The sequence below is a fragment of the Chelonoidis abingdonii genome, chromosome 19 (genome assembly GCF_003597395.2).
Source record: "Chelonoidis abingdonii isolate Lonesome George chromosome 19, CheloAbing_2.0, whole genome shotgun sequence".
In the NCBI taxonomy this organism is placed as follows: Eukaryota; Metazoa; Chordata; order Testudines; family Testudinidae; genus Chelonoidis; species Chelonoidis abingdonii.
Window position 1 is genome coordinate 18956187 of NC_133787.1, and position 72089 is coordinate 19028275.

The following is a 72089-nucleotide window of genomic DNA, read 5'->3' on the forward strand; positions in this document are numbered from 1 at the left end:
AGAAACAGTCTGATTTAAAAGATAGCCCAATTAAACCAGCACAACAAATTAACATACAGGTAAATACACCCCAAAGACCATCATAGCTGAATTACTTTGCGGTTCCTGGGTACTTACAGATGTTTAGAAGAAGTATTAGGAGAGAATTAGAAGAAGACTTGTTTCCTCATAGCTAAGAAAACAACAAAGACCCCGAGTATACAAATTCCCGCCCCTGACTTTAAACAATCCAGTTCTCTGATTGGTCCTCTGGTCAGGTGTTCGGTTACCCTTTTCAGGTAAAAGAAACTTAACCCTTACCTACCTATCCATTTATGACAGGGGTACATCAACTCATCTAGATATTTGCCTAGTTTTACAACAGGCTACATAAAAAAAAGCACTAACAAAGTCAGAACAAACTAAAATTTCATACAATAGCTTGTTTATACTGCTCTATATACTAAACACTGAAATGTATAATATTTATTTTACAATTATATGGTAAAAATGAGAAAGGAAGCAATGTTTCAGTAATAGTGTGCTGCAACACTTTATTTTTATGTCTGATTTTGTAACCAAATAGTTTTTTAGTGTGGTGAAACTTGGGGGTGTGCAAGGCAAATCAGACTCCTGAAAGGAGTACAGTAGTCTGAAAAGATTGAGAGCCACTGCTGTAGATCCTGTATTTTTCTGCAGTCTAGTTTTTCCTTTAATACAGCCTTAAAAAAAAGAGGGGGGGAATTTTCTGAACTTTTTTCTTCATCCAAGCTGGGCTTCTTTCCTCTTTCTAAACGTTTTTCCTTTTTCAGATTCATGTTGGTTATCTCTTCTTATGCTTGTGAATAAACCTTTCCCATCTCAGTTGAATTCCCCTCCCCTACTTTCTCCCTTCTTCAGTACCACCCTCCTTCCCATCTCTATTTTGTAGGATCTTCTCCATCTATGTTCCTCCATTTGTATATTCCTCTTTCAGTCGACTTCCACTCTCACCTTCATTTGATTCTCCAAGACCCATACCTTGTTTTCTCTCTGTCCCTTACTGCACTTCCGCTCCCACTGTGTACAACACATGAATACAGTTTTGCTCAATATGTACTGTGGAGATTGAGTTAAACCCCCCCATTCAGTCAGTAAAGCTTCCTTCCTATGAGAGACATTATTATTTGTGAAACAGGAGACTAGTGTCCGACACAGCATTTCAATGCCGTTGATTTATAGTAAAGAATTTATGAGAATAAATGTAACTTTACTATTTAAATAAGGGAAATATTGTATCAAATCTCACATCATGCTCAGAAATGATGTGTTGTCATAAATGGATGGACAAGCTCCCAAATAGTAATTAAGATTCATTGTCACTTCAAACACTCATAATTTGCAAATACAGTTCTTTTAAAGGCTGATCTTATGATGAAATGTTTGCCAGAAGTGTGAAATTCTGCCCTTAGAGTCACACAGTTGATTTCAGTATAAGTCACTTGTGTATTTGAGGGCAGAATTTAGCCCTATTTGTTTTAAATCCCACCTCACTCCCCGTCTGTCTACATAATGCAAGGAAACTAGTGCAGGGACATAAAGTGGTTATGAGGGGAAGAAGCTGGCAGTGGGCAAACGGGGAAAGGGCAGTGTGTAGAGAGAAGGCATTGCATGCGTGTTGCAAGGTCAAGGCCAATATTCTTTTAGCAATGGCTTTTGTCTAGAAAAGACAAGGCCCATGTAGTTATAGTCTGTTGACTGTGAGCATGACATAGCATAGCTGGGGGCTAGTTTCACACCATAGAGCACAGAACAGTACCTCACAGCTTTTTGGAGGTGGAGCAGGATTTACTGACCTCTGACAGCTCCAACATGGAAAGCCCTAATGGAAACACATAAGTGGAATTTCAGATGTACAGAGCTAAGGCAGCTGAACAATTTTAAATACATTTAAGAAGCTATTTGATATACACTTTGTTAAATGTGTCTCTCAACTTCCCAGACGGAGCCTAAAGGGAATTGGGGAGTTTTGCCAGCACACCTTGTGTTTCCTTTGCCTCATCTACTCCTTCCTGTGGCATTTTCCAAGTTACATGTGAATTATCTGCCAATAATTATTGAAAAATCCCTGCCTGACCCCTTCATATAGGTAAACTTTCTAAAATGCAAATTCTTCCTCACTCTCCTCTCAAAAAGATTCTGTAATTTAAATTACCATGCATCATTTCTTTCCTAATTCTAAGATAGAAAGGGACAATTGTGGTTATTGTGCCACATTCAGTGATGGTCCTGATATAAATATGAGTGAATATGACCGTGCAGCCTGGTGCCAGTTTCAAAGGGAGAGTTATGGCTATGCAACCACTATGGAGCTGCTGCTTCCAGGTAGGTTAAACAAATTTAAAAAATTTATAAAGTTAATGTTTAAAATTAAATAGACACAAGTTAAGAGGGAAGGTACTTATACATCTGGGGTCAGGCTTGAGTTATGAGGGATTACAGGTATCGGTTGCAAGGGTGAAGAGATACAGACATACCACATAACCGGCATAGACCCAGATGCGGATGCAAGAGTTTTTAAAGTGTCAGTGGATAAGTGGGCTTGGGTACGCCACCCATGGAATGTATAGGGAGTCCAAGTCAGTATTGGTGTAGCGAATGAGTACATGGGTGGGGTGCATTCCTTGGTTCATCAGGGAGGGAAGTGGGTTATTTCCCTGGTCGGTGGTCTCGATTACTCAGTGTGGTATTGACGGTGTCCTGTGATGTGTTCTGTATAAATGTCTCTGAACCACCTCATGGTGTTGGACACCATGAGCTGTCTCACGAGCCAGGTGTAGTGTCGACTGACTCCGCACGCTCTCAGAACTGGCTCGTTGTGGGGGTCCCAAAAGCCCAGGTCTCCCACAATCAGGGCGTGTATCTGGACCTTGTAGCCCTCAGGGTCTCGGCCAGCGGGGCATACTTCAATGCCTTCTGGGCTCAGGCCTCGTGGAAGGCCGGTGATCTGTTTTCAAAGGGCACCGTGACGTCTACCATGAGGACCTTCTTTTCTGCGTCCATCACGACGATGTTGGGTCGCAGTCTGCTGTCTGTCCCGGGGATGGCTGAGTTGAGGGTGATCTTCCCCAGGGATGGCAGGATGGCTTTCACCAGCCGGTTCCGGATGGCATTGTGGAAGAGCCGCCAGGCTCTGGAGTGCTGTTTGCATCCACACAGGACATGGGGCAGGATCTTGTTTGCATAGCCACATTTCCTGCAGCGCTTGTCCCAGTTGCTGTGGTGGATGGCTCCGTCGAGGGGAACGCAGTTGAGTTGGGCCCTGTGGATGAACCGCCAGTCGGCGAACCTGGTGAAGCTGCCCCTGGGGAGGAAGTGGTTGCTGGTGTCCCACTTGCTGGACACCTTGAACACCTTGCCCGGATCCGGCTTCCACTTGAGGTTCTCGGCATAATGGCAGTGGATGGCATCCTTCAGCATCCTTTCCAGCATAGCTCTGGCGGTCAGATGATGGTGTGGTCCGGGGTCTTTATCCATGGCACCAGTATTCCCAGCTCCCGGCGCTCCTCACACCACTTCCAGTGGCAGCCGATCCTCTTTCCCAGGCGTCTCAAGGTGTTGCAGGTGGGACCAGAGAGAGGACAGGTCTCCCCCCTCTCTCCCAAACTCAGCCTCCAGGGAGCCGCTGAGGTAAGTGGCGACGTCCTGCTCGGAGGGGGCCCTGGCGATGCATTTCCTGACCATGTTTTGTATGGCTTGCTGTGCGATGCTCCTCACTGTCGGGTCTAGGCACATCAGGAGGCAGAAGGAGTTGGTCATCACCGCCACATAGCACAGGTCACCCGTCCAAGGTCTGTTGGCCCCGCCCTACCTGTGGGAAATGTAGATGATGTTGTGTTGGCCCTCTGGGGAAGGTAGAGCCATTTCCTCACCAGCCGCCTGATGGTGCTGTCAGCCTTGTTCGGGGCACCTTGGCTACGGCCAATCCCCTGAGGACAAAGGAGATACAGGGGATAAGGAAGGCGTTGAGGGTGTTGGTCTTTTGCCAGGAAGTGAGCATGGAGGAGTCAATTTGGGCCGCGTCTCACAGGATCTCCGTGATGGTGTCTTTGAGGGTCTGTTGGATGCGAACTCCTGTGCGTGTGCCTTAGTCAATTTGATCGTCCAAGTGCAGGCTGCCCTATTAAGGAGCCTGTGTCTGAATTTGGAGTGAAATCCTGGTCCAAATGAAGTCAAAGGGAGGGTTTTTTTGGTCTGTTTTTTTTAACCATTGACTATTGTGAAAGTAGAATGAATTATATTGTAAAAATAAGAATGGATTAAAGAAATGTTAACATGTACCTTTAAGCAGAAATAAGAAATGCTGAAATACAGGTGCCAGGAAAAGAAACATTAAGCATAAACAAGGGTGCTAATGGCGAAACATTAACAGAAGATTGGTAATAGTTAGTAAGGAAATAAGATATGCATGCCTAGCCCAGGTAAACTTATCAGATTCTGCTTCCTTTGTTATCTTGCTAAGTGCTCCCCCTTCTATCTGTATAAATAAGATAGTTTGTGTATGGTGCTCACATTATCTGGATGTTATTAGCAGAGCGCTGTGCTAATAAAACAGAGTGGTCTGACAAACTGTGAGTCCTGAGTCTAACTTTGACATTGTGGAGCTAGGGATTTCACTACTGGACTTCCTGTTTCATATGTCTTCTTTTGAGGACTTAAATATGTCAATTTTAATTTTATAACTGATTGAGAGAGCAAAATTTTATAGTTAAAATCAAGGTGGATATGCACAGAATGTAGTATAAAGGGTTACAGATGATATACTGTAGAAAAGATTCAGAGCCTGAACCATTATTGTTTCCTTTCAGTCTTAAACTGGAGCAACTGTTGATTTCAGTGGCTCTGCTTTAGCATAAAAGTGATCTAATGCAATGATGAATCAGGTCCTCAAATTGCTAGCAAGGTTGTGCTGCTGTTGCACAAATAACTGACATTCTGAAAGTAAATGTGAAAAAAAAAAAAAGACTAGTATCCAAATACATTTTTGAACTAGGATTAGAAATGCTAGGTGGCCCCCTTGTGGCCATTTAAAGCGAACCCTTCTTCCCAAAACAAATCCCTGATTCTGTAAAAACATTTGAAAAGATCCATTGTTTTTTATTATAAGATTTTGATATTTGTGTTGTCATATTGTGTGTTAAAGATGTCATATTGGAAAATGTTTGGATAAATAATTATTCATTGTAAAAAAAAGTACTCCTGTATCCTCTTTATACTATAACAATGGCATTATTTGAAAATGATGTATTTATTGATAATTTCTAAGGCTCCAATACTACAAAAATTTAAGCACATGTGCGTGACTGCACATCTGATTAGTTCCATTGACATCAGGACTGGGTGTGTAAAATTATTCACATGCTTAAGTCTTTGCAGGATCAGAACCAGATATATTTAGTTCTCATAATATTTATATTTATTTTATTATAGGATTATGGTAGAGATTTACAATAAATAGGCATTGCAGCTTTGGTCTTTTTCTTATTGTGGCCGTGGTCAATTATTGGACTCAATAGAAATACTATGCATACACTTAAAGCTAAGCATGCGTGCAAGTTTTTGCAGGATCGAGGCCATGGTCTTGGTGATATCAATTAAACAATGAGTTTGAGAAAACACATATATGGTTGTAATAAACATATAGATATCCAGGCCTGATCTACACTAGAAATTTACATCAGTATAGAAAAATCCATGCCTCTGAGTGATGTAGCTATACTGACCTAATCCCACGTGTAGACAGCACTAGTTCAACAGAAGAATACGTCTGTTGACCTAGATGGATTACCTATGCCGACAGGAGAAGGGTGTACATAGTATCTACTCTGAAGTGCTACAGTGGTGCAGCTGCACCACTTGCTGAGTTTTAAGTGTAGACATACCCCCAGGCAGAGGTGATGCATAGGGGGTAGGGATGTAAATAGGGTTTTAAAATAGTAACCGTTTAACCTATTAAAATTCTATCAGCTAAACAGATCACCGTTAAGGAGTTCTGCCGGCCCTGCACCCAGGGTCCTGGCTGCCAGCATCCTGGGTGCAGGGCGGCAGCGGAGTTTAATAATTAACCAAAACTGATAAGACTGATGCTAATTGGTTAGCCAGTTAAATTATAGATCCCTAGTGTGTGTGTGGGGGGCATGCAGGGTAAAGTGCTTCCCCAGATTGTCCTGCCATGGGGAAGGGAGAGGGGCTCTGTCCTCCTGCTGCGGCTGTCCCCTGGCATGCTCGGCTCCTATGGGTGGGACCAGCCGCTTCTCATGCCGGGTGCTCTGGGTCGCTGCTCCGTGCAGCACAGCAACTGCCTCTTCTTTTCCAAACCAAACATACCCAGATCCTTCAGGCTTTGCCCATATGGCTTGTATTCCATCCCTTTGTTCATCTTTGGTACTTGCCTCTGGATCCTTTCCATCCTTTCTATACATAGTCGACCAAAATTGGACACACTACACCAACTGAGGGCAAACCAGTGCCAAGTAGAGCAGAACTATTACCTCCCATGTCTTGCATGCTATGCCTCTGTTAATGCAACCTAAAACCGCATTTGCTTTTTTTGCAACAGCATTGCATTGCTGACTCATGTTCAGGTTGTGATCCACCACAACTCCCAGCAGTGCTGCTGCCAAGCAGCTTCCCCACATTTTGTATTTGTGCATTTGTTTTTTTTTCTGTAAATGCAGTACCTTACATTTGTCTTTGTTAAATTTCATTTTGTTGTCTACTGCTGAGTTCTCCAATTTATCACGTTCCCATTGAATTTTAGCTCTGTCTTCCAAAGTGTTGGCACCCTCCCTCCATCCAGCTTTGTGTCATCTGCAGTAAAGATGTTAAACAACACCGGACACAGGACAGATCCCTGTGGAGCCCCACTTGAGACCTCCCTCCAATCCGACATCATTCCATTAACACTTACTCTTTGTTTGCGGTTGTTTAACCAATTATGTATCCACTTAATGGTAGTTCTGTCAAGCCCACATTTCTCCATCTTACTTATAGAATGTCATATGGGACTGTGTCAAAAGCCTTGCTGACGTCTAAGTATATTGTATCTACTGCTTTCCCCCTAATGCTGCTGCTCTCTCTGGTGCCATGGAGCAGGCAGCTGCAGTGTTCCCTCCTCTTCTGCTGGTGCCCTGGGTTGAAGCTGCTCCTCAGTTCCTGAGTCCCAGCTCCCTTTACTCTTCCTGCAGAGGCTGCTGGTAAGAGTGGCCTGGGCTCAGGACCTTGAGCTACCCTCTGTGTCCACACGGCCTCTAGCAACCTCTTCCGTGCACCCTAAGCTACCCCCCTGCCTGCACTCAGTCCCAGGCCCTAAACTGTTTCCAAACTTTTGAGCTAAGCCCCCCACTTTGAGTTATAATTTTTGGTTGCTCCCCCAACCCAGACAGGTGGATAGCCTGCTGAGGTGAGTAAGGAGGCAGAGATGGCACTCCTTCCCTGGACCACTGGCCCCTGCCCCTCATATATAGAAATCAAACTACACTATGCCCAAGGCCCCTCCTGCTGGGCCCTGGAATTTTTATAGCACATCGAGGGGGGGCCTCAGGGAGAAAAAGGTTGCAAACCCCTGGAATAAAGGATATTTCCTCACTCACCACATCTTGGATATATGATTTAATTCCTACCCAGTGAGGCTGGATCACAACCTGCTGTGCTCCCTTAGGTTTTTGCCCCCATCCCGGAACTGGCTGCCTGGCATGTGTTTGTGCAACACTTTGGGATGAAAGTTGCTTGATCCAAATTAATATTTCATTTTTGTTAACTGCCATTATATGCGCTCTGGTAAACGTGAGGTAACCGAGGAATTAGAAGGAAAGGGAAACAGGCTCCCGAGGCCCCTGTGGTGGGTGCAAAGCACGGCACAGCGCTGCCAGCCCCAGCGCACACAGCGTGCGTGGCTGTAGCTTCACGCAGCTCACCCGCTCCCCGAGCAGCCCCCAGGCTGCCCGACGCCTTCTGCCTTCCCGGGGATTGGAATCCCGCGACACTTTCCACAGGTCAACGTTCCACGGGGTATCTGCCCGCTGCCGATTGGCTCCCACAACGCTCGCTGCGCCTTGCGACCAATCAGAATTCTCCACCGTGCTTACGTCGGGGACGGGCTCGCTGCCGGGAAAGTTTGAAATTTCCGAGACTGGGCGGGACGGGCTGAGCTATCGGGCTGGGACAGGGAGCGCGGAGCAGCCGTTCGCCATGGCGCAGGAGGAGCCTGAGCCGGTGCTGGCGGTGTCCGGGGAGGAGGAAGAGAAGAAGGAGGGAGGGGAAGGGCCGGAGCTGGCCCCGGCAGCTGGCGGTGTCGGGCTGCAGGAGAACGTGCAGGGCCTGAAGCAAGGTATGTTCCCCCGCCCCCGTTTATACTATTTTCCCCTGGCTCCCCACACTCTTCTTCCCTTGTACTCCTCCCCCCGCGAATTTGTCCCCTGTGCTTCAATAATTCCTCGGACTCCCCCAACCCGAGATCTGCTTCCCTCGACCCCTGGAATGTAGTTTCCCTGCAACCTGCCCTTCCGCCCGTCCTGGTCTGAAATTTACTTTCCAGTCCTAGAGGTTTCCTCCTACGTTTCTGTTCTGTCCCCGCCCAACTCTCTAGTTCAGTTACAAACGGTTGTTGTCAGCGTGATAAACTGTAGGAAGACTGTTGAAGTTTAAGGGACAGTATCAATGAGTGTATGCTATGGTGGTGTAGCTTGTCGGGCTTAGGATGTCAGAGAGACAAGGTGGGTGAGGTAATATCTTTTACTGGATCAACATTTGTTTGTGAGAGACAAATTTTGAGATTACACACAGCTCTTCTTCAGTATCAGTGGCTGCCTGAAACCCCTTCCCAGGATATTAGCCTCTGTGTCCATTCACTATGCCCATCAAAACCCGCCTGATGGTGGTTGGACTTTTGCATTTTTGATCCCCAGTGGGTAGGGAAAGGGGGGATTCTCTTCTCCAGCTTTCCCTCCGAAGACTGTTCCTTTCTGCTGTGTCCATGGCATCTGTAATTGCAGGTTGCTTATGTGCTGATGATTTAACCAGGTATAACCTGTGCTTCTGGCTAGGAAAGACCTGGCATACAGCTGTGCAGTTTGGGCCTATCCAAATTGTAATTGTTTATATGGCTCTAACATGAACACCTCATTGATGTGGGTGGGGTACTGGGGGGTGGGGTAGCATTCTGGAAGGGCCTTAACAGGCTTGAGGCCACCAGTGCAGCTAGGAACCTTTAAAGGTTATTTACATGTGAAGTTGTTCCCCATTAACTCCATGTGTGGATAATCCATGTACAGAAACTGTATTTTTTAAAAAGGGCAATGCCCTTTCTTCTACTTTGTGATGTATAAAGGCCTGAAAGGTCTTAGTCAGTTTTTTTCCCCAGAAGTTCAGATCTTGTGTACACGATAGACATTTACTATGAATGTTTGGTCTCCATAGAACACTTGTAACAGACTTGTGTCCACACACAAGTGATCCAGCTGGCTTACATGTGTCAGCATTCTAGAAGTTCTAGGACCTTGGGGCCCCACTAAGCCAGGCACTGTACTAATGGGAAGCTGCAATACCTGCCCTCATAAGTGTACAGTCAAAACAGGGCAGATAAAAAAAGAATGGGAGGAGAAACAGGCACAGTGATGAAGTGATTGCCCAAGGTCACATAGCAGGTCAGCAGACATTGTGGATGGAACTCTGGGCTCCTGACTCCCAGTCCGGTGCCTTATCCACTGTGCCTCATTGCTTACAGCAGAATGAGAACATGTTCAGTGTGTGCTTGTGTGGATGGTACTAGCATGGTTCAGATAAGCCTGGTCCCACAGATCATGGTAGCTTTTTCCAGTTTCACAGAATCTGCTGTTTGTGACCGACTTGTGGGGAACTATGCGATAGCGTCTAGAAGGCATTGCAGTTGAAATGGCTGAGCAGTGGAACTTGGACAAAACTGCACTGGCTCAGAAGCTGACATCACTAGCATGGGCTCACTGAACTATCTCTGCTTGAATTGGTTGTTAGAAACCATTCTAGTCTCTAGTATAGAAAGCCTGGGGTGACAGGTGAACTGGTGAAACTGACTTGCACTAGAGACTGAAAACTGAACTCTTGAGGGGAAGATACTTTTAGCTAGGTTTGATTTTGTATGTCTTGTTAAAGCTTATTCACTGACTAATGAATGCTTGGGGGTGGGGTGGGGTCAATAGTCACATGTAAGGGTGCACAATTCACTTCGTAACTGAAAGGCAGAGATGTCAAATTACATGCAAGAGGTGGACCTTGCCCCATGAGGTCATCCAGCCAAACCAGGGTTGCCAATCATGATATTTCTAATGTAAAAAGTAGTGAGGAAAATCCAATCTATTAGCAAAAGCCTTTCAGACCTCTATACTACACCTAATGGGGGAAAAAAGGCATCATCTCGGTTTTAAAAATCCTGTTTGGGTCCATATCCAATAGATAGGGAGACCCTGTTTTGGCAAGTGTGTGTGTCCCTGAAAAATGGAAAAGCAAATTAGCTATTTAACCACCTCTCCAACAGTAAATTAACATATGGTCTACAGAGGAGGCATACCTGGATTTTGCACTTAGCAGTAGATCCCTGGGATAGGAATGAAAGAGTGAACAGTACTTGAGTTGAGGTTGGTGGCTTTTTCTCCCTTCAGAGTTGTTCCAAGAAGATGATGATGACAGCTGCAGTGATTATGGGAGTCGTGACAAATCAGGGACCATTTTAGGAAGGATTATGCCAGACGGGAATGTGCTTTTCCCAGACACGTTCCAAACAAATCACATTTTGTTTTATGAGCGATTTAAAGCCTATCAGGATTACATTTTGGGTGAGTGACCTTTCTGCTTCTAAAATTCCCTCTTGTCATGATCTCTGTAGTGCTGACTTTTCCTGATGATTCAGTTTTAAGCTGTATATATTTGTTCTCCTTTTAATTTGCACCATCCTCCATCCACAGTGTGGTAACTACAGAGGATCTAGACTAGTAGCAGAGATACAAGAGAGGCCAATTAATGATGGAGTTGAGACTCTAAACAGCCTTAAACTTTTACTTTTACATTAAAAATATCATAACATAACAAACACTTTTAGCTGGAGGACTAGACCTGGTGGATTTTGACATCCCAAGAGACTGAAGTCTGAACAATTGAAAGGGGGAGGGATTTTTGATAAGACGAGTTAAAACACTGTCCTGTTCCACCCTCCTCCCCACTTAACTCCAATGGCATAATTGAGAGATGTGGGCAGTCAGGTGAGCAGTTGCTCTTTTTGTGAAGCTTTTAGGGGGCTGAGAGCACCTTTTGGTAGCTCTCCAGTCCTCTGGTCTAAGCTGTTTGGGGGCAGGGACTGTCTTTTTGTTTGCTGTTTATACAGCACCAAGCACCATGGGATCCTGGTTTGTGACTAGGAGTCCCAGGCACTTCAGCAATACAAATAATAAAAAGACTGAGCAGAACAAAGTTGAAGACAACTTCTACCATAATGAAGGAACACTAAAACCCCATTATGTTCAGATTCCCTTTAATTGCTCATGTATGAGCTTGATTCCTTTTGTCCTTTTATTGCATAAATACATATTGTAAGTGATTTTAATTTTATTTTAGCTGACTGCAAGGCCTCTGAGGTAAAAGAATTTACAGCTGAGTACTTAGAGAAGGTCCTTGAACCATCTGGATGGCAAGCAATCTGGCGCACTAATGTGTTTGAGGTGCTGGTCGAGGTAAATGTAATTCAGTGGCTAGACATTTGTCTCCAATTAACATCACTTTACTCCACTGTTAACAGGCAAATCACTTCTTTTTAATTAAAGTTTATGAACTGATAGAAAATAGCATATTTTTCACATCTAATTCTCCGTGTGGAGGATAGAGCATTAGATGAGAAGCCATTTAACTGCTTGCAGTGGCTTCAGTGCTAGTGTCTCTTGGACATGAGAATGCAGGAGAACATCTGGTGACATGTAGAAACTTACCATCAACAGTCAGATGAGATGCAGTTAATTATTAGCCCTCGTGATTGTAATGCATTTTCTGCAGATTGTAAGTTCTTTGGGGCCAGAACTGTCTTATTGTGCATCCACTGCCTAGCGCAGTGGGGCCCTGATTGGGTCTGCTAGGCTGCTGTACTATAAATAATTATCCACAGGACTGCCTATCTTGCTTTACAAAGCTGCAGCTGTACGAGCTGCATATTTATTTTACTGGCTGGGCCTTTGTGAAAACAATTTGCACTCTGGTTCTATCTGTCAGTTTTGCACCTGGTTCTACTGAACAAAAAACTGTTGAACCTATAAAAGCCTGAATTTAAATAGATTTCACCTCCTAGAAACTCTTTGCAGTTTCTAAGACCAGAAAAGATGGTGTCAGCATGGAATTTTCCTTCTCTGTTTCCTTGGTCTTAGAAATTGCATCTCTTCTGTTTGAATGTTACTTTTTATATTATACTAGTAAGGATGGTATTGAGTTGAATTTTTTTTGAGTATTCTTTCATATAAACACATGTATGGTATTGAGGTCTTTTGTAATGAGCTAGATCTGCTTCAACAACAGTATCAGTCCTTCAAGGATGTGACTTTAGGGCAGGGGTTGGGAACCTTCAGCATGTGGTCCATCAGGGTAATCCGCTGGTGGGCTGCGAGAGATTTTGTTTACATTGACCATCCGCAGGTATGGCCCGCCGCAGCACCCATTGGCCGCGGTTCACCATTCCCGGCCAATGGGAGCTGTGGGAAGCTGCGGCCCGTGCCACTTCCCGCAGCTCCCATTGGCCGGGAGCAGCAAACTACTGCTGCTACTGGGAGCAGCGGGGGGCTGTGCCCATGGACGGTCAATGTAAACAAAATGTCTTGTGGCCCACTAGCTTATTACCTGATGGGCTGTGTGCCAAAGGTTGCTGACCCCTGCTTTAGGGCTACACAGACATTTGAACCACTGGAGGGACGCAGAGGGATGCAAAACAGGGCTTGAGAGCACAGGCTGCTGTGTGCTGTCCATATGAGACTTTGTCATGGTTTGGGTAGTTCAGGATTTGCTGATGTGGCACTTCACATTTTCTGGTCAGGAAATGGGTTTTCTTGGTGTTAGGGGCAGATGCCTAATGATGTGGTCTTCAGTGGGGTTTCTCCCAAGGTGGGTGAAGCAACTACCAGCTGTCCCAAATGACAATGTGGCCTTCTCTACACTGCGGTTAACTGGCAAAAATGTCCCACCGTTGCCTACTCCTTTGGAATGCACCAGTGTTTAACAGTGTCTGGGTTACATGGAGGAGTGGGTTTGTGTAGAGAGGCAGGGGACTGAAGGACTGTAAATGGGTGACATGGAGCTGTAGTTTCTGGTCTAAAAATGGGGGCTCTTTTGGAGATCAGAGGAGGAAGCAAATCAAGAGAAGATGTGGGACATCTAATGGGTGACTCCTGGACAGTGGGTGAAGTTCCAGAAGACTGGAGAAGGTCAAAATAGTACCCGTCTTCAAAAAGAGGACTTGGGGAATTGGAGACCAGTCACCCAACTTCGATACCCAGAAAAATATTGAAACAGATGATTATATAATCAGTTTGTTCAAACTCAGAGGATAAGATATAGCCACGATTGTTTTGGTGTGATTTGCTCTTGACAAAATCCATCTCACTTCCTTCTGACAGTGTCACTGGATAGGGCGAAAGGAGTAGATGTGATACATCTTGTTTTTGTTAAGGGTTTTGACACATTTCCACATGGCGCACTCATAGGCAAACTAGGGAAATTTGGTCTAGACTCTAGATGAAATTACTGCACAATGGTTAGAAAAACTGTACTCAAAGAGTACGTCTACAAAGCAACTAGACACCCGCAGCTAGTCCATGCTAGCTGATTTGTGCTCACAGGGCTCAGACTATGGGGCTGTTTCACTGCTGTGTAGACTTCTGCAGCGAGATGGGAGGGTCCCTGAGCCCTGCGAGCCTGAATTGGCTGGAATGGGTCAGCCGCAGGAGTCTACTTTCTGTGTAGACATACCCAAAGAGTAGTTTTCAGTGGCTTGCTGTCAAACTAGGAGGACTTATCAAGACTTGCAGGGATGTGTTTTCATTAATGACTTGAATGATGGAGTACAGATTGTCTCATCAGCAAATTTTATATGAGGAATGCTGGGAGGGGTTGAAAGCACGTTGGAGGACAGCATTAGAATTCAGAATAATCTTGATACATTGGTAAATTGGTCTGAAATAAACCAGATGAATTTTAATAGACAAGTGCAAAGTACTACACCTAAGAAGGAAAAAATCAAATGCACAGCTACAAAATGGGGAGAAAACTGGCTAGGCAGCAGTACTGCAGAAAAGTATCTGGGGGCTACAGTGGATCACAGGTTGAGTGTGTCAACAGTGAGATGCTGTGGCAGAAAAGGCAAGTGTCATTCTGTGGTATATTAACAGAAGTGTCGTCTGTAAGACCTGGTCTATGCATAAAACTTAGGTTGACAGCTGCAGCGCTTGGGCTGTGAAAAATCTGCACCCCTGAGTGCCATAACTATGCCGACCTAACCCCTGGCGTAGATGCAGTTAGGTTGATAGAAGAAAGCTTCTGTCGACCTAGCTCTCATTGCTCTGGAAGGCAGAATTCCTACCGTGATACAAACCCTTCTGTTGCTATAGTCTGTTTATACTACAAGGCGACAGCGGCAGAGCTATGATGCCATAACTATGCCGCTATAATGCCTGTAGTGTTGACATGACCTAAGACATCCTGTGTCCAGTTTTGGACGCTACACTTTTATTAAAGATGTGGACAAACTGGGGAGAGTCCAGAGGAGAGGTTTGGAAAACGTGACCTGTGAGGAAAGAATGAAAGCACTGGACTTGTTTAGTCTACAGAAGAGAGGGCTGGGCACGGGGGCATAAGTTTGTAGAAGGTTGTTATAAGGAGGACAGTGATCAGTTGTTGTGTGTCCAATTAAGGTAGGACAAAAATTAATCTGCTTAGCTTGCAGAAGGGAGATTCAGGTGAGCTACTAGGAAAAACTTCCTAGCTATAAGAATAGTTGAGAACTGGAATGGGGAAAGTGGAGGTTTTTAAGAACAGGTTAGACAAACCTGTCGGACGTGGTCCTGATATTTTGTCCTGCCTCAGCACACAGGTATGGAGTCGGTGACCTCTCGAGGCCCCTTCCAGCCCAGCCTTTCTGTGATTCTATGATGGAGGTGTAGGGGACTGTGGGCACAGAGAGGAATGAAAGTTGGGATGCAGGGAGGCAAGCCTAGAGCAGGATGTAGAAATTCAGCCTTTTTATCTGAATGTAAAAACCTAAACCAGTTTTCTAAGTATTAAGGTTTTCATCAATAAAATCCCACCCCCACCCAATCCTCCTGTCTTAGCCAGGTATAATTCCTCACTGCCCCTCACGTGTGCACTCCTGCTGCTTATAGCCATGCTAAAGTCTGCAGGAGGGGAACCCTGCTTTGCTGGGCCTCATAAGGCCTGTCAGAGCCACGTTGCCTTTTTGTGAGCCTTCTACATGAACCTGATTTTAACCTTTTAACTCATTTAAAAGAGGGAAATGCTATCCCCATCCCACACTTAAAACACCTGCAAGTAAACTACAGTCTTAAAATAGGTAGAAGCCTGCAAACATATTGGTGGTTTGTCTTTATAGAGGAGCAGAAGTTATTCGTGTTTTCCAGCAACATAGACCTGCATTTGATCAGCTTTGTCCTCTCCCTAAATTAGAGGGAAGGGATTGACATGCTTTAGGATTCCCCATGACACATTTGGTCCCTGTTGGAGCACTTTCCAGCTGAAAGGCATGGCAGCCTACTGGGCTAAATATGGGATTAGGTCACAGGAATTCTGGCTATTCCTGGCTCTGCCACTGTGTGGGCTGCTGCAAAGCACTTGGGTCCTGATTTTTTTCAGAGCATCCTCAGCTCCAAGTAAAGTCAATGGGAGCTGCCAGGTACTTGGCATATCCAAAAATCAGGCCCATAACCCTTGCCTGTGTAAAAAGAAGATAGTAACTTCCTATCCTCCCAGGGACATTACGAGGCTTAGTGTTTGTACAGTCCTTTGAAGATGGAAAGCAGTGTATGTATATGTTGCTGAGCAATGAAGCTTGTTTTGGGGATATAATTTCAAATATGCATGCTCAGACATCTCTGGAATAAAATGCCATACAGAGTGTTTAAAAAACACTTCATGCTTTTAACAAATTTGCTGATTGGCTTCTATAATAAGACTGAATGTATGGTGTTTTGGCTTTTCAGGTTGTATGTACTGTTATGATGTCTAAAGCCACCCTAATAAGCTGTGTTGTTCATATCAGGTTGTGGATGTGGAGTACTCCACTCTGAAAGCAGTGGTTCGGCTCAGTGAGCCTTTCCTGTGTGACTCCCATGTTAGCACCTTTACCTTGGAGTGCATGCAAGAGCTCTTGGAGCTGAAGAAACATCAGTTGCCAGTGCAGGAGCTGTGGGTTGTGTTTGAGAGCTGTGGGTTGTGTTCCCAGAGCTGTGGGTTGTGTTTGATGAATCTGGAGAGTTTGACCAGACAGCCCTGGCCATAGAACATGTCAGGTAGGAAAATGTTCATGAACGGCTAATTGTCTCCTGAACTATTATTTCTTTAATTTTAGGAATCAGATAGTTTAGGCATCACATCTGAGCTATAATAAATAATGTATATGGGTTTCATATCTGCACCTATATTAAAAGATGTTCTTAGCGTTCAGTCAGAAAGAGCTTTTGGTATACTCCCATCTCTGTGAATTCTTGAGACCATTCCTGGGGCTATGCTGACCCGGGCTTTAGAAGTAAACCTGATGGCTGCTAGCCGAAGAGCTAAGCTGACTGACCAGAAGAAAAACACCAGTGTTGCTACGTCACAAGGAATCAAAGGTACATGCTGGGTTTCATTGTAGCGCATTACCAAATTTTCTACTAAGTTTAAAAGATGTAACTCACTCTGTTCCTTGCTTTTGCTAGACCACCTCACCTCCTCCTTTCACTGCACTTTTTCTGCTTTTTTGTCCTATAATTCATTGTGGTGTATCTTTCCCTGCAGCGTTTTCAGTTTCCTCCTTCTCTCCCTGATCTCATTCTTTCTTTCTCTGCCGTGTGCACACTACATCTCCCTTATTTGCTGTTTCTCTACTGCATCTCTGATCCACATTCCCTACTTATTTTCTAGCACTTCCTTTAAGAGCTCTTTTCCTTTCTTTCTCCTGTACTTCTCCTCTTTCCCCACCCCCAATACACACACCATAGAGTTTAGAGAAATTGATTAGTAATAGCCACAAGGACTGAATTTGAACACTAAAACTAAGGTGAGGGGCCTCACTCTCCAGGACAATGTCCCAGTGAGAAGCCAAGACCCCGAATGCTGCTCCTGGATCCTGCCTTTGTAATGGCTAATAGATGTCTGATAAACTCAAAGCCCACAAGGAGCATTTGAAGGGTGAGGATGCTAAACTTAATGTGGAAGGTGAGAGGAGGCCTGTGGAAGAATTTGAATTGGAGTGATGTATGGCAAAATTTTCAAAAATGCCGAAGTCACATAGCAATGTAAGTCCTATTTTTCAAAAAGTAACTTACGTGCTTAGCATAAGTTCAGTTGAAATCAATGGGACTTATGCTCTTAAGTTATTCTGGGCATTTTTGAAAACTTTACACACGGTGTTTACTGCGGACAAGGAATATCAGGAAATTCTGTGTACTGAATAGCCTGGAAGAGAGTGATATGCGAATTCGAGAGGTATGATATTTTGAGATGTCTTCCTCAATTTATTGCATTTCTATTTTCAGTCCTAACTTTTGTTAAAGTGACTCTGGATTCATCAATGGACAGTGCACTCTTAACTACTTGCTTTATTTCAAAAGGTTTTTCTACCAGCATATCTGGAGGAGTTGGGATGAAGAGGATGAAGATGACTTCGATTATTTTGTCAGATGTGTTGAACCTCGACTGAGACTGTAAGTGACTTTCTTTAACATTTAGTTTAAAAAATGCTGGAAGACACAGCATGGGAGTAGTGACTGACAAAACAAAATTCATACAAAACTCTTTGTTGCCAAAGCAAGGCTATTGCAGCTTCAGATTACTATCAGTCGCTAGAAATCTTGTATTTGGAAAGATCCAGGGGAAACAAACAACTTCATTGCCAGTTATTTTCTTCTTAGCCTTTTTTTGGCACAACCCTCTTCCTTCCATTAGATGGCGTTCCAAAACCAAGTATAACCTCTTTCAAACATAAGAGTAGTTTGACTTCAATCGTGTAAGTGTAATCCTAATTAAGACTAGTGTGACATGCTCTGGGTGTGGAATAAGAACCCAAATAGAACAGAATATAGAGGAAAACCTAAAAAAAAAACAACTAGTGATGCTGAAGTACATGTGTATTCTTGCCTCAGTGGGATTACTTTGTATTAGATTTTTCTGAATCTGGCTTTTTAATACCATCCAGCCATATGGAACTTCAACAGCGCACAAGGGCACATTCTGGAAATATATTAGAAACTCATTTTTAAATACCTGAAATGAGTAGCTCGAAAGTAGCTTTACGAATTCTCTAAGGCTTTTTACTCGTATTTGATGATACGTCAGTCAATTATTTTCATGCCTGTTTTCCTCAATGCTTTTTTTTCTGAATATAATTATTTAGCATAGGAATTCAGGAATGCATATGCATTCGGTTTTGACAGAATGACTACCCTGAAATGGTGATTCTTTGAAATGGATTCATTGACAGTTCAGTTCCATGTTACACCTGGGCCATGTTGAGCTCATACAAACTGGGAGGAAATGTTTTGAGATCTGGAAATGTTACATGTGGAAATAAATATTTCTTAGGTGTTTCTGCTTCTACGTTGACAGCAGATGGGGAGGCAGATGGAAGGAGTTGCTTTTTTTCCTTGGAGGAAAAAGACTGCATCAAATGAAATTGGAATATAATCGCATGCAATCAGACCTTTTTTTTTAAAGGTAGTTAATGGGCTGAAATGGGAGTAGAAGCATTTTTAGAGAGGACCCAAAAGGGAACCATAATGTTTCAGCTTTGTATTGCAATGAAGAGTAAATATTTTCCTTTCTCATTCCCAACACCAAGCTTGAAGCAAAGCCTGTACTCTGAGCCACACTGAGGTTTATATGCTCTTCTGCGCTGATATAAGCACCGATGTGTCAACTGATAAGTAGCAGTAACATCTTCTATTCCTGTAGACAAGCAATGTTTTACTTTCTTATTCAAAAGGTCTCCCGTGAGCTTAAATTAATTGAAGCAGAGAGTCCTTGCACTGCAAACTTTATCTATGATTTTATTTACTTTTAAAATAGAAGTTCTGGTCTTGTAAAACAGGTAAATAATTCTATGTAAAGTATTTTATTGAAGCTTGGTAAAATCATTTCGTTTTACAGCAAAACCTCAGTTACAAACAACTCAGGAATTGAGGTTGTCCGTAACTCTGAAATGTTACTAAAGGTTATGTTAGTTTTTTCAAAAGTTTACAACTGAACATTGACTTAATACAGTTTTGAAACTTTACTATGCAGAAGAAAAATGCGGCTTTTAACCATCTTAATTTAAATGAAGCAAGCACAGAAACAGTTTCCTTGCATTGTCAAATCTTTTTTAACTTTCCCTTTATTTTTTTAGTAGTTTACGTTTAACACAGCATTGTACTGTATTTTCCTTTTTTTGGTCTCTGCTGCCTGATTGCATACTTCTGGGTCCCAATGAGGTGTGTGATTGACTGGTCAGTTTGTAAATCTGGTGTTTGTAACTCTGAGGTTCTGCTGTATATAGCTACAGAGTAGTCAGTTTTAAAATTGAGAGTACACATTTTAGGGTCAACTTAGGTACAGTTTTCATTGTTTTCTTCAAGTATTGTACCTTTCTATATTACATTTAAAAAATCTATTTTTAGTTCCCTACCTACTCTGAAGTATAGTCGCATGTTGTCACCAGGCATGCTGCATCTTAAAACACTATCACCACATAGTTGTTTTAGCTGTGAGGTTTTTGTACCACTTTACTGTCTGTCTGTTGCAATCAAGTAGCTATTTATTATTCTGCCTCCAGTTGTTTATTCTTTATGGCACATTCTTAAGTGCCCTTTAGTGAACATCTGAGTGATTGAAACTTGGCTCTAGGGAATTCTTGGCCCTTAGTTTCCTTGGATATTTTCCTCTTCCCAGTAAGACCCCCTCAGTGACTGGGCATGGAGTTATTTACACTGGGTAAACTTGCTTCCTCTTCAACTGTACTGAAGACAAACAAGGATTCTTCTCTTTGCTTTCAGTATTTTTTCATTGTTGTCTGACCTTTTTCTGGAGCGATCACTGTAGAACTACCGCTCTGGAATTTTCAGCAAGCCATCTTCTGTCTGTTTAACTTAGGCAGAACTGCTTTGCAGGAGTGTTTCCATCTCTTGTGTATGAGACTCCTTGATGGTACATTTTATCTTCTAGTAAATCTATCATCCAGTTCTAATTGCTGCCTCTCTCTCTTCCCCTGAGTTATGTTTCTTTTTCTCTTGCTCGATAAAGTTCTGCTTTTGCTATTTCAAAGCCAGCGTTTTCATGGTGCTTTAAAAGGACACCATCTAGTCAGTGTTTAAGTAGTGATTTAAAAATAGTTCTTGGGAATATACCTGCCTCTGAAGCCTCCTGATAATTCTTGTTGGTTTTTAAAAGTATATCTTTGTATTTTTAAAAACATATTTCTCTCCCTTTTTCTGTGTGTACTCTTTCAACTCTAATAATCGTGGGTGTGCATTGTAACAAGGGGGGGTGGTATATTTAGACAGATGTGCTTTTTTGTCAACTATGCCTGTTTGAATTGAGGTGTCATAGATGCAGGGAGCTCAGCACTTCTGACGCAAAGCCCATTTAAGTCAGTGGAAAGATTCCCATGGATCAAAATAGACTTTGGATCAGGTTCTCTCTGCTTTGGAAAGGTGAAGAACACTAACTCTTCTGCACTTTGAATTGTAGGCATTATGACATACTTGAAGATCGTGTCCCTTCTGGACTCATTGCCGATTATCACAATCTGCTGTCTCAATGTGAGGTGCTCTACAGGAAGTTCATAAACCTGAGGAGTGGCCTATCAAGCAGTGACTCTGACTCTGAGGCAGAAAATGTCTCCATGGTGGAAGGCTTAAAGCTATATGATGAGATAGAGCATCTGAAGCAAAAGCTAAAGCTCATTGAGAATCCTCTCTTGAGGTACTATGACTGTGTGTGGAGGGGTGGAGGAGAAGAAACCAGCTAGGAAATTCTCTCCATCAGGACAAAACTGATATTTTATTGATCATGTTTCAGGTATGTATTTGGTTACCAGAAGCACACTGGTCTCCAAGCCAAAGGTTCCCGTCCAATGGGTACGAAGATCACTCATGTTGTATCTTCTACTATAATGGCAAGTCTGTTGCAGTCTCTGCTCAGGGAGAAGCTTTGTCCTGAGACCTGTGATGAAGAACTAGAAATACAGGTAAAATAGTAGTTGTCTTCATTCTCTGTCCTCCATTTTCTGTCTTCCCCAATAGATTAATTTCTTCTTTCATAGTATTCACTTCTGTTGTACAGAGCTTACCATGAGGGGACCTTAATCCCACAACTGTAATATAAATAACAAGTAATAAGGGTGGAAGAAACAGTAAATTTATCTAACTTGTAACTGCTAAATACTCCTTTACAAGCACTTTCCTCTCTGCACTCCTGTAACAATTTCATAATGAAGTATTCTAAGTAAGGCATGATATTTACTTTGAGTTTTAACGTACCTGGATGCACGCTTTTTAAAGATATTTCTTTTAAATTTTGAGCAGGTCTGGTTCTACTGATGAATAGTCAGGGGGAAGGCAGGAGGAAGGAATCTTTCTCAACAAATCTGTTCCTTTCGAGTTTGAGTCCTGCCTTAATTCAGTGACAGATATGATTTTACTGCTTTGGCTTTCCACACCTTTTAAAGCCATCTGCATTCTGTTCCTTGTGAATAAACGGAATTATTTACTCAGTTCCAGTTTCAACTGTGTAAAAATAGTTTTATCTATCTTTCTATAAAGTTACATATATGTCATTTTATTGCCCAGATACCTGACAGCTTAATTTGGCCTTCAGAACAGCTATTATTGGTGTTGTGCAAAAAGGAAACGACCGGGTTTAACTCCCAGATCCTGGGTTGAGTGTGCAGGGTGACCAGTTGGAAGAGGATCTTAATGCTTGTAAACAGCATGCTTAATCTGGAAGTCACTGAGGCAATAAATGTGGAACTCCATTATGCCATTTTCAGTCACAGTTCAGAGCCGAATCCTGTTGTCATGCTTGCGATAGGTGCCAGCCTGCCCACTAACACCAAATGTCTGCTAGACAGGTCCCGCACTGCAACAGTAGTGTCCCTGAATTCTTTTTTGGAGGGATCAGCTCCAGGAGTGAGAGGATAATTCCTTGGCTGTTACTGCCTCTGCCTCATATTTCCTTTGTGACCTAGACAGTGGCGCTCAACCTTTCCAGATGACTGTACCCCTTTCAAGAGTCTAATTTGTCTTGCGTACCCCCAGGTTTCGTCTCACTTAAAAACTACTTACTTTAGTATTCTTGTTTGATTTTGTAAGCATCACAGCACACTCACTGAAAAATTGCTTACCTCCTCATTTTTACCATATAATTCTAAAATAAATAAATTGAAATATAAATATTGTACTTACATTTCTGTGTGCGTGTGTATAAATAAATAAAAAACAAATCACTGTATGAAATTTTAGTTTGTACTGACTTCGCTAGGGCTTTTTATGTAGTCTGTTGTAAAAGTAGGCAAATACCTGGATGAATTGATGTACCCCCGGAAGACCTCTGAGTATCCCCAGGAGTACACATGCCCCTGGTTGAGAACCACTGGCCTAGGGTATATCACTTAGGGCAGAACTTCCAACACTGCATTTACATGCAAATTGGGGTTTGCATTTAGGCCCTTTAAAACATGGCACTAGTCTTTACCTGCCTCAGTTTCCCATCTATAAGTGGAATGATGGTTCTCTCAGGGATGACTTGAGGCTGATTCACTGTTCTAAAAGTACATGGAGATACTTGCATGCAAAGCTCTATTTGAACACAAAGAATTGTATTCTATAGATGCCACGAAAATGGGTTTCTTTTAAGCAGAAGCAGTAGCATTTTGACTATGTAGCAACATTCAAATGAAAAGGGAGTTCTGTTGGCATAAACTCAAGCTATTCACTTGCATTTTCTGAAGCTGATTAACTGTTTTTCTCTTTTACAGTTCCACAGTGATCCACTGACAGCTGTCAGTGCCTGCTATGAAGGAGATACTGTCATCATCTGTCCTGGTCATTATGTTGTAGATGGCATGTTCTGTATTGCTGACTCAATTGAACTAGAAGGTACATAAGACCAGCTAGATGGGGTTAGACCATTGGTCCATTTAGCTCAGTACCCAGTCTTCTCACAATCATCTGTGCTTGGTGCTTCAAAGGAAATGAACAGAACAGGACAACTTTGAGTCCAGTCCAAGCTTCTGGCAGTTGGAGGTTTAGGGTAGAGCCCTGTGTGGAACTATTTCTTTAATCCCGTTCCTGTTCTGCACCACAATACCCACTCCCACCCATTCCCACATTGTTTCTTGCATAATACCACTTCCCACTCACAAAAAATTAGATCCTGCAAGAGAGGCAGCTTCCCCCACAGGCTATTTTTTTTTAAAAAAAAATGCTGGTTGTTAAAACATACCTTGCTTAAACCACGTAAAAAAATACTTCAACTCCTGTTATAATAGACATTAAATCTTTCCATCCCTTGCTTCAGTTTAAGTATTTAAACTTTTATTTAAAAATAAAAGATAATATTCTCCTACAAATTACAGCAGTCTGTTCTCCCTCCCTGCCCCCATCCAGTTCCGCCCACAACATAGCACAACCAGGTAAAATGCATTATTATGGCAATGGGTCCTGCAGGACCCGCAGGATCCCAGTCCCGCTGCAGTGCTCTAGTTTAGGGACACCTGGATCATAGCAATGCATCCCTGACCATTTTGGCTAATAGCAGTTGATGGATGTCTTTCATAAACAGATCTAATTCAGTAATACTTTTGGCCTTCTAAACAACCCATTGCAACGAGTTCCATATGTTGATCATGCATTGTGTGAATAAGTATTTTCTTTCAGGGTGGACTGATTTAAATCAGCCATTTAAATCAAAGTGGAAAGCCTCGATTTAAATAATTGATTTTAGTCAACTTTTCCATTTGTACTTCAGTTACTTTCTAAAGACAAGTGTATTCTTATTGGTTGATATAACCATTAAAACATGTTGATTTACAGCTAATTAAAGCCTTTACACTAGATTTAGTACGTGTCTTTGCTACCTAGGGTGGTACACTATAACTATTTACATTTATTTAAACAATTATATAGCTTAATATTTTCAGATTCTTATTAATTGTATTTCTTTAGTAGGTTGAATGGTGACTTTTTATTCATGATTTGTATCAGTCTGCATTAGGATAGTAACTGGAATTAAATTAAACACAATAGCATGTGAAATTTGTTTTTTATTAAGCAAAACAAGCCCTTAGTACGTGATGTATTGTGCCATATTTATAAAGCTTGAGCTCAAAAGTTCAAAAGTTAGGTGTTTGCCCTCTATTCTTTCTGTATTTAGAAAAACAGCCTTTAACTCAGTTTTTTGATTAGAGGCTCATGTACTCATCATATTTATTTTTTTATTTAAATGTTTTAAGAAATTATAATGTTGATCCTTAAAGTATTTGTAGCAAATTCAAATTTCCTTTTATACAGGGTTATTTTTAAAAGAAGAAACTTACAGTTTAAATAACAAATAAAAAAAAACTAATTTAAATAAAAAAATCTGAGATTTTAGATTTAAAAAGAAAGTATTGATTTATCCACTCTGCTTTCGTTTGTTTTAAACCTGCTGCCTGTTAACTTCATAGGTGACCGCTAGTTCTTGTGTTATGTGAAGAGGTAAATAACAATTCCTTATTCGCTTTCTCCATATCATTCATGATATTATAGACTTCTAAGTCCTCCCTGTCCTTTTGTTGTGTTTCATCTGAGCTGAAGGATCCTTATTTTTTTTAAGCTCTTCTCATAGGGAAGTTGTTCCATACCCTTAATCATTTTTGTTGCTCTTCTCTGCATCTTTTCCAACTCTAATATATATTTTTTGAGATGGGGGTGACCAGAATGGCACATGGTATTCAAGGTGTCAGTGTACCACAGATGTTGGATATTTTCTGTTTTATTATCGCTCCGTTTCCTAATAGTTCCTAACATTCTGTTACTTTTGTTGATTGCTGCCACATATTGAGCAAATGGTTTCAGAGAACTGTCTGCAGTCTTCATTTTTTTTTGAATAGTAACCGCTAATTCAGACCCTATCATTTGTAAGTAGAGCTGTGGTTATTTTTTCCAATGTGGATTAATTTGCACTTATCAAACTTGAATTTCAACAGCCATTTTGTTGCCCCATCACTCAGTTAGTGAGATCCCTTTGTAATTCTTTGCTGTCTGCTTGGGACTTAACTGTTTTGAGTAACTTGGTATCACCTGCAAATTTTGTTACCTCACTATTGTCACTTGAGGGATCCTGCTATTTACCCCTCTCTCCATTGTGAAAACTGATAATTTATTCCTATCCTTTTTTCCATATCTTGTAATCAGTTACTGATGCATGAGAAGTCCTTTCCTCTTATCCCATGACTCCTTACTTTGCTCAAGAGCCTTTGGTGAGGGACCTTGTCAAAGGCTTTCTGAAAGTAAAAGTACACTATATCACCTGATCACCTTTGTCCATTTGCTTCTTGACACCCTCAAAAAATTCTAGTAGATTGGCAAGGCATGATTTCCCATGTTGACTCTTCGCCAACATATCCTGTTTGTGTCTGTTAATTGTTAACTATAGTTTGAGTCAATTTACCTGGTACTGAAGTTAGGCTCGCTCTCAGGTAATTGCTAGGATTGCCTCTGCAGTCTTTTTAAAAAATCGGCATTATATTAGCTACCCTTCTGGTATGGAGGCTGATTTAAGCGATAGGTTATGTACCACAGTTAGCTGTTCTGCAGTTTCATATTTGAGTTCCTTCAGAACTCTTGGGTGAACATCATCTGGTCCTGGTGACTTATTGCTGTTGAATCCATCAATTTGTTCCAAAACCTCCTCTGCACCTCAGCCTGGGACAGTTCCTCAGATTTGTCACGTAAAAAGAATAGCTTGGGTGTGGCGATCTCCCCCATATCTGTTGTGCAGTGAAGATCAGTGCAAATATTTGATTTAGTTTCTCTGCAACAGCTGTGTCTTCCATGGATCCTTTTTTAGTACCTTGATTGTTCAGTGACTCCACTGTTTGGTAGACTTATTGCTTCAGATATACTTAATTTTTTTTTGCTGTTTTTATCTTTAGCTAGTGGCTTTTCAAATTATATCTTGGCTTGCCATAAACTTTTATAGTTGCCAGAGTTTATGCCTGTTTCTATTTTTCTTGCTAGGATTTGACGTCCAATTTTTAAAGGATGCCTTTTTGCCTCTAACTGCCTCTTTTACTCTGCTGTTTAGCCATTATGGCATTTTTTGCATCCTCTTTCTACTTTTTCCCTTAAATTTGAGGTATACATTTAGGTTGGGCCTCTCTAAACTAGACTATTTAAAATAGACTCCAGGCATTTCACCTTTGTGATTGTTCATTTTAATTTCTGTTTAACTAGCTTCTTCATTTTTGTGTAGTTCGCCTGTTCAAAATTAAATGCTAAGGCAGTAGGTTTCTTTGGTATTCCACCCCCACCTCCCCAGGGGGCTCTATTACAGTGGAATTGCTGAGCAGTTGAGCTATATTCATCTCTTGGACCAGATCCTCTGCTCCATTTAGGACTAGATCAAGAATTGTCCTTCCCTTGTGGGTACCAGTACAAGCTGCTCCAAGAAGCAGTCATTTATGGTGTCTAGAAATGTTCCCTCTGCATCCCTTCCTGAGGTAACATGTATCTAGTCAATATGAGGATAGCTGAAGACCGCCATTATTGCATTTTCTGCCTTTGTAGCCTATCTAATCTTGCTGACTATTTCAGTCATAGTAATCATCCTGGTCAGGGGGTTGATAATCTATTTCCGCTTCTGTGCTCTTATTGTGTAAGCATGGAATTTCTATCCATAGTGATTCCCTGGTACAATTTGATTGAGTTAAGATTTAAGATAAGGTAGAAGGTTCTTGTAAGTGTGGAAGAGCCTAAAATTAATGTTAACTGGTCCATTTTGTTAAAGTAAACTGAACCGTGCAAAGGGACTTGTTAACTTCAGGAAAGATCTGTTGCCTGGGAGTTTAATTTTTCTTTTTTCTTAAATGCCTTCACATTCCTGCAGAGTCTCTGCTGCTAGAGCCAGGAGTATGTTTCAAACATACTGAGTAGTGTGTGCGGGTGGCTGTGCCATGAAGGATGTGAGTGCTGCAGCTGCAAATGGGCCAGGATAGGACTTCAGAAGAATACATTTATCTCCAATTTAGTGTGTTCTCATACTATTTATTTGGATGAAATCATTCAGTCACTGCCTGATTGTTTAGCTAGCAGACAGACTCTGGCAGGAGTATACAAGGAAGGATTGACTTAATTTAACGAGCACAAACATCACTTTTAGGTAACTTATGTATTTAAATTGCAGAGCATTGGTTCTAAAATATAAAGAGTATACAGTATACCTAAGCCTTTGGTTCTTTATTATCCGCACAGTAGAACCTCACTTAATTACACTGACCAGGAAGACTCACTACGCTTTAGTTAATTTTTGTGAATCATCAAGGAAGCTAGTTTCTCCTTTCATTGCCAGCAGAAAGCGCTGCAAAATGTACTTGGTTCATGTAATATAACATAGTATGATCCTTGATCCTATGCTAGTAAATATTCTGCATTTTATATTTATGGCTTTTGTTAATAAGTGGTAATTTGGTCTAGTGGACTAAGCTGGTGGCTACGAAGACCTCAGTTCTATTCTTGTCTCTGCCAGTTGTGTGCCCTTTGGCAAGCCACTTCACTTCTATGCTTCATTTTCCCCGTTGATAAAATAGAGGTTATTAGCCTGCCTGAGAAGGCTATTCTGAAGATTGTTCGCACAGCACAGGTTGTGTGTAACCTTATTGAACTAAGGGACAAGTCAAGACCTCATAGCGTGTTGCATTCAAATATTTGTTGAGAAGTGTGAAGCTTAATGTGTATAGTGCACAAATTAGCAGTGTGAACGGTGATTTTATATGATACATGGTATACATACAGACCAGAATAGAGAAGGGAGTCACTGGTGATGGGTTCAGAGCTCTGTTTATTTTGTGGAACAAAATAGGCAATGTGTACATGTTTATGATATTTTCTCAACAAATGTTTCTGTGCTTTTGAGTATGGCTTTAAAATTAAATGCTCCTGCCTTGTCTAGGATACATTGCATCCTTGTTTCTCTCCCAGTAATGCCTGAGTTGCAGGCATGTACACCTGTTAACAGTTTGCCAAACAACTTTAGGAATACAGTTGGTTATATAATAACCTATACATCATTGTGGGCTGTTCAGAAACTGCTTAAGCTGCAATTTGTCTTTATCTTGTCAAAACTTCCTAATGGAAACAATGCTGGGAGTTCAATTTCTTGCTGTTTCCTACTATATTTTCTTGCCTCTTTTTGTTTTATGATTATAATTTTCTTTCTCTCTGGTATATGTTTGATTTATATAGATATACATGCCCACATGCAATACATCTGCAGGATAAAGGGCCTCAATAAATTGCTTTATTTATCAGTAAGAATAGTATTGTTCTGAAATCCTGGTGGGTGGTATTTATGACAGATGTTGTCTTGTCTTTGAAAAAATGGTAATACAAGGGGTGAAGTAACAGGCCTATTAGAGTCATAGAATAGAAATAGCCATTCTGCTTTACGGAACAAAATATATAAGTTTTTACTTTTAATAGGGACAACTCCTTGAATGAGTAAGTGTCAGGATGAGTAATCTTTGTATATGGACTTGTGTTGGGGGAAAGTTTAGTAGTAGGAGTTGCTGAAAATGTCCTAAAGAGGGGCATCAAGTAAAATCTCACTGGTTCTAATCCAAGTAGTTAATACTGTTTTTGGTAGCTTTCTTGGCATGGGAAAATTTGTCAAAGGAATAACACAACTTAATTGTATAGGTGCCTTTCTTTATTCCAAGACGCATTAGGGAATTGAGTTTAGACTAAATTTAGAAGAAACCCTACCACTTGTGATGAAGCTCCCAGTTCAAGCACCCAGATAAATTTGCCTTTGCTGCAATGATAGTCTCAGGGGAAAAAACAAATCAAGACAACTTTACCCTTCCATAATCTTCATTCCATCTGAGATACTAAATGTTTAATTCTTCATTGTATAGTGGTTGAATCACTCCAGCTGTTGTATAATCAAACACAGTCCACAGGCAGACATACTTCACAGAATCCTGACTACCCAAACTGCATACTGAGTGCCATCAGAAGAATAGCAGAGTAGGAAGCAGCCAGTTAGCTCCATTAGGAGCTCTCTAATGTGCTGCAAATCAAAAAGCAATCCTAAAAAAGTGGAAACAGGGATAAATTGCCAAGGAAACGTACAAAAGAATAGCACAAGCCTGTAAGGACAAATCTGAACAGTTGAGGTACAGCTAGCACGGGAAATAAAAGGCAATAAGAAAAGAGGTTCTATAAATAGACTAGGAACAAGAGAAGATGAAAGAAAGGATTAGGTCCCCTACTTAACAAGGAAGGAGAGCAAATAATTGACATTGAGAAGGCCGAGGTGTTTCATGCCTATTTTACTTCAGACTTCACTGGAAAGGTTAAAGGTGCCCAGGTACTTGAGATAAATTAATATTAACAACAAGCACTTTTCAGGGCAGAATTAGACTTCAAAATGACCTTGAAAAATTGGAAAATTGGTCTGAATTCAATAAGATGAAATTCAATAAAAACAAATGCAAAGTACTTCACTTAGGAAGGAAAAATCGAATGTACAACTACAAAATGAGGGCTAACTGGGGGTTAGAATGGATCACAAATTGAATAGGAGTTAGCACTGTGCTGCTGCTGTGAAAAAGGCTAATGTTCTGGGTGCATTAAGAGGAGTGCCATGTAAGACATGGTAGGTGATTGTCCCATTCTACTTGCCACTGTTGGGGCCTGAGTTGGAGTTTTTGTGTGCCACGCTCTAGAAAAGCTGTGGAAAAACTGGGGAGAGTCCAGGGGAGAACAACAAAAATAAGAGGTTTAGAAAACCTGACCTATGAGGAAAAATTAAAAACTAGGCATTTAATCTTGAGGAAAAAAAGGTGGGCGAAGGGGAGAGGTAACTAATGGAAAAAGTATGGCAGTCAGTTGAAGGTAGGACAAAGTAATTGCCTCAATCTGCAACATAGGGGCTTTAGTTTAGATATTAGGAAAAACTTTCTAATTATAAGGATAGTTAAGTTCTGGAATAGGCTTCCAAGGAATGTTCTATAATCCCCGTTCTTGGTGGTGCTTAAGAAAAGGTTGGACAAACATGTCATGGATGGTTCTGGTTCTGTCTCTGCACAAGGGGTGGTACTTGACTTCTTGAGGTCCCTTCCAGTCCTACAGTTCTGATTTCCTAGTCCTCATTAAGGCTACACATGCCAATTATCTAAGTATCTGTAAATACTGATACACATGAAAAGGGCAAAGGTTAGTATGGTGACAAAATATATTTGGGTGATGGCACATGTACAAGTGTATCCCACCTTAGTGTTTTCTCTAAATTTCAGACTACTGCTTCTATAGAGTGCAGGTGTCTTAAAGTCCTACAGGGAAAGGTGATGAATGGAATGTGGTGGGATGGCAGATGGATGATCGATTGTACAATGGGTTTTCCACACTTAAAATGTCCACAGCTGACATCGGAACCTCTTAAAACCCTTAGGGAGAAAGTCCTTTCAACTTAACAATATATCTGAGAGCGTCCCCCCCTTTTTTTTAAGTTAGAAATAATTATGCGCTTCCTAGGTTCCATAGAAAGAGGAGATCCTTGAGACCCTTTGTACAGGTGTCCTGGAGCAGGAGGAATGGGGAAAGGTTAACCTTTTCAGTCCCCACCTTCTACCCAAGCCTTTTCTTGCTGTTAGACATGCTGTTTTAGGGGTAGGCCCTGACTGGTCATTAGAGATCTCTAGGCCACTCCTAGCATGTTAACCATGATATCCTTGCATTTGGGTAACAATTCTCCTTTCAGTTTCTGTAGTGTTGTATGTTTCAGCTGGATACAGTATTCATTTCCTGTCCCAAATTGTGTGTTCTTGCTATGCACTGTGAATCAGCTGGCACTTAGGAGGGGTCTGTACATCAGTGGTGGGGGAAGTGATTCTGTATTTCTCATCTACCCTCAGAGGTGCTGAGACCTAATTAGTTTGTATCTGACTTCTTTACAACTTAGTGCAAACTTTTTCAATACGCTTTATCTTTTTACTATACGAGTAATAAAGGCTTTACATGCTGATAAATCAATGGATAGTTTAGTGAATCAGTATCATCTGCTTTAAAGTTTGTGGTTTTACTTGAATTCTCCTGGAAACTGCAGCAGTCAAGGGTTTTGACCCACTTCATTTAAATACAGAAGTCAGTAGTGCAAAGGATGAAATTTGTTGTTTTTGTGCAGCCCTCCACCTCAAAACCTTTGCAGTGAAGCAGTAGTGGTTTGAGTGAAGCAGCCATTTGGGAGACTTTAACCTTCCTTGTATGCTTCAGAGGCGGGATTCCTGCCAGTTTAGAGAAGGCTGATGTAGCAGGGAGCATTGGGGGTGGTCTAAGTGATGTGTGGAAAACTTAAACCTGCTACCATGATAGAACACAAGTTACAGTCCTTTGACTCTAATTTTGATATCTTGCAATGTGTACGGGGCATCTGTGTCCACCTGTGAACCACAGTAACACTAATTTTTTTTTCCTTATCTGAACTTTTCCTTTCAGGGTATGGCCTGCCAGATGATGTTGTGATTGAAAAGAGGGGCAAAGGAGACAACTTTGTTGACTGTACAGGGGCGAATATAAGACTCTCCAGTTTGAAGCTGGTTCAGCATGATGCTGTAGAGGGAATCTTAAGTAAGTAATAAAGTGTTTGTCCATTTTTATGCTTTCATAATTACTGGTGGAATTAAAGCTTTGCTAATCTGTAAATCTGCATTCAATATTACACTCTTACCAACTTGCAAAAGTACACAGTAAAGGGATCCCTATTGGTATAAACATCAGACCTTTAATATTTCTTTACCTAGATTACTAAGAACTTGGAATTTAATAACTCCCAGCCTCTGAACTTTGACTGCCATCTTAAATTGTCAAGCTTTTTCTCATTCTTAAAAAACAGTAATCGAATCAAACTGTCCTTTCTGCTAAGCAGTGTTCCCTCTAATTTTTTATGTCCATGTGCGGAATGAATTCTTTTATCCACTGATGTGGAGGTGATGTGACACACATCACCTTCATATTGGTGCACATGACAAAATTCATAGTGTGGGAGTGGGGCCAAGGGGTTTGGCGAGTGGGAGGGGTCTCAGGGCTGGGGCAGAGGGTTGGGGTGTGTGGGCTCTGGGGTGGGACAGGGGATGAGAGGTTTGGGGTGCAGGCTGCCCTGGGGTTGCAGTGGGGAGAGAGGACTTCCCCCAGCCCTCTCTTGCCACAGTAGTCAGGACTGAGAGAGGGGCTCCTCTCCCCTGGCTGCTGGGGCCGGCGGGAAGGACTGCGGCCATGCAGTTTAGAGGGAATTTAGCTGCTAAGTCTGCTTGCCTCTAAAAATTGCTACATAGCCTACTCCAGTTTGGCTGGTGAATGAAACCTGCTTGCCTTACTGGCAAAGAGAACTACCTTGGAAATATCTGACTGTTGCTGAACCAATCTTTATTCTCCTTAGTCACCACAAACCCCTTTGTTTGCTGACAGCACATTCAAATTGAGGCTCAGCAAGATACTTCTTTTGTCTCTTCCCTCAAACAATATTTATGTGGCTATCAAGTAGGCCCATCCCCCACTCTTCTTGCTGGCAGGTCAGTTCTATAGCTCTAAGCCTTCTGTCTTTTCCTTTTGTTCCCTTCCCTCTGACTGCCAGCTTTGTGCTATTGTGATGAAGCTCCCAGTTCAAGCACCCAGATAAATTTGCACCTCTCCTGTTGTCCTTGTCCAGCAGTCAAGAACCTGATCCCTTTGCTTCCCCAGAAAGCACTGCTGCCTGTCCTGGACTCAGGTTAATAAGATTTTTCTCATGCTGTGAACCCTTCAGTTGAGAATCTGCATTTTTTGCAAGCAAAACCAAGCTACATTACATGCTGTTATTTTCATCAGTCCTGGGAACATAGTATCACTCAGACAATTCTTTTGATCATCTAAGGAAAAATTAGTTCCATCTGAAGATAAACTTATTGGGTCCTGCCCTTCTGCCTTTGGGGAAATGCTAATTAACACTTCATTAAAGAGAGGTGGATTGGAATAAATATCACTTTAAAGTGCTTAGCACCTTCATGTAGGTGTTTCATATTTTATTGACTTAGGTAAAACATCTCCACAAAGAAGAGGAATCAGCGTTGATATGGAGAGGTCACTGCTGTCTTTTAAAAAAAATCATAACTCATAAGGGTAGATCTGAGGCTAATGTTCCTTTAATGGTTCCTTTGCAACAAAGGGCCTGGATTATGTTTGTAAACTTGCACTGGTGTAACTATTTGTTTTAGTTATACCAGTGCAAACCACTATTATAAGCAAATTTAAACTGATTTAGCTTAATTCAGAACTTAATGAAATTAAGCAACTGGTATAAGCACAGTTAGCATTAGTTCAAGTGCTTCTACATTAGGTTTTTTCATCAGTGTAACTGAATTGATTTAGTTACCAAAAAAAATGTGTAATCCAGATCACGTCCACAGGGTTACAACATGTATGCTGGCATGTGAGAACATCCATGTGCGTAATTGCTTTAGTCTCAGATATACGATAACAGATTTATTTTTATTGCAAAAGAGGTTCTATTTATCCTGTTTTGCTGTGTTACATGCATCCCTGACTTTCTTTGTGGGATTAGGCCAAGGCACTTGTCATAAGTAGATAGGTAAGGGTTAATTTTCTTTTACCTGTAAAGGGTGAACAAAGAGAACCAAACACCTGACCAGAGGACCAATCAGAGAACTGGATTTTTTAAAAGTCAGGGGCGGGAATTGTGTACTCTGGGTCTTTTGTTTCTCCCGGCTATGGAGGAAACAGCTTTCCTGCTAACTCCTATTTCTTTCTAACATTCTCCTACAAAGTGTGAGTACAAAGGCAACAAGGCAAATAGGCTGTTATATGCTTTGTGTTGTATTTACATGTGTGTTGTACTGTGCTGGACTGGTTTAATTGGGCTATCTTTTAAATCAGACTGGTTATTCATATTTTCTTATAAGCAAGAGCCTGTATTGAGTTTCTTAATGCAGTATTATTGTTCTGTATTTTCTTTCTTTTTTATATAAAGTTTTCTTTTTAAAACCTGGTTGAGGTTTTTGGTTTTTCTCTGGTGAGGCTACAGGAAAGGGGGGTGGAAAATCTCTTTATATTAGCTTTACTAGATTTGAATGCATCGCCTCAGGGGGAGGGTGATTTCCCTCTTTGTTTTGCCTTCAAGGAGTTAAGTACTGCATCGCCCAGGCTCACCCAGGGAGGGAAGCTGGGGAGCAGATAACGAGGAGACAAGGGGGAGGAGCTTGTTTTCCCGTGGAGATAGGGAGACCCAGGGGTTCTGGGTCTTGGGGGTCCCCCAGGGAAAGGCTGGGGTGACTCAGGGTAACCAAGGGCCCTAAAATCCTATCTGGTGGCAGCGATATCAGATCCAAGCTGGGTATAAGCTTGGGGGAGGTTCACAGTAAACACTCAGATGTTGAACTCTAAGTCCAGATTTGAGATAGACGTTTACCACAGCACTGCATTACTCTGAATTATTTTCTCTTGTAAAAACCATGCAATTAATGAGAGAAATCCAACAAAGCTAGACGGTTGTCCTCTTTTCCAAGTTAGCCACTGAACAAAATCAGTTTACGATATGACACAGTTTCCCCATGCCGGAAAACCTATGAGTGTTCGTCGACGAAGCTCTGCTTGGGTGGCAGCAGGTGAACACTTTAAGAGGTGGTAACACATGATGAAATAAGAGAGGGGCCAGTCCTCCTTTTCTTGCACAGCTGGCTATTAGAGCCACAGGACTGGAAGAAATGACTATTCCTGTACTTTCACCACAATTTTTCCAGCAGGTGTCTAGTTCTGTTGGCTGTGGGCAGTAATATTGGGAGCTCCTCCTATGGGCTGAGAATGTGCCCAAGCCAAATTTATAAATCACTTTATCAGATAACTGTTGTTCCCAAGTACTGGCCCATTTGTAAATGTTCACAATAATTGTATTAACATGACCATCCCACATGCTCATTAGCACACATACTTGGAGTTATTTGGCAATAGTTATGCAGAAAGTGAACTCTTTGGCTTTAAGCCCCCCTGTAGATCAAAATACTTACGACTTGATTGCATTGTTTCCTTTAAATCTAGGGGAGTTCTAATTCTATTTAAATTTGCTTTAATCTTCTGAAAGTCGAAACCTGAAAATTATCCACTAAGGTGTAAAGGCAAAACTTTACCACATTTTTGCTTCTGATCATTTGGGTCATGTCGCATGTCTAGGGGTACGTGTGCACATGTACCGGGGTGGCCAAACTTACTGACCCTCCGAGCCACTTATGACAATCTTCAGACATTCAAGAGCCAGGGCACACCTGCCAGGGCTCGAGGCTTCAGCCCTGCTCCTGCTGAAGCCCCGAGACACCCCCCCCGCCCTGCTGAGCAGAACCCTCTACCCCATCACCTTGCTGCGAGGCAGAAGTCCTGAGCTCTCCCCACCTCCCCAGTCGCTTTGCGAGCCACACTTGAATGATAAGAGTCATGTCTGGCTCCCAAGCTACGGTTTGGCCATCGGGCATATACTCAGGCACTTTCTTATTTCAGACTTTCTGAAGTATGTCAGGAGGTCAGCTGATCTTGCAGACTAGGTATACAGCAAACATGCCTGTGGTCCCAGTCATGGTATATGGGCCCCAGACAGACTGTCACTATCCATTGTCAGACTCGAGTGTTAACTTTAAAGCTGTTTCACACACTTCTGATCCTGCTGCAGCTCTGTGTGGGGCTGGTCCTGGTCCCCTTGTCCCCTGACTGAGCAGCCTGATGAGTACTCAGACTTTTGGTTGAGCTGCATTGGCCATGGGGCGGAGGCTGAAAACACAACTGAGAATCTGCATGATCCTAGCTGTGCCCCATTTGCTTTGGCTGTCCACCTTTCCCCAGTGGAAGCAAGCAGCGAAGTGGGGGTGTGTGTAAGGCAGAAGAGCCTCTTCACTGATATCTGCCACTGGAGGATCATTCATACATTGCCTTGATCCTCCCTGGTTTTGGACTTGGATTATGCTGCTGATGTGCTGGAAAGTACTGCACTGCCACAGTGTGTCCCTGAAAGTGTATGGAAATTGTTTCCATTTAACTTTTGTTGGTTTGTTACCCAGAAAATAAATACTTTCAAGAGCATACTCATTAAAAAGGCTGAATGGTAGTATCTACCTCGGGCTCCACTGAAGTCTTATTGAAAAAATGTTTCCTTAGCAGGTATTAATCTAATATGGCCTCATTACAGTATCTGTCTGGCCTGATGAACAGAAAATTCCTCTTGTTATAGATCATCCATTATACTCTTTCTTTTAGAATGATTTCTAATGTCGACACTGGGTATCTTTGATTGCAGGTGTTCACCATGGGAAAACCACACTCGAGAACTGTGTGCTACAGTGTGAAACTACAGGTGTTACAGTGCGGACATCAGCAGAGCTATTAATGAAGAACTCTGATCTGTATGGTGCCAAGGTGTGAACTAACTTTTAAATATTTATTTGAAACAAAACTACAGCTTGAATAAAATGAAGCTCTCTGCGAGCAAATAGGGAATCATAATCAGGAAAGAGGATGACTTCCTTGATTCTTTAGAAAACCAATAGTATCTTCCATTAGATGGCTAAATATAATTGATGTTTAAGAAATCAGAGAATTCTCTTAACCTCTTAAATACTATGTCTCTACAATGGGGACTCATGTTGACTTGCATGTGACACTGTGAAAATCAAACAATAACGAGTCAGTTATGAAATAACTCCAGGTACATTCTTGGAGATGATTCATGGGATAAGGCTGTTCTTAAAATGAGCCTCTGTTTTGTGTCCCTTAAATGTCCTTGTCTCTCATTTAAACTAATATCTTTCTCCAGCTGAACTGCCTTTTTTTGAACATGTTGCCTGTTGATTCTTACAAAGAGATGATCAAAATCTAACACTTTTTTGTTACATCACCAAAAAAATCACTGGATTTCCTAGGACTGAGTGCGGTGTATTAAAGATCAACCACATTTCTGTGCATGTCATGCAATCTCTTCCTAGCAGAACTTTTTGTGGTGTGATGATAGCAGCATTGCCAGTGAACCATGAGCATCTGCTACCTGACTTAGTTTACTAACCTCTATAACAGGAGGAAATAGACTCTTATCATGTAGCCATTAGGTAGAGACAAAGACCCACTTTGGGGTAATGGGTTACACTGGGAACTTGCTGACTCATTTATGATATGTCTCTTTAATTTACAGGGTGCTGGTGTTGAAATATATCCGGGTAGCACATGTACTCTGCTGGGCAATGGCATACACCACTGCAGGGAGGGAATCCTCATAAAAGTGAGTTCCAGATGGAATGTGCTCAGCTCAGTTATCAAGATCATGCCTGTTCAGACTGGTACCTACTACCAGTAACTATTCTAGTTAGTTATCTCATGATGTCACTACTTTTTGATTTTAACTTGTTTGAAAGACAGGGTATGGTAACACTGTTAGCAGTGGACTTGAATTCTTGTCTATTACAGTAAACTATTCCTTTTATTTCACGGCTGCAACAAGGAAAATGGTGACTATATTTGTCCCTTAAATATACAAATAGATCCAGTTCTTATGTATTTTTGTTTCTAGAGAAGACAATCTCTAGCTGGATTGAAATTACCTTTCTGAGATTTTACTACATAAATCTTTTTTTACATTTGTCTTCTGCTATAGGATTTCTTAGATGAGCATTATGACAGTCCCAAGATAACCATGGTGAACAATGTGATCCATAATAATGAAGGGTATGGAGTTGTCCTGGTTAAACCTACAGTTTCCTCTGATGTAAAAGACATTGCTGCCAAAAATTCAGAAGGTATTTTTTTTACTCTAGTGACTTAATAGGAGTCTAAATGTAGTGGTGAATTTGTTTCTGTAAAATATTTAGAAAATACACATCATATAACTTGGCAGAAAGAAAGTCTTAAACTTTCTAATATGGAGAAAAATATGACTTCCCTATAATTATCAGAGGACTGAGATTTCCCAGATCACAGCTATTGCGAAGGAATGTTTAGGAGTAGCTGCAGGCTGCATATGTGTAATTGCTTGCACTTCAGTTTCACTTTTTTATCCAATGATATCAAAGGACTTGTAAAAGTTTATTCTGGGCACTGAAAGCCCGTATCAGGCAGCTCACATGTTGGTCTTTCAGAACATCCTGACTGTTTAGCCATTTAAAATGAGACTTTCTGCAATAAAAGGAGTTTTAATCTCTGTTCCATCTAGTTGTGCTTGAGGCTTTTTCCAACTGTCTCCTCTATAAATGAGTGTCTGGGTCAGTGTGTCTGAGTCTCTCTTAAATGGTGTGTAGCTATTCAGTGACGAAAAGGAGCTTTCCACTTGAATCTTGCCTACTGGACCCATCTGCTCCACTATCCAGGTCCTGCAGGACTGGAAGTAACTACTTGGTCACATGTACAAAATAGCATGTTGTCAGGGAGAAAATGGGCATATTCCTCCCACAACCCTTTCCTACCCATATTAATCCTCTGCTCTCCTGTTCTACCATGCAACAGAAATGAGACTTGTTGGATCTAGCTTATTCCTCCCAGAGTAGTTGTTCCCCACCATAAGTATCACTTGAGAACTGTACTTTCCATGTCTTATTTCAAAGAAAGATACTAAGGTCTCAGTTGCAATGTCTAATCCCCACTCAGATGTGTCTCTCTAAAATACTTGACTGTCTCTGAGTAATTTAAGTCTCCAGATTCTTTCTTAAGCATTACACTTGTATACTTGGAATATATGGGGCTATCATTACAATTGCATCCGGAACGGGTGATAAGAGGAAGCTGATGAATTTTCCCCCTGAACCTTTCATAAAATATTCACTGCCACTTTGCTGTTTCCAGTGGCAATCACCTTGAAAGTTTATTCTTGCATTTTAACTCTTTGTGCTGGATTGTCATTGGATATCCCAGCTGCCGCTTGACTTTGTTCTTTGTGCTATATATATTGAACCTTTGTGTTTGCATTGTAAGAATTAGCTCTTATTGGGAAGAGCTGATGTAGCTGAACTATGTAATACTTGAAACAGTTACTGCGATATGGGGAGTATTTTAATTGTTTAATAAGACTTAAAGAAACCACCTACATTTCAAAGTATTCCAAGTCTGACACTTTAATTACTTCAGCTCCTCCAGGCATCTGCACAGTCTGTAATAACTTCATCACTGTTTTCGGACTTAGGAAATACACAGACTATCCAGTCAAATGGTGAGACAGAAAACGTAGAAGATTTGGGACATGCAGAGCTACATGAATGTGCAAGGGATGAACTGGAGCTTCATGAGAGAGCTGAGATTTCTGAACAATCTGAAGGCAATCATGAAATTGCAAATGAACTTGTTGCTACCTCTGTAAAGAAGAGCCAGATTCACAAGAAAAGGCTGAGTGAACTGGGAATCACAGAGGCCGATGACAACATAATGTCTCAGGAAATGTTTGTTTCTATCGTGGGCAATCAGTTCAAACGAAATGGGAAAGGAAGTTTTGGCACGTTCCTCTTTTGACTCTCCTGACTTGCAGTGCCATTAGGGTAGATGATTTGCACAAGCTATTATGTTCACTGCTACTTTCAGAGAAGTTAATCGGACTCATCTGCTTTCCATTATGTTGCCAGAATGTGATGAAATTTAAGAATATTTATTCTTTTGAACAGTGTGCATGTTGCACATGTGAAGTTTCTTCCTTGTAGCAAATGTAGAAAACAGAACTCCAATGTGGAAACCTTGTATGAACATTGCTGATCCACAAGCTCTTCCTTTACCAGCCATGTACTTCACTTTTATTATAGTATTTATTTAACTACTAAATGTAAAACACTTTTTAAAAAAACCTAGGCACCAGAATGGAGGGTGGACAACAGCTGCGATGATATAGCTCCCTCCATGCTATTTCTTAACTGTGCCCAAAGTGGTTCTGACTTCCATGTAATACTGGCATGGTAATTCATTAGTATGTTAAAGGCTTTTTTATAATTAGGGTATTACTCAATCACTTATTTATTGTTAAGAAATTGGGGGGTTACTAGTATTATAGTTACAGGATTTATTAGGAAATCTATTGAACATCTGAAAAGATAGTATTGCTCAAAGCAATGTGTATGTGTATGTAACTTGTACTGCCTAGTGCTAAAAATCAGTGTACCCTTTTCTTTAGCCATAGTAGTGTTCTGAATTGCAACAATTTCTAAATGAAAAGGAATTAAAGTAACTTGTTTGTATTTGTCATATTTTTAGATCTGTAACACAATGCTTTTTAAGTAATAAAACATGTTACTTGTGGCATCAGACCATATTCTTAGAAAGGAATGGAATATTATCACAAATGTAGTTTGACTGCCCATGGAAATTTTTATCAATAAAACAAAGGCAAAACATATCAGATCTAATCCTGCCAGGCAGTCACCTCTGTGCTCCACAAGGTTAACTTGACAGCTGACCCTGTGTCTTCCATTCTTACTTGGTCCTAACTTGAAGAAAAACTTGCACTGACTGCCTGAGTGAGAATTTAGTCCCGTAACTGCTATAGCATCTTTCTGATTTAACTTATTAACATTCCTTATCCTGTTGTCTTTTAAGAGCTACAGATTTGCTTTTTGGTAATTTAGAATGCATGGAATACTAGCAAAGAGAGTGAGGACCTGGAAGTCCCGTAAGGTGTAAAATAACGCAGCTTCCTGATGAAGGGATGATCAAGTATTCTCAATGTTAGGCTGCAGAAAACTTCAGAAGATAGCTTAGCACAATGTAAAACAAGAAATGAAGTGCACAGCTTGTTGAAAAATTGATGTGGGTTTGACTATTTAACACTTTTCATTCCAACCTCAATGAAATAGTGATTAAATACCTTAATCTGTTTTATGCAATTAGTCATTGGTGCCAAGGAAAAAGGAAAACTTATAGATTTTTGTCAGCATTCTGTTTTGCTTACCGTAATTTGCACTGTCAGTGGAACTGTAGAAAACTTATTGCTGTTCCCTGCTTTCCTATCCCACCTTTTTCATGCTTTTCCACTTAAGACACGCAAATTAATATTTAATTTCCATTGATTGTTGCTGAGAAGTGAATGCCACACAGATCCCAATTGCACTCTAGTTATCTTAATTCATTAGGCGCAGAGGATAGCATTTCTGCTAGTCAACAAATATACGGAAATTTTGTTGTGGCCTAAGATTATATATCTGGTGTGAGTATTTTAACTCTAAGAGACTCAGCAGTCTATCTCTAAATAATACATATCACACAAACCATTTTACTCTTCATGGAGATTTATGCACAGAGAGGTGTGGTTTTATATCTAACTTCTAATCTGTATTCCTAATTAAAGAATTGGTGCAAAAAGGCTGTAGTTCTGTGGTTTTTCCTCCCCCCCCCCCCACCCCATCTGTCTCTTCAAAGTTACTGGTTTAGATATATTTCTCTCTTCTATTGTTCACTTTAAAGCTATCTAATGTCTGACATCTTGCCCCTTTACTTTTTTTAAATGGGAAAATTTATGGCAGTAAACTACTAAGACAATAGTCTCTTAACATGCTTGCTTTAGTACTCAGTTGTTTTTTGTATGCCAGAGACAAGAGTTGATGCCAATGGGGGTTCATACGTGTAGTGAGAGCAAATGGGAAAGCAGAGTACTGCCACTTGAGTCAGAAGGACTCAGTTTCTGTAACAGGCAAAAAGGACAAAATTGTTAAATGATGGGTTGCTATTTGGCATCTGTGTAGTACTTTTAAACCTCAAAGCACTAAATAGTTCACGGATACAGGCTGTTTGATGTATAGAACTTGGTTTGCTCATCAGAGTTCAATTATCTCTATCAGTTCATGCATGTGTCTGCCCAAGAAACATGGAAGCCTCTTTATTTTACCTTTGGTAGCCCTTCATTCACAGATTGCTTTCTCTAAGGTAGGTGTGCTTAGATAGGAGGAAGCAAGAACTTTTCACTGGGGCCAGAACAATTGCTTGTGTACGTGTTGACTCACCAAGCTGTGCAGTTTGCCACTGGCTTCTAAATTTGTTTCTCTAAATGAGGTCCTGATAAGATGGGGAAGGAAAGAGAGAGAGAGAGACACACACACACACACATGTGGTATAGGAACATAGTCTCACAGCTTTATAGTGTGACTTATTTTTTTGCATCCCAATTTATAATCTGCCTCCTCGGTACTCGTGCTTATACTGCTGTGTGATGGCATCTTGCTGCCAAAACCTTTTGGTTTCAAGAACTCTGCAGAGGGTTGCTCTTGTTTCATGCAGGCACAAGATGTTTTATGGTGGCATTTTTAAAAGCTCAGTGTTGGCCTTACCCAAACTCTTATTGATTTCAAAGGGAGCAGAGTTGTGACAGAGAGAACCTCACACCCTTGAAAAGTAGCTCACTCTTAGTAAAGAGGTAGCAACATTTAAAGTAAGCCTAGGAACCTCTACTATGGCCTCCAGCCTTTGGCTTGTTGACTGTAGTTGACATGGCCATCGCCCCAGAGCGTATGCCGTTCCTCCTTCCTTGAGTCTACCTCTTACAAAAGGATCATTTAGTTGTGTGCTTAGGGTGGGGTACAGGATTGGCTCTAGCCATTTTGCCAGCCAGGGAGGAAAACATTTTCAGTAACCCTCCCTCTGCCATGCTTCCCTATTCATTGCAATCATTTAAAGGGGTTGAGCAAGAGCAGGTGCACAATACTACCGCAACAGGCTTTTATGGACTATATTTAAACATAAATCCTGTTAGGCCTTGGCCTTTGTAGACAGGGACTGATGATGCAATAAACAGTCTCCAACTTTTGACTAGTTAAAGTGCGGTTTTGTACAGGGGTATTTGGCATGGTTAGGCTGTACGTACACAAACTAGAGACACTAGCACTCTTAACAAGCACTGTTCTCTGGAGTATCCCTGGCCAGCGTAGAAATCACTTACCTAAAGCCCCTAACCTCTCTTGGGGAATGTTCTGTATGTAAATTTGGTAGGAGATAGTCACTGCCCTGATGAACTTAAACTCTAAAGACCCACAGACTGGTAGAATTGAAGAAGTATCCTATACAGCTGGGAAACCAAGGCAGAGACAGATTAAGTGACTGTCTGTCAGGTTGCTTGTCAAAATTCTTGTCAGAGTCAGTAACTGAGCCCAGATCTCCTGATTCTGTTTCCGTTCCCCACCTGTAAAGGGAGATAATGCATTTCCTTACCTCAGAGGTGTTGAGGATAAATGCATTAAAGATAGTGGGGCTCCAACAGTATGGTATGGGGGCAATATGAGTTAGTGTCCTACTGCCATCCAAAGACCTAAGCTGTTCCCGTAAAGGACATTATATGGAGGACATGTCAGTAAGTCACTTCCTTCTATTGAACCTGGATTTCATTTCAATGAGCAGCATGCAGATGAGTGAAAATGGTGTGAGTAGATTCAATTTTGAAAGGAGAAAATGAGAGAGTATAGAGTGGCAAGAAACTGGAATACGTACAGAATTCCTGCTCAGCCACAGTAGAAAAACAAGGTGCCACTCAAACCTCTGCATCTTAGTCCAGGACAATTCTTGTTTACAGTAAGGAGAGTCTTTATATACCCAGCCCTTGATAAACGCTTAGTCGTGCAGCTCAGTATTCAGATGAATTTTTATTAGAGTATAAAGAATGTGCTGAATTTCAGAACTTTTTAAAACAAGTGAATCCAATCAGAGATTAACAAATTATAACAGTGCAAATTGGAATCCTACCTCACTTTTTATGGTACACATAAAACACTGCAGGTGTAAGTAAATGATTCTGTTAAAAGTCAAGTGTACTTAATAAAATACTGTTAGCTGGCCTTTAATTCACAGTCAGCTTTGTATGTGAGAGCGGCTTGTAGATGATGTTTTGTCTGCAAAAATTACTTGGCACCAACCTGCTTAACTTTATCACCCAGGACTATTGTAGGGCTCCACGTATATGTAAACTACAGTCTCAGTAAATCTGAGAGTCTGTTTTGTGTCTAGTACCCTTGTGGGATACTCAGTTGCAAGCTTGAGAAATAGATTCTAGTCACTATGTCTGAAATAAGGTTTTAATTTTTGCAGCACTAACCATCTCATTATTTTTGTGTCAACATCACTAGGTAACACTGAAATTAATAAAAGGAATTATTCCTGGTTTTGTGCTTATATCTTAACGCTATTGTCAGTGAAACAAATCCTGTTTTGAGATGCAAAAGGTAAATGAGCATTTTGGCTTCTCATCATAGCATCTGTATTAAATGTGCAGCGTACATTTCCCTTAAAACTTTGTAAATCCATTCATGGGAAAGAACTAACAAAGAATTGCTTCCTCAGTCTGTGTGGCCAGGCTAATGTGCGTTCCAAAAATTTGTCCTTCTAAACCCACTTCTCACTTGTCCTTTTGAATACCCGCTTTGTTTAAAATGGACATCGTAATTCCATATTACAGAGAGGTTTTTCCTAATTTAGAACATTGGGTCAATGTCTAACTCTTCTAATGGATGTAAAATGTATGTGTCCAAAACTGACAATATTTTGCAGTGGATAGGGGATGATTCTGCTCCACCGTACTTTAAGCCAAGAAAGAAAAGACTGTGCTCTAGTGAGTGCTATATCCTAAAAGGCTCCCCTGAGAGGAAGCTGATATGAACTGATGTGATATTAGCATCCAAGCCAGGTAATTAACCATTACAAGGAAATGTGAAGAGGAATGGAGTCATTTGGGAGAGGCGAGGGACTTACACTAGCCAAGGAACCAGCAAACTATCCTTATTTAGCTGTATTTTTAAGTCGTATTATTACTGGATGCCTCACTTGCCCAGAAAATGAAACACAAGCTCTTTTTAAAAGAATTTCATCCTCTGCCTTCCAGTTTAGAAGTTATCGCCTAGAGCCACAGTTGTGTTTCAAAGGGAGGAGCCTCTGTTGGATTGGTGGTGGGCTGAGACCACTGCCTTTCCTGCTATCCCTAGCATCTGCTTGTTCTTTCGTGCTTCCCTATCTATCTACATCTACCTGTTGTCTTACACTTAGACAGCAATTTGGGGCAGGGATTGCTTTTTTGCTCTGGTTGGATACAATGCCTTGTACAATGGGGGTTTTGGGCCATGGTGTGTGCTCATAGGCACTACCACAGTATAAATAACAATAAAACCTCTTAGATGACTGGAACCAAGCAGTGTTACTGACCGTTCTCTCCAACCCTATGTCCCTCATCTCAGACTGGAGGCATGCAAAAGCAGTCAGGAATCTAAATATTTATATTATAGTAGCATCTATCAGGGCCCTGCTGGGCTATGCACTCCAGACACCAGAGGTAGCCTCAGTCCCTGACTAAAGAGCTTGTAATCTAAGGCACCTGTCTTGCAAGCTACTCTGTGTGGACCCTGCTCCAGCTGAAGTCAATTGCACTGACTTGATGCACATAGAAGTCAATGGGGCTCCATACAGGTGCAGGGGTGGGCACCAAGCTGCTTGAGGAATCGAGGCCTCAGGGATGATTTTCACTGTCGTTATCTGATATGCACAGTGTCTCTTCATTGAATGGAGAGAATATCGTCATGTTGGGATTTCCATGAGGGGATAAAGGTCATAGTGCAAAAATGTAGCTTGCACATCCACCTTTCCTCATGCTCAATCGTTCTGAACCATAGCCATTATTGCATGATAAATTATATTAATTTCTCATTCCTGACAGCAGTTGGATCTATATTCTTGTTTTCTGTAAGTCCTTTCTTCCCAAACGATCCCTCGCCAGTACAGCCTCTCATAACTAACTATTGATATTTGTGTGTCTTCATCTAGGTCAATAAAAATGACACGTAAAATATCTTCCATCTGGAACAACCATAGCTATGTGCCTAAGGCTTATGAACAGCCTTTTGAGTCAAATCAATAGTGTCGGAGCTTCTGTTTTAAAACTCAGTAAATGATTAACAAAGTAAGTTAAGAGAAATCAATAACTGGATATATATCACTTCACAGTTTAGGCAATTAAAAAAATTCACTTAGCTTTTCCTTGTAACAACAAAAAAGCAGATGGCAAGCAAAGAGAAACTGATCTAGGTTTTGTTATAACCAATAACTCAACACCCACCCCCTTTTTTCATAAAACATTCATTGGCTGTCTTGAAAGGCAACGTGAGAGGGGAGAGCTGATATTGTCTAAATGAGTGTTCTATAACAGCAAAAATCCTATTATTTTAGGAGAAAATGGGCCAGATTCTAAAGCTTTGCCAGTGTATACCATCTGAAGATCAGGTCCAAAATGTCTTAAATGGGAGAGAAAAAAAAAAGTCTAGGAATAGAACAGCTTTACTTGGTTTTATCCTAGGCTTTACCCTGGTGCTGCTGTGTGACCTTGACGACAACACTCATCTACTTCAGAGGTGTGACAGTAATAAGAATTAGGTTTTATCATTACTGTGTTGCGTGAGCATTTAGGAGTGGAGGCTGTTGGCAAAGAAATCCACGGCATACTAAGGAAACTTCTCTCTTACCGGTTATGCTCATTTCCATCTAGCAGCAGTGGTGGCACTTCTATAGCTACTTTCATCTGTGGATGTCAGACAGTGATGTTAATTTGCACTTTTATATATTACCTTTCATCCGAGGATCTCAAAGTACAATTATAGATGTCTCAGTGGTAGATGAGTATTATCTCCATTTCACAAATGGGAATTAGGGCATGGAACAGTTACATGACTTGCCCAAGGTGAAAGAGCAAAACCATTGTGAAGCCTGGGATAAAACCAAGGAATGCTGGCTATCTCCTGCTCTAAATTACCAGGCAGTATTTTCTCCCTTTCAAGAGCTAATTTGGATCTGATCAGATTGCATCAGATATGGTATTCAAAGCCCCAAATTGTAAATAATGATTTTCTGCCAAAGGAATAAAGGCATCACCTCAAAGATTTTGTGGAGGTTGCACATCTTTCTCATGTTTTTTTATCATCTGCTTTCTAACCACAACTGCAGAAATGTGTTAACATGGAGGCTATCCAGGTTCTCACTCCTCCCAAATAACATAACATACTTATTTTTGTCATACCTCCAGCTTGATCTGAAGGAACAAGTAATAGAAAATCTTGCAAGATCTCTACCCCTGTTTTCTAGACTCCAAGAGCTTTTCACAAGGGTCACCAGTTACTACTATTGCTAATAAACTGAATGTCACCTCTAGTGATAAAGATTCAGCAGACCAAATAGTGTCCTGGATGAGAACTGTGCAACTCCACTGGTCATGGATTGTACTTTTCATAATACTGGTGCCAACAACCATTGCTGTCAGAATCTGAACAGGAATAATTATTTAGCTTTGTAATTAGAGCTTAGTGACCGCTTTGGCTGATAATCCAGAAGGAATAGAAACCCACTCACTGTTAACTGCAGGGCTAACAGGAGTAAAAAGTAGTAAACTCTTATTTTTGTCACTGAACTAAAGATACATAGAATCATGGGGTTAGAAGGGGCCACAAGGGTCCTCTAGTCTAACCCCCTGCCAAGATCCAGGATTTGTTCTGTCTAAACCATCCAAGACAGACGGCTCCAGCCTCCTTTTGAAAACCTCCAGTGAAGGAGTTTCCACAACCTCCCTAGGCAGTCTGCTCCATTGTCCTACTGTTCTTATAGTTAGGAAGTTTTTCCTGAGACTTAATCTAAACCTGTTATGCTGTAGTTTGAACCTGTTGCCTCTTGTCCTGCTCTGTTGGAAAAGAGAACAAAACTTTTCTCCATCTTTTTATGTCAGGCTTTAAAGTATTTGAAGTCCTATCGTATCCCTCCTTAATCTCTTCTTTTCCAGACTGAACATGCCCAGTTCCTCCAGCCTTCACTCATGTAGCTTGCATTCGTCTCTTTGACGGGGCTGAGTTCACCCAAGGAAAGCATCCCTATTCAGTACAGCACTTAAGAGCTTTCCTAAATCACAGCCCTGATGAGTAAGAAAGTTACATAGTCACTTTTCAGAGTAGAAACATGCTTTAAATTTGACATTTCCCACTTCACTTCCAACTCACTAGCACCTGCCCAACTAGAGCATGTTTAAAGCCCAGACTTTGCTCCCATTTGCTCACGTTTAATAATACCTTACGTGGCGAACAGTTCTATGTTTGAGGAGTACGATACGATTCACTGCCAATGAGAAGGGAAAAGTCAGTCCCTAAGGCATTAGTCTGTGTCCATTATAGAAGCGTTTCATTTGTTACATTCCAGACTAGTAAACCAGTTGTTGTTAGCACATTTACAGTTCCATGTTCCCTGGAGGTAATCAAGCTGTTCCATCCCCCACTGAGAATTCTAATTAAAACCAGCTCTTGTATGCGGTGCTACATGTTTTGACTTGTGATTTTTGGTCAGTTAGGACTTATCAAGCCACCCACTATATAGTACATTTTATAATACTGCTTGGACTGCCAGAGTTCTCTGACTACAACTGAACTGGGGAGCTTTGGACTCAGCGTGGGTGCTTGGGGTGAGGGAGAGAAATTAATGTTTATTTTTTTTAAATGCTAAAGAAACCTTGAGTCTTCCTATTTTTCCTCCTCACAGCAAAATTTTTGTCAGGTTTCTCTTTGTTACAGTTAAGTTTTCCTGCAGATAATGTGGTGTTAAAATCATAAGTACGTAATTTCATATAATAATAAACTAAAATTGTAAAATCAAAGACCGGCAGTTGTCCAGTTACATTTAGGAGAAAAGGTTAATAGTTTAAGTTGGTCTTAAAAGGCAGTGTCTTTGGAACTTGTCAGGGTGGGGGAGGTGCAGAGAAGATGAGGAGGAAGGCAAAACAAATAATCTTAGATCCTAAATTTAAGACCAACAAAATACTGTTGTTTTAGGGCTGATCTCCCTGTTCTTTATTGATGAATAAAATGCCTTCCTATGACTTTGGCTTGAAATGAACAGTTGGTATTGTTATACGGAGGAACCCCACATTATCTGTCAGCCTGCTCAGCTGTGGGAGTGCTCGTCGGTTAGCATAGCCAAGATTTTAAAAAGTGGCTAGTGATATTGACTCGTGCCTAACTCAGGATACTTTAAAAGTGGCCTTATATTCAGAAAGTGTTGCACACCAGCCTTTGACATTCAGGCCACTTTAAAGTGACTCAGCTTAGACATCCAGAAATGGAAGCCCTCCACCTCACTGATCACTTTCGAAGATCCTGGCCTCCTCATGTGTTTGTAACACAACTCTTCACTTGTGTCCAATTTTCAGATGGGAGCACCATGGACTTCAGTTGGCATTGCAGGTGCTCTGCACTTTTGAAAATCAGGTCCATAGTCCCTTGTTGTCATGGGGTTTCTCAACATCCATTTCTATGCTGTTCAGAGCTTGGCCTTTCTTTATTAGTTAAATGGAAACTTTCTGACACCACAGAGATCTGATTTTTTCAGATGTGTTGGGCATTCCCCAATCCCGTAGTAGACAGAGTTAGAGGTGCTCAGCACCTTTGAAAATCAACCCATCAATGAACAATCCATCTAAAACCATCCAAATGCAGGCTGAAAGTTGTTTTTAATATGACCTGAGTTTTGGCTCTAATTATCCATCGACTGAATTAAGTAGACATCTCTGTAATGGTTTTTTGGGGTAGTCTTTGTAACTGTCCTGAACGTTTCTGTCATGTTATTTGCAGAAATATGACTAATCTCAGACTGTTTACTAATGCTAAAGGAAGGAACTGCACGGGAATTGCCATAGTGGATCAGACTCTTGGTATATCCAGTCCCATGTCTTTCCTGTCACTGAAAATGCAAGCTGGATTTTCTGATGGTAACTAAACTGAACTGGACTAACTGCTTGGTCACAGAAACATAGTACCCGAGCTGATGCAGGACCTAATTAGAGGAGGAGCCACACTTTTCATGATGCCCTCTTTTATTTCTTCCCTTCCCTTTGTCCTTTATTATGTGAAATTAAATAATGTCGTGTCTAGGCACCTTGTCAAAAATGTTAATTAAGTATTATACGGCAGTGGGTTTGCCAGAAGCAGTATGTTATATGTCAGAAAACCTTTTTTCCAGCATGAAGGAGTTCTGCCGGATAGCTGTTTTTGTTTTATTTCGATTTCTTAATGGAACATATCAGCTCATATTCTGCTCAGAACTAATTAGTGTGGGTTTTGTTTGTGAATACAAAGTTTGTTTGTAATATGCAGAAGGCTGAGGGTTAAACCATAGCAATTCAACTAAAACTGACAGATTTTCATTTTTTGTAAACTGTTTTGGGTTTTTTACTTTTCTTTGGTGTGATTTCAGGGAATGGTTTGCAGATACTGGGTAAATTGAAAGCACCATTTTCAGATCTTTTGGGAATTAGAAATTGTGAAAATTGATGTTATTTCAAAACCCAGTAAAAGGCTTTTTTAATCAACAATACACTTAAGATACTATATTATGTAAAAAGAAATAAAATTGAGATCTCAGCTAAAAAGCCTATAGCATGCAATGCATTTCAGCAACACTGCTTTCTGATTAACTAGTTATAAACTCCATTACTTATGAAAAGGGGAGGAACCCATCAGGTGGTAGCTGTGTGGAGCCCTCCTTCCAATCCACATACCGACACTGTGAAAGGATGAGCCCTCTGCCCCTACAATCCTGGTTACTGGCAAGAAATCCCAATGCTACTTCCTGATGTCAGCTCTTCTCTGACTGAAGGATGAAGTAATGAGCAAAATTAGGCCCTGGAAAATACTAAAAAAATATTTTGTTTCGATTACTTTTGAGCACTGTCTGGCTGTGAGTTGCACATGAACCAATGCCCCTCTGATTTCAGCTTTCCCTTTTTATTAAAAATCCTTCCCAGGGAGGAGAACTGTGTTCCCCATTTCTGATATTGTAATAAAAGGCTAAAGTTTCTGGAGCTGCAGATAAAATGTGATTTAAAGATGTGTTTGTACTGACCCAATTCATGACAAAGCATTAGATTAAATTGTCTGAGTGAACAATTGCATTTTAGATGCTACCTAGCTGTCTGACTTAGTTTTATTTTTTTATTAAAAATACAAACTTTCTATAGTTCACTTTTAATTCTTATGGTTTAAAGTTTTTTAATAAGTGTCAGAGCTAATGTATGACATAAATTAACCACTGCACCAACCCTTGAGTGAACAAAGTCCAGGGGGAATGGAAAAAAGAAATGTAATTAAAATTAATATACATGTCTCTAGATTGATATATATCACTTCAGCTCATCTCCTAACATCATAATCTGAGTATGTTTTATATTGCAGGCATTTAGGCTAGAGAGCTCACACATCATTAGAAATACATCCCTACCCTGATATAACGTGACCCGATAGAACACGAATTCGGATATAACTCGGTAAAGCAGTACTCCGGAGGTGGGGGACTGTGTGCTCTGGTGGATAAAAGCAAGTTCGATATAACGTGGTTTCACCTATAACACGGCAAGATTTTTTGGCTCCCAAGGACAGTGTTATATCGAGGTAGAGGTGTACATATTTAGTGCTTGATCCTGTCAGATGGTGACTTGAGAGGTGAGGGTGCTGAGTGCCTTGCATTGAATCCTGATACCTTTCGATATGGGTTGAAGGAATATGGGTGATGCTCATACCTGTGGGGTATCTCAGTGCACAGTAATGGATGATTAATTTTCTGAAAGATTGCTCCATAACTGAGAGTACAGACTTCCTCACTTTAGGCTCAGATAAAGAAGTAGATTTGTTAATATATTGAGTGATTTGATCATCCAAGCTAATTAGCTGTCTGCTATCTGGCACAGGGGTCCTCTCTTCCCATTTGAGATCAGACAGATCCTCCCCTCCCCTTCAAACTGTGTGAGCCATAGAGCTGTATGCAATTATGAACACTTTGTTGATGTTATTTTCTATCTTCAGCTTCTTAGCAGCTAAAAATAAGGCAAACTATCAGCAAGTGAATAGCTACCTGGCTGCAGACCACTGTCATGTGTTTCATGGTCCAGGGACTACAGTTTGTGTGACATTAATCCAGCATGATACCTTCATGTGATTTTAGGTGAACAACTGGAAGGTCTAATTAGCTGTTGCTGGCCTTAATTTGCCAACAGAAAATTAAAACTTGAAAGGAATGAATGGAACTGAGGTGTCAGATTATTTGAGAATTCATAAGTGTTTTTCAGATCTTCTCTTCAAAAGAGTATTTTACAACATGCCCTTTTATGCAAACACTGCTCCACATTTTGGTATGCTTGTTAGATATCATTACGCATCTTTGTCACAAGTATTTATCACTAGCACAGTCTCTAGTCCTGCAGTTGTTTTGAATAAATACTAATCTGTAATGTGCATGCATGTTGGGTGCAGCTCATTTTCTGCAAGTTCGGGAGAGAGTTATTAGTGCTTTGAGGCTTACACTGGTCTACAATTTTTGAGAAGTCGTCTGCTTCAGAGATAAAATGTGGTATTTATTATGTATTTTGATGTGCTGAATTCAAATATGACAGAGAGGAGAAGAGATTCTGCAGCGGCCATCAGGAGTGCGCCCCATCTCATTGGTATCCACAGATATCCTCCCAGTCTCACATTGTGCGCACTTTAACTGATGACGAGCTCATAGTTAGAAGACATTAGGCAACCTATATGATCATCTTTGGATTTCTGAAGTTATTATGCGTATCTATACCAGCGCTAGCATAGTGACCAGGACTTAATAAGGTATCACACTATAGCAACACTCAGCACACGTGTAGTACTAGCACACCATGAGATTCGCTCATCTTTTGTGGCTGCACATGGCAGACCACTGGCAATGTCTCCTAGTTAACCCAAGCGACATGAAGTTTACCGAGACACGACTATGTCAGACATCCAAGCAGAGATACCGATATCCGAAATCTGTGTAGTGTAGGTGAGACACTCGAGCAGAAGAGAGAGATACAGGAGACTGCTCCAAGACAACGCCAGGCCATATTAATCATCGTTTTGAGACGACCAACCTAAATGGCAGAAGGAAAATATAAGAGTGTAATAGAGAAGTGATGACCGCGATGACGACGAAGGTACGAGATCTATCTGACAATGCGGAGATACATCTCATACTGAGCATGTAGTGATGTCCCAAACGAATAGCTTTCTCCTGCAACACACTGACTAGGTGTACAGACATGAACCATTTGGTTGAAATCCATTAGTCACACCGAAGCTAAGCCATTCCAGCACCATCGCTGTGCCGTAATCTTTGTAGACATTAGTTTTCACATCCCTACGCACCCCAGGCTTTTGTGACTCACCATGTATCTGATCATCTACGCAACAGTCTCTCAGTTCAGCAGACAAGACTATCATTTAGAAAATCAATACCACAATCTGACACTGTAATGATGCCACTTAGCCCAACTGTCATGCACCAGGGGAAAAAAATAAAGTCCACGTGTCCCAATACCTTATCATTTGCTGAAGCAATTCGGGAGAAGATGAGTAATATTAAAGTGTCATTGTCTTAGCTATTGAGCTTAAGCAGCAAGGGTTGAGCCATTATGGACGAAGGCTATATGTATAGAGCCAAGTTCTGGCTTCTCCAGTCGTCTGCCTTCACGAGAGAGTAATACTTTGGTAAAGGCTAATTATTCTATAGTATGATCTTTTGATGCTGCTGAATCAAATATGACAATTATAAAACCACGGACATGTGACCACTCAGAGCGTTTCACCCAGAGAAGAGTTCTTACAACAGATTCTCAACATTTTATGTCGATGTTATACAGGCTCGTAAAGGTGCTACATACGTAGACCAAAAGTATTAACTCCATTGAACAAACGTAACACTCAAGCGCATGCACTTGTTCTTATTGATATTACTTATTGGCCCAAGATAGCTATAAATCAGGTGATAGAAATAACCGTCCACAGACTGTCCATGTATTCTATGGACGTAGAACTACTATGGAAGTTAAAGTAAATCAGCCAAGAAGGGGCATTCTAGAAATCAAAAAGCATTCACCTTGGGATGTAGAACAAGCAATAATACTACATTATGATCACATGGAGTACGTATCAGAGTCTCACCATCACAACATGTCTATCTCTAGTGTCAAACGCTCACATTAGCGCTCTAGCATCGTTAGAGACTATCATAATCAGAGGAGTTCCAGATGTCAATGCTCCTGATCCCAGGTAACACTCATAATGTAAATGTCCATTGCAGCACTAGTAGCATGCACCCTGATGCGAAAGATGTGGACTCACGACAGTTAGGCAACTGTAATAGAGCTCAGTTTCTTTCCGCAATGTTAGCTAATGGTTCTCTGGTGATCCTGTGGACACTGCCTTGTGGAGCTTCTATTAACCTTTTGTTGCCCGCCAGCTGCAAAAGCCAAGTGGAGCTTAGAATTTGGTTCAATTCGAGGCCATGAAACATTTCAAGAGTTAAGAGCCCACAGATTCAGCGAACCAGGTTTGGGGATCACTGACTCTTAGGTGAACACCAAATCATGTCACCCATGATTGTAGAGTAGTAATACTCTGAGGAGTGGTAAGAAGTGAACCACCATGAAGTGATATACTCGATTTTTTTATGTTCATGCGCATCATGTGCGTAAGCTCTAAGTCGTTTGAGAATGATTAGGTACCCTTTGAGGAGGTACGACATAGCCAACACAACCACCAGAAAGACCCGGGCTGTATCAGGGGTCCTCTCATTTGTCCTAGAAGAGAATAAGCTTCCACTTTACTAACCCTGATACCGAGATGTCCAGCCGCGTGCTACTTGTATGCCACTGACCACGCAGTAGCATGTCAAACCACATACAATTCCATAATGAACTGATATGAATCTCCCATATAACGGAATCTGAGGACCACAAGAACCACCTTCCTGCCGTTAAGTACTGAACGTCTCACTAAAAGCCGCGCGGAAATCTGCCCACAGGAGAGGTAGCTCGGACCGCCCACCTGTGATATAAGACCTCGCCTTAGTGTTAGTATGTAATTATGTCAATGGCCTTGACAAAGTTCTTCATCAACCCAGCTTGATGTAAACGTGGGGTGTGAACCATAAATGAGCTAACTATGATATCAACAATATAGGTGGATGCCAAAGCACCTGCGCGATCCTCACCGCCCTCCAATGACAGTGCGCGCTTATGTGGCGCACTCTTCATATGATCCGTAGAGTGGAAACTCTCGCGGAGGCACTTGACCCAGTGCCGCCTGGCACCCATCCGCCGTAAGCACAAACCAAACGCAACGTACAGGAGCTGTCCCGTTGAGGTCGTCACAGTCTTGTTAGTATCAAGCAAGAGAGTCAACATCACACTTCAAAAATCGAGCCCACAAGCTACGCCACTGATGTGGTCATAGTTTATGCACCTCAAAAGTGTTGTCATGTTGTCATAGGTCCTTCAATATGGATGCACATGACCAACTGGAATTTAAGAAATGGCAAAACATTGCCATATACGGCAGCAAACAGCTTTAAGACTCATCTTTGATGAATTAATGAACAGATCTCCACTCATACATCTGATCGGGAATCAATGTTGAGGGCTGCCTCACTACCACAGATAGTTGTTGCAGCTACAGATCACCTTCCAAAGAAGAATGGGACAAGATACCTTTGACGGTCATCCGGAAACATGGAAAACCCTAATATACACCCTGCCAAGACGAAGATTACACTGCTGTAGTCTGGAGCCCAACAGCTAGACTAGAGCCAATCAACAATTTTAAGCATCATTTTTGTTCTCAGTGACCCATAATTAGTAAAGTTTGACTACATTTATTTCAGAAGCATTTTGGCTATAGAGCAGTGTTATGTATAGCTGGCAGGATGTCTTCTCCCTGAGATGGACTCAGGAAAAATTCATTATTGTGCTAACTTGAACAGCTTCCTTCTCCATTTTTTATGTTCTGGGACAGAAGTAAGACCATGTCTCCAATATGACCTATGTTAATAGATTAATAGTGGTCTCAAAAGATAAATTCTCTTCACATTGCTCTGTGAAAACATATTTCCAGTACTTGTAGCCATTTGTCTGTATGTTGATTTAAATAGGCTATCTGCTAACTTAATGCCCTTCTCTACTGCTGAAATACATCCCTTCACAGCTCCATGATGTTTTGTACCTGGTTGGTTTGAATAGTTTAATTTTACTTGTCATTTCAAAGCTGATGCTTTTCAATTGATGCTAGTGTCTGTTATGTAACTGTAAACAATTACTTTTATTTTCATTGGTAACATGCAGGACATGTAAATCATGGGACATATATTTGAAAATGAAGCAAGTTACTTTAAAAGGAAGCTTTTACTCTACTGTTTCTGGATGTGTATGAAGGACCACAGAGCTGGAATTCCCCCACCCCCCCTTCCCAAATGATTAATATTTGAGATCAGCCTGAGCTCTAAGCTTGAAGTCATTTGGACTTGGTTGTTCTGTGCCAGGCCCATCGTGAGATGATCCCAAGCACGATATTTTGATTAGAGCATTCTCAGAGTTCGAGGGGGTTCAGATCTACTTTTTTAATTTGGGTCTATCACTAGTTACTTTGTCATCCTGTATGTTTACCACGCAGTGCATATTCTACTGTAGGCAGAGATAAAGGGGACAAAATACATATTCATAGCTCACTTGAATTCATGGCATGCTTATGGGCAGAGGAAGATAACATGAAAACGTGGGAGATTTACCTAAAGGTATGATGGTGACATATGATTTGCTTCTTTTTAAAGATCTCTGAGGGGCCATAGCAGTGTCTGTGTAAATCTTTCCGATTATTCCTTTAAAGCTGTTCCGTGGTTTTGATGTTGGTTTACAAACTTGTGTTCATGCATGATTGGGTTTCATGACTTCCTGACAGTTGCAGCTTTTTTACTGTATTCAGAGTTACTGAAATTGAGAAGTCAGTGCTTCGCGCTAACACTTAAACAATACAGGAAAATTAAAAGGAAGGAAATCTAGCCTTGCATTCTGACCTGAAAAATCAGAAATGATAGAAAAACAGTGAGATTGTACAGTGACATGAAAGAAGCCTCCTACATATCTCATACATAAATATGACAACTGTGTTGATATTTATATTTCAAGGGGAAGGCCTATGCGGAAAGGGTTGGGAAAAAAAAACCTTGGTATTTTCATCCTCAAATACAAATTCAGAGAATATGAATAGAAGTGGGACTGTCTTCTGAATTGGGACACATTTGATAAAATCTGTTAAGAATGAAATGGAAAGAATCTGCAATCTTCTTTAGATGCAGGTAAGTAGGGGTGTGTCAAATCCACTTTTATTTTTTTGGAAGCAGCAGAAATCAAATGCTATCTTTCCCCTTTGTGTCTCCCTCTCCCCTGCAAGCTCCATGGGATATTGGCTACAGATCTCAACAGCTAGTGACATCATAATATCATGTTAGCTAACATTACTTCATGCTAACATCATACAGTGAGCACAAGAAATAGGGAAATGAGAGAATGATACTTGACAGCTCTGTCCTTTTTCTTATTACTTGGCATAGGCTCCACCAAACAGGTGAAATACTTTATGCAATTATACTATTAAGGGCACATGAATGCATACAGCACTGCAGGAGCATAGTTGTATGGATGCAGCTGTGCCACTGCAGTGTGTCTGGTGAAGATGCTCTATTCTGATGGGAGAGAGCTGCTCTCCCTTCAGCCTGAAAAAACCACCTCTGTAAGTTGCATAAGCTATATTGGTGGGAGAAGCTTTGCTGCCGACATAGTGCTGTGCACACAAAAGCTTATGCTGCTCAAGGGGATGTAATATTCACACCCTGGAGTGATGTGAGATTTGCCAGCATAGGCTGTAGTGTAGACATAGCCTTTGTCTGTATTTGGTGTATTATCTCACACACAATTCCCATAGACTTTGATCTGAGTTAGAAATATGTAACTCAGTGGGAGTTCAGCATGCAAAAGGTTGACAACAGTGAATAGCCAGGGCACTTGATGAAATTATGCAGCCCCCATGATAGGTTCTGATTGTGCAGAATGCACACTTTTGTAACCCTCATGATTGCAAAGAAAACCTTTCAGATGTACGCTGATCTAGTTCTGTCTTAGCACTCAGAACATTTCTGGATATGAGCTCCCCCCTGAATTTATTTCAATGGGATGTTCATGCTTAAGCTTAATGTTGCAATGTTAGGGGGCAGTTTATTATACTGTTGGCTGTATTTTCCTTGACAGGATCAGAGAGTGGTAAGACTGGAAAGATTGACAGTCTGAATAGTTTGCAATCAGACTCTCCAGCAGAACCCTTCACAGTTTGGAATGGATATATTGACTACAGTGTTTTGTATTTTATATCAGCAGCTGGCAAATTTAAATCCTTATAGTTAGAGGCCATATATGTAAGGTTTGACTGTGAACCAGGAGTGATTGTATCCCATGTTAATGCGCTGCTGTGAGAAGCCAAAAAATATCCTAGCTGCTTTCTGTGCAAAAGTGACACCACTTATTTAAGCCACTAACCACATGTGCATGAATATGTGATTATTACAGAATTTCCAGCTCAGAGGGATGCTTACAATGAAATCTGTCTCCTGGTAGATAATTAAGTGAAATAACTGCTTTGCTGCAGGTGTTTGGATATGATGGTGGATGTGTGCATGACCTAGTATCCTCTCTCTGCAGGTACAACTGGATTCTACTACAACTAGCTGACTGATATATCTGATATCTACCACTTTGCCTGCCTTACCTTGGCTTATGTGTCATTGTGGCAGTGTAAGCCAGGCCTATGTGAGGCCCAAGCACGAAATTCAGATTTGATCTTCCTCTGAATTCAAGAAGGTTCAGATCTACTTTCAGTTTGGGCCTATCTCTAGATAATTTGTCCTCCTGTATGTTTACTCAGCAGCGCATATTCTACTGTAGGCAGAGATAGAGGGACCGTAATACATCTTCACGGTTCACCTGAATTCATGGCATGCTTATGGGCTGGAGGATCAATGATTCCTGATCTGAAAACATTTAATGCTGTTGGCAGTGGATTGTTCTGTCCAGGTCCAGACGTGGTGTTAAGATCATCAGAGAGAGACACTTGTCTAACATATAAGTATGTTATCCTTACCAATTTGCACTTGCCAAGCATGAAAAGTCTAATACGATATCCTTATATAGTACTGTTCATCCATGGATCTCAATGCACCTCACAAAGATGTATACGTATTATCCTCATTTTACATACAGAGTGACACAGAGATTAAGTAACTTGTCCAAGGTCACCTGGTGAATCACTGGCAGAATTGGCAATAGAATGCCTGCTAGTCTCTTGTTCTAAGTAGTGCTGTCCAATGGATGACAATTCTGTTTCACGACAACTTTTGAGGCTTCAAAATTTGTTTTTGTTCCCTATTTGAACAAAACCAAAACCTTCTGTTTGAAAACCAAAGAGGATTTCTTTCAAAACAACAGGTGTTCTAGGATTCAGCAGCTCCGGTTTTTTATTTGGTTTTTAATTCTCTCTCTCTCAACCAGAGAGCTTTGAACCTAAAAACATTTTCAGACAAAAACATCATCAAAACCTTTACCTGTCTGCGAAACGTTAGCACTTTGAAACAGCATTTTTGTTGAAAATACTCAAACAGCTCCAATTCTAACTACTAGGTTATGCTGCCTCCTTCTCTTTTTCTCTGCTTTCCTTTTGTGCTTCTTTCTAAACTCTTCTCCAGTTCTTTCCCTTCCCTTTGCTTTACTCCTCTTCTTTCTGTGCAGTTTCTTTGTATTTCTCACTCTGCTCTTGTCAATTCTTGCCAGCTGCTCAACAGTCATAACTGCAAGGGGACAAATATTTAATTGAAAATCTGGTGGAAGCAGCTGTTATCTCTCTCTCCCTCTCTATGTGTGTGTGTGCACGCGATGTGTAGCGTTTTTGCATTAACCAGACTGGTGCACTGAATGGAATGACCCTGGGCCACTTCCCTTTCAGACGGCATTGTGGGTGTGGAGAAGATTCTGACTCCAAATGTTTGTCTCTTCTGCCATCCCAGACTGCCTTTCACTGCTTCCATAAGGCCACATAACACTATATGAAGTGTGTGTCTGTGTGTGTGTGTGTGTCTGTGTGTGTGTGTAAACAAGCATGGCAGAAAAGAACATTCTTGCAGCATACAAAATATCTCTTCAGTTTAGTTCTTCTGTATCTCTTACTCTCTCCCTCCCTCTTAAATAACTGTGGTCCCTGCTTCACAACAGTCCTATGAGGAAGGGAAGTGCTGTTATCCCTGTTTTACAGACTGCTTCTACATATCTTAGTGGATCTGGGCCTTAGAGAACTAAGACATTGAGATATTCAGCATTGAAACGCTTAACTTTTAGGTGCCTTGAACATCACTGGGTTCGACAAAGCCTGGGTTAGGTACATAGGAACGCTATTCATTGCACAGTGGAAGACATGGATCTGAGAATAGATAAAAGTCAGTACTCTAGGCAGGGAGCTGCCTAAGCTACCCAGTGGGATTTATCAAGAAGGGGGCGTGTCTTAAACCCACCCACTCTGAGTTTGGTGCCTTTGTCCAGGACTAGTGAAGGTGCCTATCTCTAACTGTGATCCACAGCTGGAAACCCCTCTCCTGAGGTTAGGCGCCTAAGGTGCCAGTGATGAGGCATATGCCCCACATTGGCCCACAAAGGGTTAATAGAACCCTAGGGAGGCTGTGCAGCAGGCAGACAATTAGAACCCTATGGAGGCTGCGTGGGAGACAGACAATTAGAAAGGGCTGCAAGGAGCGGCCAATGAGGCCCGGGCAGGCCCGTATAAGAAGAGCTGCAGGGCAGAGCAGGGTTAGTAGCTGCCTGGAGCTTGAGGAAGGAAGATCAGGCTCATAGCAGGAGGAGGGAGCACCAGCACCTTGGACAGAGCAGTGCTGCTAGCAGTGAGGAGAGCTAAAGATGACTCCTGTGTGGCTGCAGGGCTTTGTACGCTGAGGCAGTGAGGCAAGGGCGAAGTGGGTGCTGAAGGGCCGTGGGGAAATGGCCCAGAACAATGAACTGAGAAGTGGGAGGGAATGTATCAAGTGGCGGCCATCTTAGAGTCCTTGGGCTGGGACCCAGAATAGTGGGTGGGTCTTGGTTCCCTCCGCTTCGCCACTGAGGAAGTGGTCAGACAATTGGCTGCAGTTGCCACTGAGGGAAATGGCTTGTCAGCGGATTGCAGTTCCCCTAGAACAGAGAAGACCAGAGCATGACATGGCCAGGGGCCTGTGTCATGAAGAGGATGCCACAGTCCTGGGAGTGACAAGGGTTCTGGAGCAGAAGTGATGGTGGTGAGAAACCAGCAGAAGAGGGCGTACTGGCTAGCAGAGCTAATCCCCAAGACAGCCAGCAGGAGGTGCTGCTGTGGTGAGTGAACCTGGTCACAGCACCTAAGCTGTTTCTTGTCTGAATGGCTTAGGTGCCTGCCTAACTCCACACACAATGTTTGGGGAGGGAGGTGGCCTCCCTTATAACCTTTAGCCCAGAGGTTAGGGCACTCACCAAGAAAGTGGGGGCCCTGGTTCAAGTCTGCCATTTACCTGATGAGGAGAAAGGACTTGAACAGTGGTGTCTCACCTCTCAGGTGAATGCTCTGATCACTGGACTACAATGTTGTTCTCACCCTTTCCCGGGCCCAATTAATATGTAATTATTTAATAGAAAATGGAAGGGCCAAGACAGACTGAGAGAGCCCCACAACAGACTATTCCATAGCCCAGTTATTAGAGCACTAACCAATGATAATGCAGGAAGTCTGGGGAAACAGAAAAGAATTCGAGTCTCTGAAATCTTAGGTTAATACTCTAACCACTGGACCATCCTCTTCTTCTCTATTCTTTGTTCATTAGAATTTATTTGCATTAATTTTTATGGATGAGATTTTTTTTTTTACCTAAGAGATCCCTTTAAAGTGGAGCATGTCTGTTAATGTAATTAATGACAATATTTCAGAAAGGCCTTGTGTCACGGAGTCCCCAGGAGATGCTCTGGAACTGCTCCCTACAAAGCCAGTCAGGACTCTGGTGAAGTCTCCTCTCTGTGAGCAGACTGTCTCCAGGGCCAGAAGCTCACATGGCTTCCACCTTCCTGGGCCTGACCTTTGGAGCATTCAGCATCCTCTGCCCCTCCATGTGCTTCCCACAGCAAGTCTGCCCTGGCGGGGTCCTGGGGAAGCCACAGGGCCCTGCACCCCCACTTTGCAGTCAGACATGACTCTTAGCAAGCCAGTAAAACAGAGGTTTATTAGATGATAGGAACATGGTCTAAAACAGAGCTGTAGGTACAGAGAACAGGACCCCTCAGCCGGGCCCATCCTGGGAGGCAGCGAGCCAGATACCCACGTCTGCACTCACTCCACATCTCCAGCGAGCCCCAAATTTGACTCACCCTCCAGCCCCTCCTCCTCTGGGCTTTGTTCCTTTCCCAGGCCAGGAGGTTACCTGATCTCTTTGTTCTCCATCACCTTTAGCTATCTCCTTGCTGCGGGGAAGGGCCCCAGCCATTAGTTGCCAGGAGACACAGTGTCAGCCATTTATGTGCACTGGCCCTTTGCTCTGCAACACGCTCCCCCACTAGAAACTTAAGAAATGCATAGGGGAAACTGAGGCACCCACACAGGATTCAGAGGAAACATTAGGCACAGTCCCACTTCATCACACCTTGAACAAGCTCCTGCCTTACCTCTCGTCTCCTTTGTCACCTTTTTGCCCTGTTTTCTCCCCCAAGCACCTTGATTAAGTGCCATATCTGTGGCTTTCCCACACAGTCCTCATGCTTGGAGCATCCTTCCTTGCTCAGCCTGCCATTGCCTCTATCCTTTCCCCCTTCAACTACCTCTTTAAAATGCACCTCTTCCTTTCTCTGATGCATAGTGGTATCACATCATGAAGGGGAAATCCATTTATTTTTCTGTACTGGAGATTAAATCAACCAGTATTGCTATCCTATCTTTGAAACTGGAGACATTTGTGGGCCTGGCAGCATTCTTACAGGGTGAAATTTTATGGTTTCTATTATGCAGGAAGTCAAATAAAAGGATCATAATGGTCCCTCTGGCTATAAAATCTATGTAACGTTACCTACCTCATTTGTTACCTACCCACTTCCAATGGGTCTAAAAATTCAGATGAGCGGCCAAGAAAAAATTCTGCAGGGAATCCTTTTCTGCAGTCCTCTTTCCCTTGGCTCAGAGGCCATTCCTCTTGTTGTTTTGTCACTCTATAGTCCAGGGGAGGCATATGCACACAACAAAAGGCGGTGTTTGAGTTTAAATAGGAATAAGGAAACTGAAAAGGACAGTTCCGAGACAGATATCAACACCAATATTCAGACCATGTAGTAAACATGCTTTTTAAAAACATTCTTAAGGGTGTAATATAAGAAAAATGAAGGAGGATTATATTTAGAGAAGGAATAGTCAATGTGCCTAAGCATCAACCAGTCTCCATGATGTTTCTTTCCCATTCATACATGCAGACTGCTGCTGCTGTGGGAAAACATCCAAAGGTGATTGCTGCTGGTTTATTGAATAATAACCCATTTAAATTTTAGCTGCGAACATGATCGGTTCTTCCATGTGTAAAGGAATCCATTCAGCAGGCTCATGCTTGATTTCTGCACATAAGCACACACATTGTCTGCTGGATTGTATGCCTAAATTTTTCATTTTGAATCAGATGCGGAGTATGAACCCTGAATCAGGGTTAAAGGACTCATGGCACAAACTTTTAATGTCCCTATAAGCACTTTTTGTAGGAATGCAGCTGGCAATCTTAACCAGCTGATTAGAGGAAATTTGATTTGGGGTGTATTCAGGGCTGGCTCCAGGCCACAGTGCACCAAGCGCGTGCATGGGGCGGCATGCCACGGGAGGGCTCTCTGCCAGGAGGGCAGCAGGCGGCTCCGGTGGACCTGCCACAGGCGTGGCTCTGGACGGTCCGCTGGTCCCACGGCTCTGGTGGACCTCCCGCAGACACGCCTGCGGCAGCTCCATCAGTGCCGCGGGACCAGCTGACTGTCCACAGAAATGCCTGCAGGAGGTCCACCGGGGCCGCGGGACCAGCAAGCGGCAGAGTGCCCCCCCGGCGTGCCACCGGGCTTGGGGTGGCGAAATTGCTAGAGCTGGCCCTGGGTGTATTTAACATAGTTTATCAGGAGAACAAGTGATCTGTACAATTAAGTCCATAACTGCAATTTGAAGGAGAGGTGGAAGAACATTTTTCATGCTAAAGTGATTGTATAAAAGCTATGTAAAGTATGGGATAACTGGCCAAGATCTCCTTCATAATTTTCCAGTCTCCTAGGAGGATTTGGTTTGCATGGTTCCAGTTGCAGTCTAACCAAGCATCCTTAAGAACAGTCAAATCAGTTAACATTTCCCTGTGGTTGGGTTAGGCAGAATGTCAGACATTAGCAATCACACTGACCCACATTAAAAATGATATGTTCAAAACCCGGGGGACTTGTTCCCAATTTGGGATTATTTCAATGGAGGAGGGTGTCATTTATATTACCTTGCATAGGACTGGTTTACTCTGCGGCAATGACACAGGAGCATAGTAAGGCAGGTAAAGGGGTAATAAGCATTAGGGATTGGGCCCTGAATTACCAGTAGGTAGGGAGTGGGTCAGTTTGTTCTCAGTTTTCTGTGCTGGTATTAAGCAGTCCAGATAATGGAAGAACATTTACTGTAGATTAGTTTGTTTCTTTTCACTAAACACAAATACAGCATTTCATTTTTAGACTTGCTTTGAAATATATAAATAGAGAGAGAGAACATAAGAATGGCCATACTGGATCAAGCCAAAGGTTCCATCTAGCCCACTATCCTATCTTCCTACAGTGGCCAATGCCAGGTGCCCCAGAGGGAATGAACAGAACAGGTGATCATCAAGTGATCCATCCCCTGTCACTCATTCCCAGCTTCTGGCAAACAGGGGTTAGGGACACCCTCTCTGCACATCCTGTCTAATAGTCATTGCTGGACCTGTCCTCCATGAATTTATCTAGTTCTTTTTTGAACCCTGTTATAGTCTTGGCCTTCACAACATCCTCTAGCAAGGAGTTCTACTGGTTGACTGTGTGTTTGTGTAAAAAAACAAACAAACCTTTCTTTTGCTTGTTTTAAACCTGCTGCCTATTAATTTCATTTGGTGACCCCTAGCTTTTGTGTTATGAGAACGAGTAAATAACACTTTTTCATTTACTTTCTCCACACCAGTCATGATTTTGTAGACCTATATTATATCTCTCCTTAGTCGTCTCTTTTCCAAGCTGAAAAGTCCCAGTCTTACTAATCTCTCCTCATATGGCAGATGCTCCATACCCCAGTAATTTTTGTTGCTTTTTTCTGAACCTTTTCCAATTCAAATATATCTTTTTTGAGATGGGGCAACCACATCTTCATGTAGTATTCAAGATGTAGGCATACCATGAATTTATATGAAGGCAATATGATATTTTCTGTCTTATTATCTATCGCTTTCTTAATGATTCCCAACATTCTGTTGGCTTTTTTGACTGACATTTCACCTTGAGTGGATGCTTTCAGAGAACTATCCACAATCACTTCAAGAACTTTCTTGAGTGCTAACAGCTCATTTAGACCCCATCATTTTATATGTAAGGTTTGTTTTACAGTGTGCATTACTTCGCATTTATAAACATTGAATTTCATCTACCATTTTGTTGCCCAGTCACCCAGTTTTGAGAAATCTTTTTGTAGCTCTTCACAGTCTGCCTGGGACTTAACTATCTTGAGTCATTTTGTTTCATCAGCAAATTTTGCCATCTCACTGTTTACTCCTTTTTCCAGATCATTTATGAATATGTTGAATAAGACTAGTCCCAGTGCAGACTCTTGGGGGACACCACTATTTACCTCTTTCTATTATAAAAACTGACTGTTTATTCCTACCCTTTGTTTCCTATCTTTTAACCACTTACCAATCCATGAGAGGCCATTCCCTCTTATCCCATGACAGCTTACTTTGCTTAATAGCCTTTGGTGAGGGACCTTGTCAAAGGCTTTCCAAAAATCTAAATACACTATATCCACTGGATCACCCTTGTCCACATGCTTGTTGACCCCCCTCTAAGTATTCTAGTAGATTGGTGAGGCATGATTTCCCTTTACAAAAACCAGAAAGAACTTTTTGCCTTATAATATATAGTTACCTGCAGCATTCATTTTTTTTTAACCTGTATTCCTGTTCATTTTTTGTTCTGCTAGGTACTTTCTCTGTATCAGCTTAATTCAAATTTTAAACTATTGAAATAGTGTGACACACATTGCAGTACCTATTACCATCTCAAACTGCATTTTTGTTCTTTGCAGGGTATTTTTAGAAGGACATAGTGCTTTTAAATTCATCCTTACATTTGTGCATATTTGGATATAAAGAAACAATTTAATAATTGACTCATGCAGTATTAATCCTGGATTATTTTAATTGGAATACTTAAAATTCAGAGGGAGTAGTTAAACAAGCTAGATTTCAATTGCGATTTCAGTGTTTCTACTTGCATGTTGTCATTTCTGGATTTCATTTCTTGAGTTAATTTTTGTTCTGCTGCTCTGATTATATACATGGTTTACAGATGCTGTTAGTAACAGTAGTTAAGTGATTCAGTAAATGAAACTGTTTTTGACTTTTTGCGTTGTGCTTTCTTCCAAATCAATAAAGGACTTGGCAACAAAAAATAAATTCATGGTTGAGCATTGATTTTCCCTCCCCCCCATTAGGTACATAAAGTACCTGTTTTTTAATGATAAATCAATTTAAACATTTTAATGCAAGGTTTTTTGGATGGCTGCTACAGTTTGAGGACTTTGCTTTCCTGTTCCCAAATCAAGTACATTTACTTTTTTCTGTGACTGCTTCCTTTTTACTTCAAGTACAATTTTCAAATGTGTCTAAGGCCCAGCTCCACAAAGGGACTTTGGTGCCTAGAAGATCACAGGAAGAACACTCTGATTCACAAAGCCTAACTCATGTTCGGCAACTAGGCTCCTTATACAATGAATGGGATGAGAGAGGCATCTTAGAATACAATCCATAGAGCCAAAATGCTAGGTAGGGAGCTGCCTGAATTAGCCAATGGGAGATGCTGGTGAGAGGAGTATGTCCAAAGCCTTGCCCCCTCGCACAGTTTGGCACCTATCTCTGCTGGCAATCCATGAACTGGGGGGAAGATAAATGCTCCTTTACCTAACTCAGGTGTGGGGCCTGATCTGGTAGGTGTGCTCAGAGGCCATCTAGATCTACAAACACAGCTTGTAGAGGGGGAGGTGAGCCTTCCTTACAGTATTTTAGCCCAGTGGTTAGAGTACCCCATTTCTGCCTATTGAAGGGAAGAGTTTTTAACAGGGGTGGTCCACCTCTCCTGTGAATGCCCTTACCACTGTATGAGATAGTCTGCGGTAGGACTCCCTCAGTCTCTAACTGAAACATTTCTATTATATTAAATGTTAACTGGCCCAGAGAGTCTCTGTAGTCCAGTATGCTAACCTGAGAGATAAGAAACCCCTCTTCAAATCTCTTCTCAGGCAAAGCAGGGATTTGAACTATGGTCTCCTATATCCCTGGGCTAAGGTGACCACCACTACCATGCTACAGCTCATAGGGGAGACCCCTTCCTGAGCTGTCTTATGTAGAACTTGGCAGTTTCTGATCATGCCTACCAGATTGGGCTCCGCATATGAGTTAGGTGGAAGAATGCCTAGCGTCCCCCGCTTCATGGAGTGGCTTGAGACTTAGGCACCCAGATGTCAAGAGTGAGGCTGCAGTGTGCATGGTCCCAGGCAGAAATGCAGGCACTCAGGGAGCTTCTACTGCAAAAACTGAGGCACTAAGTTTAGGCATTTACAGCATGAGGTGGCAGTTGAGCAAGGATTTTAATTGAAGTGCTGCCTAAAACTAGGACTTAAGCACTTGAATACTGGGGCCAGGCACCTTTGTGGAGCTGGGCATAAGTGACTGTGGAGCACAAGTCCCACTGAAAATCAATTGGATTGGGATCTTAGCTCACCAAAGTGCACTTGACACTTTCACCTGTGGTGTCAATACAACAAATGGATAATGACAGAAATATGGTAAATTTAGAAATAGATCTAAGCACACTGAATGCAAAACAGTGATATTGAACAAACTCAGCATTGGCTGTCAGCACCTAGAAAAATATGATACAGCAGCATAAAGGGGGAAAAAAGCACAACACAAGAAATTCAGTTACAAACTGAGAGTTATTGAAGAGGAAGACAGGAAAAACAAATGTCAAAAATAAAAAGTGGAGATGATTCTTTATGTCCAAGGGGAGGAGTAAAGGTTTTGCTTTGAAGATGAGTGTTAAGAATGAGGAATACTTGATACTAAAGAGTTAGAGGAGAGAATGATACTGCTTCCTGAGGCAGTAAAAAAGGGAAGAAAGCAATTAAAGTCACAGGTTCCAAGACGTTGAAGAATACTGCCAAAGCATTAATGAGAAACACAAGACCCCACAGTAGTTTTCTCTAGATTAGTTGAAAGATTCTTAAAGCCCTAGATACACAGAAGCTCAAGGAAATCAGACTTCTTCAAATGTGTTTGGTGTCCTTTCCTGTTGAGAAGTCTAAGCCAATCAGGCATCTGTCACATGTTTAAAAGTTATTCATCAAAGTGCTACATAAAAGAACAAACTACATTCCTTAGTTCCAGAGCTATTCCTAAGGAAAGACAAGCTGTAAGGATGAGTATTATAGATCATCTGTGCAATATGCTCACAAATAACAGTTATTTACTGACCGTTGTAATAGGTTATGAGCAGCTATTATTTGAGATATTGTACCAAACCTTTTTCTTGGAAGCTGTCATAGAACATGGTTAAAGAGAAACTGATCAGAATTTTCCATAATTTCTCCTTGTTTTTATGTATAAATAAGACTAGAAAAGGTTGGAGAAAATGCTAATGAGACTTCTTGCTGGTTTGTTTTGTGACGTTTTCATGCCCCCAGAATTTCAGGAGTCCATTTCCATCCCCCCCTCTGCAGATAGGTTAAATCTACTTCTAGCTCAGGTTCTCCAAGTACCATGGCAACCATCTTGAGGAATTTTTATTTAAGATATTGAGTGACACTGACCGTGCAATAGAAATAGTCTCACACATGAGTTGAGGCAGAGAGAAAGGGAAAAGGGGGCAGCCAGGAACCTGGCAAAGAGATCTCTACTAGGTTCTGTGTGCCAAAATCTTTCATCCTGCAGCCCCTGCCAGGTCAACGTGCTAATCTGAGGAAGAGAAACATTTGAAGGCACCAAGTGTAAGCGCTTTTCATGGTGGCACAGATGAGTGGTCTTCCTTCGCTTTGGGGCTATTTTCATTTAGCATGATCATGAACAAGCAATGAAAGCCTATCTCACCATGGCACAGATAAAGGCCACCATCTTGTAGCTGGTGATGCCAAAAGTGGATAGAACATGCAAAATGCAATAATCACCTCTGAGAAAGTGAGTCAAATGGCTTTTGCTGACCGACCATACCTGACAAGGTAAGCCAAGCCAATGAGGAAACCAGAACAAACGTTCTATGAATTGCACAACAATTACAAACTCACCCATTTTAAAATTTGCTGCAAAATGTTCAATCATGCTAACATTAACAAAATTACTGGAATGTCATAACTGGTCCAGTTTTACAAGGATTTAGGATACACACAAAAATAACTTTTTCCCTTTTAAAAATGTTTTTGCTATACATTTTTTACCCACCTCTAATAAATAATAATCCATTGGAAATGCACTAATTTGAAATCTGTTTCCTAAAATCTGTTTCATTTTCCCCCCCTCCTCTGCCTGGCACTTGCATAGTAGTTTATTACTGTATTCTAAGGGTGCATGAGTTTAAAGGTGCAGGCTCTTAATTTTTTTCTTTAAGGAAAAGAAACCCATAAAGAATTTTGAAAACAGTCAAAATCTGACCTACATTTTGATATGTCCTTTTATGTCAATAAACATAAAGAATACTTTAGTTAGAATGGGGACTCATCAAATAACTATCAGAGCTGGAGATAAAATATCCCACAAGCCATTTAATACAGATCTAAATGAAAAAAAATGTAATTGTATTATATTTGTGCCTCCAAAAATACAATATAGCAGAAGTAATTTTCTGGCAATGTTCTGCTTATTAATGAGTTGGATTAAAGGAATTGTGGATTTCCTTATTGACATTCAGAAAAATAGATTCTTCTTTGAGTGCTTGTTCATGTCTATTCCAACCAAGTGTGTGCACGCCATGTGCATTCCAGCCAGAAGATTTTTCCCTTAGCAGCATCTGGAGGTTTGGCCTGGGCACCCCCTGGAGTGGCACCTTCATGGTGGCCAATACTGGGCCCTACCAACCCTCCACGCCCTCAGTTCCTTCTTACCACTGGTGATGGCTAGCTGGAACTTTGCTCGCTCCTGCAGCAAGCACTCTAGCAGTGTCTGATAACTAACTGAGAAACTATATACACAATATGCTAATAAGTATCAGAGGGGTAGCCGTGTTAGTCTGGATCTGTAAAAGCAGCAAAGAGTCCTGTGGCACCTTATAGACTAACAGAAGTTTTGGAGCATGAGCTTTTGTGGGTGAATACCCACTTCGTCGGATGATATGCTAACAGTTGTTCCTTTATAGTTACAGTTAGTTTGTTTGGATCCCCCCCCCCAATGTTCCCCCTCCTGGGGTATGCCCAAGTCTCCAGGGTTTAAGCTCCGCGAGGCCTGTGGCAAGTTTATGCCCAAGAGTGATCCTCACTCTTCCTGCTTGTGGTGCCTTGAGAGTCACCAGAAGAAGTACTGTATCTGCAAGGGTTTCCATCTCAGAACCCTCAAAGACTAGGAACAGAGACTAAAACTTCTGTTGATGGAGGCAGCATTGAGGCCACACTCTGACCCGGGACCCACTGAACCGGCACCGAGCATGTCCTCATCGGCGTGCAGTTCTGGCACCAGTGGCACGCAAAACGGCCCTGACTAAGGACTCTAAGGCCCCTCGGCGCTGCCATGGTTTGGGCCATAAGAAGTCGGCCTCAGCATGGCACCACTCTCCATCCCTGGTGCTGGTAAAGAAGAAGAGGCCAGTGAGGGGTCAATCACCCCTCTCAAAACCTAAGGGGTCTGTGATGTCCATGAGTGTGTTGGGACTGACCACTCCCTCCTTCCTTCTGCCTAGGGTCTTGTCGACTCCTGTCCCGGCTGGAGTCCAGTTGAGTCTGAATTCGCCTCGGTCCCTGGACCACCAAGGGGACATACAGCTACCATCGACACCGGAGGAATTCAAGGCGGCCACAGACCTGATGCGCCTCCCGGTGCCGTCCTCCCCACGAAGGCCAAATATACTCTGTTCCCAGACAGAGGATAGAGTTTATAGGTGCAGTTTTAGACTGAACTCAAGCCAGGGCATACCTCCCAGAAGCCAGGTTTTGCTCACTAGGGGACATCATACAGAGCCTCAGACAGTTCCCCATGACTATAGCAAGGAACTGCCTAAAGCTGCTAGGACACAGGGCTGCGTGCTTCTATGTGGTACAGCACACCAGGCTCAGATTGCGCCCCCTCTAGTTTTGGCTGGTGTCGATGTATTGGTTAGCCCGAGATGCTCTGGATGGCATTATAACCCTGCCCTGCCTGGTGTTGGACTCCCTCCTATGGTGGCTCGACCCGTGAGTGGTTTGTGCGGGAGTGCCCTTTGCC

General features: G+C 41.7%; 1 protein-coding gene across 1 annotated transcript; it reads left to right on the forward strand.

Moving 5' to 3' along the window:
- The first annotated feature begins 7970 nt into the window (after positions 1 to 7970).
- SHCBP1 (SHC binding and spindle associated 1) lies at positions 7971 to 41804 on the forward strand. The gene is made up of 14 exons (XM_075073699.1): positions 7971 to 8347; positions 10653 to 10826; positions 11602 to 11717; positions 16292 to 16441; positions 16477 to 16541; positions 17844 to 17936; positions 20956 to 21189; positions 21286 to 21454; positions 23243 to 23363; positions 31962 to 32093; positions 36796 to 36914; positions 37684 to 37770; positions 38143 to 38284; positions 39661 to 41804. The coding sequence occupies exons 1-14, from the start codon at positions 8209 to 8211 to the stop codon at positions 39981 to 39983; spliced, it is 2064 nt and encodes a 687-aa protein (XP_074929800.1). The 5' UTR covers positions 7971 to 8208; the 3' UTR covers positions 39984 to 41804.
- The last annotated feature ends 30285 nt before the right edge of the window (positions 41805 to 72089 follow it).

What these genes read in the sequence shown, in the direction of transcription:
- SHCBP1 (XM_075073699.1), top strand. Translation starts at nt 8,209, where the DNA reads ATGGCGCAGGAGGAGCCTGAGCCGGTGCTGGCGGTGTCCGGGGAGGAG. An exon ending in CGTGCAGGGCCTGAAGCAAG is followed by an intron (nt 8,348 to 10,652) that starts GTATGTTCCCCC and finishes TTCTCCCTTCAG; the next exon opens with AGTTGTTCCAAGAAGATGAT. An exon ending in ATGAAGAACTAGAAATACAG is followed by an intron (nt 21,455 to 23,242) that starts GTAAAATAGTAG and finishes TCTCTTTTACAG; the next exon opens with TTCCACAGTGATCCACTGAC.